The sequence below is a fragment of the Simochromis diagramma genome, unplaced genomic scaffold (genome assembly GCF_900408965.1).
Source record: "Simochromis diagramma unplaced genomic scaffold, fSimDia1.1 OVJJ01000320.1, whole genome shotgun sequence".
Lineage (NCBI taxonomy): Eukaryota > Metazoa > Chordata > Actinopteri > Cichliformes > Cichlidae > Simochromis > Simochromis diagramma.
Window position 1 is genome coordinate 3,022,506 of NW_024386773.1, and position 71,078 is coordinate 3,093,583.

A 71,078-nucleotide genomic window follows, 5' to 3' on the forward strand; every position below is an offset into this window, starting at 1 on the left:
TCATGTATTACTATAGTAGAATATAATGATTGCACAAATTCATAGTCACTAATGACACTTGTCACTAGTGCTGGGAGATGCTGCAAATTTTGGTATAGATCTGATACCAAGTAAATTAAGAACAGTATTGGCGATACCAATACCGATACTTTTAACCTAAGGGAGCTTGTGTAGAGGAGAGGAGTCTGTCTTGATGTATTCTGTCATTTAAATCTGCCATAGGCTATAAAGAATTAACGTGATAATATTTCTTCATTTTAAAAAAAAAAGATAAAAATGTATTTAACACAGTTCAGTGGGATACAGTGGGGTTAGGTTAATTGGGGATTCGAAATTGTCTGTAGATGCGAATGTGAGTGAAACTGACTGGCTGTCTCTCTGTGTTAGACCTGCCACAGACTGGCGACCTGTCATCGTGGAATTGCAAAAGAGAATGATGGACAGTGGGATACATACTGGACTTTGAGGATAGAAACAAAGTATCGATTCACTTGCGGTAGTATTGATCCGATACTGATACCAGTGTTGGTATCGATACAATCGATATTTGGATTGATCTGCCCACCTCTATTCATCAAGTTTTGTTTAACAACAACAACAACTAATAATAATTTCCATAATTTAAGTTGAACAATAAAAAAAACCCTGTAAATGCATTATGAGATAATGCATTTACAGGTGCCTACACAGGTGTGTCCAACATTTTCTGCCTTTTCTCTCTCCTAACACTTCCCAACACCACAGGATCCACAGGAGGATTTAGTGGAGGCTGAAGACTCGCTACAGTAAGACAGTATGCTGACCTTGGGTTTTTCAAGTATTACCCGCTTATTATTTGTGTTGTTTCACACAAATGTGAATGTGTGAATATTTCATGTTTAAAGTATTACTAGAGAAATGTATTTCCTTTTGAAACACACTTATCCTCATACTAGTCCTCTTAATTATTTTGCTGCCAGTTGACATCGCTGATTGTCACCTCTCAGTCTCCTTCTGACCTATCAGAAAGTCTTACATTTAAAAGTTAATTTAATTTCTCAATTACAAAATGAATCTCACACATCCTGTACATCACCTACTCTGGAGCAGGTTAGTTTTGCAGCAGAAGTTGCCCTTGTAGTGTACAGTCTACTCTGGTAAGCACCAAATCCATTTGTTAAGTGAGAAAACCCAGTGTTAAACCTGAAGCAACCCCTCTAAGCCCCTAATCCTGCTTCGAAGTACAAAACTCTGTTTTGGCTGCTTACACTAATATTTCTCAAAAAGCTGAAATGTGACCTGGAAACATCCCAGTGTGTAACAGAGGGTGTGTAACTGATTTAACAATAACAGTTTTGTCAGCAGTCTGACCACAGCCAGCCAGACATGTGCAGACTGAATCCATGCTATTTAAAGAACACTGAATGTAGAACTTCGTAATTATGATTATTATTGTTTGAAACATGTATGTTTTGGAAAAACCCGAAGTTCCTCCTCAGAATAGTTGATGGTAGACTGACTCATTAGACAGCTGTCTGTTGCCTTCAGTTCCTCCTTAACAAAAGAAAAAAAAAAAAAAAAAAAAAGAGGGATATTAAGAGTCAGGACTGACTCCTAATTCCTCAAGTTTAAATATAAAACAGCTTGTTAGGATATCATGAAGTGAAACTCAGACAAAGCAGCCTGAGATATGTTTCACTTGGGGTTTTATTTTCTCATCAGAGAATTAAGCAAACCAGCAAAAAAATAGTAATACTTTGGTTTTAATTAAATAACACCAGTTTTCAACAGCAGTCACTGCAAATGTGTTATATTGTAAGTTTATACCACACAATATTAGTATCAGAACCCTACTGACTACATGATCCTCTATGAGCAAAAACCTGGCAAAGGTGGGGAGAAAAAACTCCTTTTAAACAGGAAGCGATCACCAGCATACCCAGGCTCAGACAGAGGCAGCCATCTGCTGTGACTGGTTGGAGCTTGAAAGACTATGAACAACATCCAAGTCAAAATCCAAACTACGAGAGCAGAAATAAGAGATGCACGCAAAAAGTCTTGGTTAAATGCATGGGGTGAGACAAAGAGGGGATTGAGAAGAAGTGTTAAGGGCTTCATGGGAAGACCTTCTGCAGTCAGAGCACATATCTGATTATGGATGTGACAGTTTTGACAACAGGAACTCAAACTCAGAATAGGAGCTGGTTTAACAGGAGACGGGCCTGAAAACTAAAAGCTCCATCTCCCATTGTGCTTATAGAAACCAGAACTGTATGTATGGAAAATGATTTTCAGCTCAATTCTGGATTTGACAGGGAGCCACTGAGGAGCAGTTAATAAAGGGGAAATGTTCACGTCTTTCTGGTTCTTGTTAGTGCTCTCTGTTTTTTGGATCTACTGAAGGTTTTCCAAGGAGAACAACAAAAAATGACAGTACTGTAGACATATGTCTGTGAAGGTTCTCAGTCATCCAGGTCATCGTAGTCAAAGGAGCTTGCAAAGAAAACCGTCTGGACTTCTTTAAGTTACATGAAGACGTTTCACCTCTCATCCGAGAAGCTTCTTCAGTTCTAAGGTTCTAACTTAAAGAAGTCCATACACTTTTCTTTGCAAGCTCCTTTGAGTACTGTAGACAGTATCATTTGTCAGTAACGACATACTAATCATTTTAACAATACATCGAAGACTAAGTCTAAGATAACTGTTTAATGTGTGAGTTAAAGGACGTATCCTGATCAACACACTGACTCCAAGGTTCCTCACAATGGTGCTGGAGGCCAGTTCAATGCCTATTAAAGTATATTTGTGAGATTTTGGGGGCAAATGCAATGACTTCATTTTGCTTTGTCTAAGTCTAAGTGTTGGTATGCCATCATCTTGAACCAAGTGTTGCAGAATAAGCACTATGTTATAATAACTTCACAAACTATAGAAACAGATATAATGTTTAACTTGTCTTAAACCAAATATCCACTTATACAACTCACAGGAGAAACACTGTTAATTCAGGGAAGGGAAGGTGCACAGATGCATACTATTACGGTGGTCAGGATATAGCACTAAAATGAAAGCACAGTACATAAATGATAGTCTATACAATGGTACAGAAGGGATTTGTAGATATGTTGTAGAAATGAACAGCACGTTTTATATTTACAGCACATTTTATAGATTGTTTGGCCCCACTGGATATTTGACTGGTGCTCTTTTAATATCACCATGTAGCATCTTTGTCTTAAGCAATGCTTAGAAAGCAGAAACCAGGAAATGATCAATTTTTTAAATTTTATTTAACAATATCATGACATTTTCATTACTGTATAGCGGGATTGGGGTGAGTTATTCATATGAGTCAACATGTTAACTTACACACTTTCCTGCACTTAATTCTTTATCAATACCTAGTTGACCAATAACCAAATCCATATAGTAGTTTATAAAAATCAACAATGTGAAAAGTGACTTGCTATAAACAGTTTGAAAATCTATAACACTGAACATTTATTTGGTATTTACTCATGTTAAAGTAATGACTTTTTTAACTACCCACAGGAATGTTGGAAATCAGGATGTTTTTTTTCCATAAGCTGAAAAGCCCAGAACAACCTCAGCGTGAGTCATTACAGATCAGAGGCACAGTAATGCCTGAAAAATTAAGAATAAAATGATGGTCAGCTTTTTTTTGGTGCTATTTGGTGCATGTTTGATATTTTCCTTTTCGTTGTGGGGAGAAATGAACCAGCTTCGTACGACAACCATGAGTCAATGAAGCTGTCTGTTCATCAAGGGAAGTATGGTCATTTTTAAAACTGTCTGCATCTAGCTGGCAGAGGAAATCGGTAAAGGAAGTTCATCAGTCATCCTGTCCAAAATCCCTTTGGTCCACTTTGTAGCCTGTTACCCTGTGTGATTGCTGTTGAGACTGGACAAAAATGACAGGATACCCAAAGGAGGAAAGGTCCTCCTGTCCATCTAACGTTCACACCAATTACCCGTTGCACCTTTTGTTTGGCTGCATTAGATGCATATCATGTTTTTTATCTAGAACATTGTCTTTTATGAACACTGGCAAGAGGACTTTCCTGAACTTTCAGGAAAGGGGAAGTTTGTGTACAATAATTTTGTTTCTTATTCACTAAAACAAACAAATAGCCAGTGGAAAGTGAAAGAAAGCTAAACAATAAAACACAGAAAACCCCAACAATCAGACGACCCTCTGTTAGCAAGTACTTGGTGACAATATAATGGAAAACTCCCTTTTAACAGAAAAAAAAACCTCCAGCAGAACCAACATCAGGGAGGGGCAGCCAAGACACACTGTGGGAGAGAGCCAGAGATTAATAGTAACTAATAATAATTAAATGCAAAATGGTTTCTAAACACAAGTATGTAAATAAAAAATGCATCACTGGAAGCTTCCAGCAGTCTGGCCTATTTTAGCGCAAGGTTCAGCATCAGCTGATCCAGCCCAAACTATTTGCTTCATCTAAAAGGAAAGTTTTAAGCCTAAAGGTTCCACAGAAGAGAGGACTCAAAGATGAAGGCTCTGCCTCCTAATCTACAACTATTCATTCATATCTCATGTTAGAATAGAATAGAATAGAATTCAACTTTATTGTCATTGCACATGCACAGGTACAGGGCAACGAAATGCAGTTGTTGATGTTGAGCTATGTTGTTGAGCTAATGAGCCAAATTACAGGAGACCACATTATGACAATCCAGAGGACCACAGAAGTAAGTTCACTATGCAACACCATTGCTTTGTACTTGGAAGTTACTTTTGACATTGCAATCTTGCATCTACATTTACTGTAAACAGAGGGAAAGATTCATGCCAGATTACAGTAAAATACAGACTCACATCCTTATTGAGGATCACATCTTTTAATAGCCAGCATAAATGAGAGTAACTAACAGGGCTAGAATAATCCAGAGAATGTTCCACCTTTAGTTAATAAATAATTAGGTCCAATAGGTATTTTAATGCAAAACAGCCTGCTGTCAAGAAAAATACATTTTCATGGGCTCCAGCCTGGCAGCCCTCATAGCTGATGCCACACAGGCAGTTAATGGTTCAGCCAAATAAAACAAATACCAAATACACCAAATATAACAACTAATATAACAAAAAAAAAAAAAGGTACAGATGCTGTAAAGCAGATAAAACTACAGTTTTTATTACATTTTTATTTAAGAACGTACATCTGTATGACGTGTTAGTACTTGTAAGTTATCTGGTTATGCATCTCACAAAAAATAGAAGATGTTTATATTGTCCAGGTTATACAGAAAAGTAAATGCAGGTAAAACTGGACAGTTTTACTGTGGTGCACAGTTTACAGTGATGGGCGTTGCACTGTGGTGATGTTTTGGGGTAATTTTCTGATCACACCTCCAGTGCCTTTTTAGCTTCAATTAGCACATTTAGCACATCAGCAGGTAGTTTTATTTCAGTGAACAACAATGCTGTAACAGTACCAGTGCTTTTTGTATTCTGGGAAGTTAATAGAAAGCCAAACTTAAAGCTTGTTGTGTTCTACAATAGTTTTCAAACACCCAGTGTAAACCTGGCTGAATTGCCTGAAAGGAGGTTTTTTTTAAATTGTCTGTTAAAAGCTCTGACTGTTGTTCAACAACATTAAATGACTGTATTTAAATTGTTAGGTGTATCCTAGACATGCTAAGAAATATTCAATTTGCAGCTCAGTTTTAGCCTTAATGTCTAGACACTTATGAATCACCAAATCAGCGCTTTGCGCTGAGGGAATTCACCACCTGCTGAAGCAAGTAGATGCGGTTTAGATTGAATGTGTAGTAACTTGGCAATTGTGTAATAAGAGATAATCCCACCTGTTATAGATTATTTGTAATTCATCAGAATTTTCTTTTCTGTGTAACAAACTGAGCTCTGCTCTGTCCATTCTCATTCCTGGTTTCCAGACAGAACATCTGGTCCCCAGAACTACTGACTACGCCTTTCATTTTTCTACCAACAAACCACTGTGAGAGGTTTTTCCTGTGTGTGTGTGTGTGTGTGTGCGCGCGCGCATCCCAAATCCCAAAGCTAACATCCGAAGCTAGTAGATCCCAGCTGATAGTTCAGCGGCTCGCTCTGATGGCATCACAATCCAGAGACAGGAAGTCGGTGGATGAGTATGTGGAAAAACACACACAGCTGACAAAGAGAGAAAGTATGGACTTGATGTGCTTTTAAACCTCAAAGAATCACTGGTGTTCATCAGTTTTGATGGTTTTATGTCATTCAAAGCTTTATACTAAAACACAGACACAAGAGAAAAAAAAAGACCCTTACAGCCCTGCTGTTGTATTTAATCTAAGAGTACAAGCTGTACCGTAGTAACAAAAATATAACCATAAGGAACTGTACCAATTTAACAGCTCTACACCACTTTTGGCATGTTTGGCTTTTCATAACCTACAATTACCAGCTGAACTGGCACATGGGAGGACTTTGCTCTCAGGGCTTTCCGCCTGTCAGACTTAAGAGATTTTTAATAGTGCTGAATGTGTCCATTCAAACTCAAACCAAGATAATTTTTCTGAATCAAATCAAGTATTTTGATGCCTAACCCTAACTGTGACGGAAAACTTTATTCTTCTAATAGTAATAAAGGTTGCTATTGATTTCACTGAAGCTTGTTGCCCAGAGATTGAATTCTGGAAACTATTGCGATTCCTTTAATGCCATCATTGGGTCAAAATTAAAATTTATTAGCTTTTATGACCAAATACCTATGAAAATGATTAAAATCAGATGTATTTTTTAGTGTTTAGCTCAAACAAGAAGGAGATTGCATATTATGTAAGATAGTACAGCACTTGAACAGTTTGTTTAGCATTTTGTAATTTATTTTATTTCCTTGATCCCAGTAAAATGAGCTATCCATACATTACCCAGCACAAAAAAAAATATTTAAAACTACTGTCACATTCAGGAAATATGTGCGCTGCACTGCAAATGTTCGTGAACCAAAATGAATCTGGATTAAGAAGGTTGTGCAGTCTGCATCGTATCTACCTACCTGTCACACCCCCATTTCACAACATGAGGAAACAGCTTTACCTGGAGGTGAATCGGAGAAAGTGGTGAAGGTGTTTTGAGAAAGAAACCTGCAGCACTACGCCAAATAAAGCAGGACAAAATCTCTTTTTTTTGTCACAGTACAATATGAGCCACACTCCACTTTTCCAGATTTTACTGGAAATGTGTTCTTGTAATAGCTTATAAAAAGCAGAGTGCACTACATGTACATGGAAGTGTTGAAGTATAGTGACCACAGCACAAACTATTCCAGGAATTTTGTCCACTTTATCACTGATGCAGTCAAACTTGATAATCACAGTCTAAAGATCACAGGCAAACATCCCCGAAGAGGGAGGAAGAAGAAAATCTAAGGGTAAGCGAGAGCAGAAGTGGGGGATGTTCTACAGTAACATTTAATCTTATCTCATTTGTTTATAAAGTCATTCCAGTGCATGCGTCAGTTTTCTGGAAGCTGCAAGGATGGGAAATGGGAAGGCAGAAAAAAGAGAAAACTATTCCTTTTCATTCCACACAGGGTGGGAGACATACCGTAATGGTTTAATGGAAGTGAAGTAATGAGATCATTTCTAGAATAACAGCGACTGAGAACAGTTTTCCTTTTTTTTTTTTTTTTTTTTTTTTTTTTTTTTTTTTTAAACAAAACAATCAGACTCTGTTTCAACCAATTTCTGTGTTTCTATTCTTTACTCCCTTGACTGTTACAAAACATTCTGTACAATTCCAGATCTGGGAAATGTTTCCTGAATCGTATCTGAGGTGTTTTCAATAATCCGAGGGCTAAAGGAAATGAAAATGTTACCTGGTGGGCTGGTGTGTGAACCCAAAAGTAGACACAAGAGAGAGACAAAGAGGGAAATGGAAACACCTGGGAAAACACAGCTGATACAAATGAACATGATGCCAAAGGGGAAGCAAAGCTAAACACACTGAACATGGAAACACAAGACTTTCAAAATAAAGCAGGAAACACAAAGAGAAGTAAAACGGGACACACATAGGAAGGGGGAAACGGGCAACGCCAAAATAATAAACAAAGCAAAGCTAAACTGATTAAATAATAACTGAATAAAGACAGTATGACCTCCTTAACTTACTCAAAAACAGGAGAAAACGGGTGATTAAAAGAAACGGCAGCTCACTCCTACCCACTCCACTTCCTCAACTGTCACCAAGTGACCGCAGCCAGCGGCTGCCACAGGCGTACTGCTTGGACGTTGGGAGAAACGCAAGAACCTCTCTCGCCGCAGCGCTCCAGCCTCCATTTAATGGGCGGGTCCTCCAGCTGGAACCAGTCACTCCTGAGCTGTATATCCATGCGCCAATTGCAGCAGGGCCCTGGCACAGCTGAATTAACATAACCAGATGCATTGATTGCACAAAACAAAGACATACAATGCAGGTTCATAACATGGGCATACATGGCATGGCTCTGGTCTGGGAGCTCCTTGTCATTGTATGTTTATATGTGGGAAGCTGGAAGTGGTGAAGGCAGCAGGAAGTGCCAATCAGGCCTCACTGACAACAGATCATACTTTAATTAGGTATAATGAAAGGGTGAGCTGGGGTAGAAGTGGGTTGCAAAGCAACTTGCAGATGCACAACAGCTGTAGGCAGGCTAAAGCTGCTTTCTTTCTTTCTTTGTTTCCAATACCACAATAAGGCCATGCTGCTTGAAATATCTTAATCCTGCAATGTCAAGTGTGTCATATTTTATACATGTGGTTTCTAGACCTGTACATCATAATTTTCCATTAAAAAACCTGAATAAATTGCACAATATATTGTTATGCAATACACAAAACAGCCAGTTTTAGCAAAAATTATGTAAATAAAACCTCCATGCATCCATCCATCTATCCAGGGTCATGGGGGGGCTGGAGCTTTTTCCAGCAACTACAGTGTGAGAGACGGGGTACATTATGGTTCAGGCTTTACAGGGTTAAAGTTAGATTTTTTCTTTTTCTCATCTTTGCTGCTTAATCCCACAGACAGAAAACTAGCAAAAAAGGTTTCAATTTTTAATCAGTTCCAGCCCCTACAGTTTGAGCGCAGCACACATCTGGCATTTCCAAAGCCACAAAATACCCTAAACACACGCAAACTCTGTCTGACCTTTTGTCTCTGTGTGTGAAGATGAGCAAAAGTCGATAATGATAATTTAAGGTTATCGTAAAATGTGTCTGTGTGCTTGTGCGAGTGTGTGTGTGTGTGCGAGGGGTTTACAGCATGTGAATTCACAGCCACAGAAGGGTGTGTGCTGAAGGGTGGGACACCGTATGAGGTACTGCGCGCGTAGGTGTTTAATTAAGAAGATTTGTTGTAATCTGTTCTCAGACTTCACAAATAATAAATCACACATGAGCAAGAAAGACGAGTTGGGTAAGAGTTAGTTTGTTCCCTCAGTGGAAATGCTGTTATAGCACTTACTGCCAGCAAGTGGAGACCTCAAGTGACTTCATCCACACTGAAAAACTATGTGAAAAAGTGCACAGATGAACACAAACGTTTCTACAGTATCATAACAGCTTATTTGGCCTGTTTAATTTCAGTATTGGGACATAAATGAGTTTGCAGGAAACTCATAACATTACCCAACACATTAGAGTGTATGAAAATTTCACTCTTTCCTCATGAGATCCAGACAGATGTAGGATATATGCCAGATCTGTCATTTCAACTCAAATTGCAGATGAGATGCAGATGAGGAGTTGCAGTGTGAAAACGGCCGAGCTCAACCCTTCAACTGCACTGAAAAAAACGACAATACCATGCACACATGGTAAATTATTTGTTTGTTTGTTTTTTGGGGGAAAATTGCAAAAATAAACAGCTACATTAATACATATTTTAAGAGGTCATGTGATTGGCTTAGATTATCTCTGAGCTGGCAGGATTATTCTGAAAGTTACTGACAAAGTGATTCAGAGCCACATGTGGATGCAGGACTTGAGATGAAATGAGATTTTTAATCTCAATGAGATTTTTTACCTGGATAAATAAAGGACTAATAAAAACAACCTGCCAAAGGAGCATTCTCCAAAAGTCTGAATCTCTGCTGTAGGGACGGAGCCCATAAGCCCACTTTTTCAAAGATATTCCCTCATTTGGTGTTTTGATGATGCTGGTCTGGATGCTTAAATAGGACACGCCTACTCGAACAATTTAGTAATCCCTTGTGTCCTGTGGATCGGGCTTTTGAATTCATGGAAGAGACCACTCCTGCCAGGATAGAAATGTTTCATCATCGGATAGAGGGGATTATTTTATGAAGAGTTCAGATGACTTAAAGTAAATCACAGATGCACTGGGCCATCACAGTGTTAAAGCACAACAAAAAGTGACCAAAGGTTAATCTTTTCAATAAAAAAAATTATGACTGCGGGTCATCTGACAACATCTGACCAGTGGTAAATAACCTGGCACTTAAATATCACCTTTTTACTAAAAATCTCATTCACAGAATTACACACAGATTAGCAGACAACCTGCTCTACTACCTGACCCACAGCCAAAACCCGCAAATCACCCACTATAAAAACAAGCTGAACCCCAGGCCAGCCATAAACTCAACCTAACATAATACATCAAAGCCTGAAAACAATCCCTAAACTTATCTTGATTTTACATCCACGGTGCCATCAGCTGTAAGTGCTCTTAAGCTGCTGATATTTCGCAACTGCACCAGGAGCTGTAGTCAAACCTGACCTCTGAACCCTCTTCAGAAACCAGTCTGACCTGACAGCAGCACTTAATGCAGTGTTAAAAGGTTGTGCTCATTTCAAGCATTTTTTTTACACCAGTGTAGGACTTTCCACGCCCAAAGGTCTGAGAGGATCCACTTGGGCATAACGTGATGTCAGTTTAACCATCAGGGCAAATGTTGGGCTCAAACGCGCCCTCTAATTCATTAATTTATTCTGACACATGCAGATACTACATTACAAGGGCACCAATAACACATGCGCCGTCCAGGCAGACATCAGTGAAACAAACAGCTACTTTTCAGTATAATCCAGGGAGCAGAGATCAGGACAATTCAGCCTGAAAACACAAACAACAACGCCTTAAACCTAAGACCTTTCAGGTGTCACATCGTCCCTCAATTTAAACCCAAAGATGGCCTCAGGTTGATGTCTCGACCGCCCAAGACAGAAAGCAGGTAAGCCAGAATAGTAAATATTGTAAGATAACATCCTCCATCCATTCTCTTCTGATTATCCGATTCACGGTCGCGGGGGACCCTATTGTTCTAAGTATACAGCTCTCGGCTGTCTGGATCAAGTTGGCCCTAAAAATACTATTAAACACATAATACTTCAAACTGTTAAGCACTAAGCAAGTCTTTTAAGGTTGCAGTGTTGTGTTTGTCATAGAAAACTTGAAAAAAATCATTTTAAAAACTCTGCAATTTAAAATAAGATCATCAGTTCATTAAAAACAGTTGAGTTAATTAAGAAACTGCTTTAAATGTTCACAGATCTTCACCAAAAACACAATCATGGGTAGAAATCTCTTACAACCACATCTGGATGGGAAATGACCCCACATAAAGTCACGACCCAACAGCTGAGGCAGGGCTTTATGAACTTGAATATGCACTTTTGTTTCCTCTGGGGCTCATTAGGTACATGTGACTGAGTTCACATCACTCACAGAGCACTATGACCCAGACACAGTTATATTTCCAGTATCCAACTACTGTCTGTGGACTGTAACACTGAACTGCTCAGCCTTGCGTGGCTCTGACACACTCTCACACACACACAGGAAGTTACTCAAGCAAGCTGTAATTTCATTCAGATGCTCCATCGCTCTGTGTGTGTGTGGGGGGGGGGGGGGGGGGGACAGTTGAAACAAGTGGACTGGTTGAAGTATACAGTCGCCATCTAGTGGCTGATGTAACTACTGCCGATTAAGAAATAAGAAGGAATGTATTTAATACTTTATTATGTAAAGATGGAAAAATAATAATTCAGCAGGACAATTAAAGTCACAAATCCCAGCTCTGCTATGATAAAGGGAAGCCAAATATAAGATGCTCAAATCTCAGGAGTAGTAATTTAGTGCTTTAGCACTGTGTGTCTTGAGCATCTTCCAGGCTTTTGCCTTACTTTGGGGTCAAAATGTTATAATTAAGAAAAAAATTTTTTAAAAAAAAACCCCAAATAAAACAAAACAAATTAATGTATAAAGGCCAAAAATAAATAAGGAGGTCAGTCTATGTACAAGCAAAGCCTACCCACCAAAAGTTCAGGCTTCAGCTCTAAGGACTCGGTTTCAGATATTTAGTTCTGCTTATCTCCCTGTATGATGTCTTTGACAGCCAATCAGTTGAAAGCCAGATTAAAGGGAGAGGGAGGTAAAACAGCTTGTTTCAGAGGACAATCTGAGAAAATGCACCACAGATGGTATGAAAGATGGATGTAGCTCCATCACCTACTGGTTTCACAGGTTCTGGTTTGAATCCTTTGAAATTTTTTGCATGCCCAATCTCTGAGTCCTTGCAGCCTGTCATGGGGCTAATGCAGGGATTCAGAGATTTTCAACTGGACATGCAAACAGTTTGATGCGACAAATCATTAGCCATTGAGTGTTTCATAGCACAGATAATCCTCCATTTTTTAAACATAGTATGACAGAAATTTAATATAACAGGCTTAATTTCTCATTCGGGATGAGTTCAAATGAGAAACTGAGCCCATAAACAAACAGAGGTCAAGATAAGATCCACTTTCCCATAGACTTCTATAAGACAGGAAGTCTTTTTGGAACCACAGCTATCACCATCAGGTGGCTTTCAGATAGGATGCAAGTTTTAGACACTTCAGCACTGGTTTAATTTTTCGGACATGGAAGCTGTGCCCATGTTTGTCTTTAGGATCTCCACACAAGAACACCAAGGCATAAGATAAATAAGGATTATTTTGAACTGTTGACCATGTAAAGCTAATCTAGAGTCCAAGAACCAAACCATGGAGCTCAAAATAAGTATAATAGCTCCCTTTGAAAGATCCAAATTCTGCTTCTGGTTTGATTTGATTAATTGTACAGACTGTACTAAGATTACATTACAATATTAAAACCAGCACAGTGATGCAGTGTTGGCACCGTCCCCTCTCTCTAGGCTTTCCGGCGTCCTCCCACAGTCCACGCATGTTAGATCTAAATTGGCTGTGGACGTGGGGGGTGTGTAGTATAGGGAGTACCCTGCCTCTAGCATCAACTCTATCCCCCCACTCCCTTCAGTTGGATAAGAGGTTAGGAAAACGGATGGATGGAATAAAAAAAAAACCAACAACAACAACAACCCACACACAGTGGAAGCTGGTGTATTCAACATTTATTGTCTGTCATTTTAAAAACTGTTTGAGGACAATCAAAATATAAATACATTTCTCTCTGTCACTCTCCCTCTCTCTCACATACACACACAAACACACACACACACACACGACCCCTGCCCCTGATTATGATGTTAAAAGGTGCAACCAAACAACCATCAACAACTGAGAACAACCGGGATCTTTCAAAATCAACCGGATTTCAGAAGCTTTTACACACAGAGAGATCCTTAGAGTATACAGTCATAACAAGCAGGACCCACCACACTGACATGAGCTTCAGTCACAGATTCACACCATGTTTTGCCGTCCTCCTAAGACCATCATGACTCAATACGTGGAACAGTTAAAACAGAAGGTGGGTATAACTTGAACTATATTTGAGAACAAGTTTAAACTTGGACAGTTTGATGAGATTTGATCAAGTAAGAACTGTGAAGAAGTTATTTGCATAAACAAACATCAATACTGGGAGGAAATCTGGTAATGACTTTGCAACTGACTTTTTTTGGCCAACACTGCATTGACAGAAAACTGAACTTTGAGTTTAGAGGTCCAGTGAGACTTTGAGGGTTTCCAGCTTTCCTTGAACACAGCAGGAGGGAGCGCTTCTGATTCCCAGTTCCAAGCTGCAGAATCTAAAGCTAAAGATACCCAACACTGGACTGAAAGTTGGTCTTCCCCCAAAATTATGAAATGAACTAAAACCTCAGTTCAACTCAAGGCTCAAAAAAGCTCACAGCATGTTCTTGAAATTGTTCATCATTGATGTAAGCCGAGCCTGAAAAGATCGTTTCCAAACCAACAATTTCAAACCCAGATTTCGGTTCAGTCTGATGATCTTCAGAATAAACAACAGGGGCGAAGTTCAAACTGGCAGAAACATCTGGACACCACATGGTGACTCAACATGTGAGTCAGGAACACAGTCAGACTCAACCCAACATTTACACGCTCTCTTCTTGTGGTTTGAAGCTGCCTGCTGACCCCTCTCATTTAATGACTGAAGCTTTTGGATGAGAATAACACTCGGGTCACGGGGATGAGGAGGAATATCGTCATCTAAAGCTACTGGCTGCACCAAATTTTTAACATCCGCATTTCACAAACAAACAATAATTTAACCGCAGTCTAAGTGAGCAGATTTATTTTTAGTTACCCCGTTGTATGAGAGAAATAGACAAACCTCAACAAATCAACCGCTTCCCTCGGTACTCTAATTCAAGAATATCTTTTTTTGTGTTCAAAGTGTTGAACTGTTGGATTCAGCCCCTCTCCTGAGGCAGTGATCAGTGCATCTGCACATATCCCGAAAACAAAAAATGATGGTAAAATCATGGGAAAGATTTCATTTCCAAGTCACATTATGGGAAGAGTCAGGGGTCATTTTGGCCTCTAGGGAGGCAACTTCCTCTATAACCGTAAACGAATTACAACAATTTTCTGTTGACAGTCACTATAAAATGTCATGTGACCAAATCTCACTGTTCAGGTTTAGGGGGAGAAGAAAGTTGAATGACTAAAACGGTCAAGGGAATGCTGAGGAGAGGAGGATACGTAGAGTGCAGTCTGGAAGATGTGTCATTAGAACCACACACTGTGATTCATCTTTGTATTTTCTTTCCAACCCGGTGAGATGTCATAGCGTCGAGTTCTTACACTAACCTCAGACCAGTAATCCTCAGACTCAGATGGTGTCCCTATGTGTGTAAACCTGATGAAAGTCAGACAGATGGAAACGGTGCAATTTAAATATTCCAGCAGTAAATCCGAGGGAGTTTTATTCAATCCCCATTAGTTTTCCCTCCTCGGGTATCAGGTGGGCAGAGAATCAGTCCTGACATCTGTTTTTTAGCCGCCATATGTAGAATTTTTAAATTAATGACTCCTTCAACTTCCAGTAATAGTTTTGAGGCATTAAATGTTATAACTGTTAGCAAGAAAGTAAAAATTTTAATCACGTCTTTGAATTTATTTATTGTTCAGCAATTCAAATAGTTCTAATGCTGTGCCGAAAGAGGGGTGAGTATCTGAGACAGCTGCCTCTGATGGTGGAATAATGAGGGAGGACACCGACATGAGGCTATTTTAAGTCAACTGAAAAAAGCAGATTGAAAAATCAGACGTCTTTACATAGTGCCTTTAAATTATGTGGGAATATTTGTAGTGCTCTGATTTTATCATTTCATTTTTTCCCAGCTACACAGCTTTCATTTATACAACACTGAAACATTTCTGTCATCTATTTAGCACGCCTGTGTTTTACTCCACTCAGGTCTTGCTTGGTTTATAACATGGCCAGGGTATTTATACGAGCTCTGATAAAGACCTGCGGGCCACATCGCCAGAATAAATTGGTGAAAATGACATTTTTCATCTTTTCACCGGACATTTTGTTTATGCGCTGTATTTGAACTTTTAGACATTCAACACAGGAACAACACTGAAACTAATATACTGGGAAAGTGCATCTCAGGAATCAACTAGGTGTTAACGTGAGTCTGTTTTTTTGGAGGGACAGAGGGGTTAATTACATTTTAGCAATATTTAAACACTAAATTCATCTTCTCACTTGTACAGAAACAGACATAAAGGGAACATGTGATGAGAATTCGCAAGTCAGGCTAAATTTAATATTTTTCTTGTCAATAAATCCCTTTTGAAAAGACCAAAAGCAACAAATGTGTGACTATCTAAATACAAAATACTAAAAAAAAAACAACAACTGCCCAGTTATTTCTTAAAATAGCTGGTTAGTTAGCTTCATTCATTTGATTTACAACTGTTATTCAAAACAGCCAGTTGGCAGCAATGGAGCATGGTTGGTTTAGCTCTTTTTGTGGAACTTGCTGAGAGTAAGAAAGATAAAATAAGACAAACATAACCAAAATAATGAGTTTGTAATCTCAAAAAGTTTGAAGACCAAGACCACGAACTGTATTTTACATGATTGTGACTTTTAAGGCCTACTGGAGCTTCAATTTTATAAAATGTCATCAGTGAGTCCAGGTTACATGAAGTGAATAAGTGATAGATGGCCTGTCTTTCTCATTCCTCTAGACACTGGGGTCAACCACGATTCTCTAACAATCATTCGGTGTAGTGATCTGACAGTGGACCGGTGCGCAGGTCCTTTTTCCCCCCGGAGGCTGGGTGTGCATCTGCTGCTGTGCTTGTAATCAATCACAGAAAAATCAACCTCTGATTCTGTCTCTGTCCTGTGTGGAGAGGAAAATTCAAAAACGCGCAAGTTCCTCTCCAGACTTTTTCAAGAACAAAAAGAGAGGCAGAGAAATTTAAAACCTGGACGATTTAAAACTTCTGTCTCTCTCTGCATTTCTCTCCCTCGACCTAAGAGAAGACAGAGAGATGGAGAGCTGTGCTCCCGCTTTCAAACTTCTCCCTCCACCTTTCTGCCCTTCTTCTCTCCGTCCTTCTGGCTCTGTCATTGTCTTGGTCTGTGTTGCACCGTGGAGGCCACTGGGGAGCGCTGTTAGGATGTCTTCCCCAGCTCTATCTTCTTCTGGATGGCACGAGCTGAATGGTAGATGAGCGAGTCGATCAGACCGGCCACTGCACAGGTCAGGAGGCAGGATAAACACAGAGACACAGTTTGATTACATTTTTAATAATATATACATATTTTATTGCACAGGTAATAACACAAAGCATATGTAAATAGCACCACTGACCTGTAAATACTCCTCCAATAATGGCACAAACTCCTGTTAGGAAGTGTGTAAAGGACCTGAACAGGGAGAGAGAAATTATTTGGTATTTAGATTTGGCAAAAAATACATAATGATATCCTGGTATTCTCGCCAGCCTATCTGAAGGCTAGACCGTCCCCATTTCACAGCCTCGCACTTACAGCCTTGCCGATCTTCGAAGGACCCGGCCCACGTAGACTGTGAAGGCCGGGTCCTTCGAAGGATGCGGCCTATGAAGGTAGCTTGAGTCTTATAGATGACCTAGCTACTAAATCAAACAGGTTTACTGCATTGGCAGAGTCACAATGTAAAAACTTATCGTGTTTGAAAAACGGTCAGCAATAATGAAAGCTACTGTTACAACTTGCCTGTGTTTCTCTGTGAATTTAACCATCATGGGTGACAGCTCATATAAAACAAAGACGCCTGGCAGCCCCTGGTCTCCTATTAGCCCGTTGGCCACTTTCTCGTGCCTGGTCACTGAGAACTGGTTTGTTTTTACCACCTGGTGAAAAAAGGGAAAACCAAAACACAACAAAAACCTGAGTAATCCAGGCTGTAATTTATGTGTTTGTTTGTTTTTTTAATTAAATAATTTCTTAAAATCACATATTATGCTTTTGGTGCATTTGAAGAGTAAACATAAAGAGACAGTTCGACTAACCTCGCCGTCAGTTTTCACGTAGATGGTAGGAACAATTTTCACAAAATACTGGTACATCATCGATGCTGTGAGGAGGAACGTTTTTACCATTAAAATATAAAAGCAGTCACATTAAAAAACATAATAAAAAAATCTAGACTTCAAACCCAACCACAGCTCTATTCTATTGTCTCAGATATTAAAATAAGTGTTCATGACATGTTTTATATTTAGGACTATTTTTAATTCAGTTTACAACACAGTACAATCTGCCAACACGTCAAACCCTAAAAAAAAAAAAGAGTCACACACACACACACACACACACACACACACACAGTGAAGCTTACAAAGCTGGATCACAGCATGTCAAATAACTTCAAATGAATGCATAGAACTAGTTGTTTGAAGAGTCCTTCTCCTGACAATATTTTTATATTTCAGCTTTGTGCCACTTCTCATCTATACCTCAGGAAATGAGACACTTTCTGCTGGCTGCTAAGATTGATTTCTGTATCACAGGCACTGTGTTTTTTGATTAGTAAAGCTTTTTGTCAGAATCTTGAAAATTACAGGAGGGGGTTCTGTACTCAAAACATATTATTTAAATTTGGATTAAATCTACACCACAGGTTTTAAAAAACTGACCTTAAAACAAAGGAGTAACAGTGATGTGTTAAAGAACACAATAGTGTGAATGCATTCACACAATTAGCTGCTTAATGGAAATAAATGGGAAAATTGTATTAAATGTTGTAATAAAACACAACCACAGGATGGCGCTGTTTGCTCCCCCCTCCACGTTACTGTAGCTCTTTATGACCTTCCTCTATCTTTTCCTTCTTCCTCTATCCGGTTATGGAGGTCTGCTTGAAAGGCATTTAAAAGCAGCTGCGCGCAAACTCACGAGAAACCTGAAGTTTCAAATCTAAAAAACCACCCTCCGTTTTAAACACACAATTAAAGGTAAGCGTGACTTCGGACTCATTCTTTTTAGAAATCACACAGTCGGTGGGACCAGGCCTCGTCTATCTGTCAAGGCCACAGGTGACGTTAGCATGCTAGGCTAACATAACAAACCACACGGAGAGAAAAAGGTGAATTTGACAGGTTTCGCAAAAAGGAGACCACACTTTCCTTTGTTATCTTTGCTTACATAAGCGCCCTTAAACGGCAAACGTTAACACGCATGGACAAGCTAACATTAGCCTAGCATCCCAGCTAGGAAACAGAGTAAGTCTACGACCTGATTTGTATTAATGCGAGTCAAGGCAACAGATTAAAATGTCTTTAAGCTGTAATGGTTTTAACTTGAGTGACTTAAATTACAGATTAATCTCGGGTATGTTTTTATAATATTTACTGGCAACGATGCACAAGTGTATCCAAAAAGTCAGTAAACATACAGAAATGCGCACAGCTGGAAAGGGTGACGACTAATTGCTGATGGTAACTGCAGAGTAGTGGAACGCGTGTACAACTGGGATCACTGGGTTAACTCTGTGACCTTAAGGCAAAGAAACCCAAAACACTTTGTACATAATTGTTATACTTGAATACTTTCATTCCAAAAAACTCAACAAGGTTCTTGCCGCACTTTGTGAGCTGCAATGACGACCCTGCAGTGATCTGAGATTGTTTACAAGCTTCAACCTGAACATTTACCCCTGACAGCTGCTCACCTACATCCTTGCAGCTATTCTTAGATTTATATTAATGCAGTTTGCACTACTCTTATACAATCTCAATCTTTACTCTTCTTTAACACAATTTTTAGTTATTTTTGTTATCATTCTTGTGCATAAATACAATCTGTTATTATACACTGTACTATTTTTATTTGTTATCTTGCTCTTCTAGCACTAGTTTTCTTTCTATTTTGACATAAATCAGAGGCATTGAAGCCTCTGACACCTGAATTCACAAGTAAAGTTCAAAGCCCTGGTTGTGCCACTTAAAGAATAATATTCTTCAGAAGAGTACAACCCGACATGTAATTTTCTCATATGGGGATAATATTGTTGGCTGATATTGCCAAGAAGATTACGTTTACTGACAGTGCTGGCTGAGATTTTTTTCACGATGTTTACATTTTTATGGCTAACATGAGGAAAAACATCTTGAACAGTTCATGTATTTGGGTACTGAAGTGCTTTTTCTCCTGGCAAAAAGGGGGAATGAATAGCTTTATCAGACAAAACATTTGAATACTAGAATCAGCCCTGAGTTTCAGAAATGGTGAATCATAAGTTGCAATCTAGAACTTGCATTGGTTAATCTAATCAAATGGTCAACAAAAATGATATGCTATAAGTTTTTGTAATTTTAGTGCATTTACTCATATGGCTTTGTAATCTGGAGTGTTTCTGTTGCCACTGTTTCTGCAGATAAAATAGCTAATATTGATGAAATTAGAAAATATTATAATCTCACAAGTCATCATTTGTAGACCTACCACAAGCTGCTTTTCACAGAGTGAATTAAGGATTCCAGAGGGTCTGTTTTACAATTTTTGAATAAGAACAAATACATAAGAAGATAATTTATCTAGCTGGTCTTTAACCTGTTTTTTTGTTGTTGCAATCCTCTGTAGATGCCGGTGGCTGTAGGTCCATATGGCCAGACCCAGCCAAGTTGCTTTGATCGGGTCAAAATGGGTTTCATGATGGGTTTTGCAGTAGGAATGGCTGCTGGTGCCATGTTTGGTACTTTCTCCTGTCTCAGGTAGGTTTGAATTTGGTGTGGGAACAAACTATTTATATAAGATGTAACAGTATTGTGCTGCTCTAAGTGGTAAATACAGACAGTGCATTTTGTGCATCAAGATGTTTTGCTACAATAATTGCAAACAATCTTATTAAAAATGTGTTTTATGCTCACATATATGGAATTTTTAAATTTGGTGTAAATGTTGCTTGCTTCAACTAGATGAAGAAATGAAAGCTTTAACATGTATCAATCTTGGGGCTAAATATGGAGTGTCTCACTCTAGGTCACATGAATAAAAAGTAAGACTGTTATTTCTCTCTCCAGGATCGGCATGCGTGGCCGGGAACTCATGGGAGGAGTAGGAAAGACCATGATGCAGAGTGGAGGGACGTTCGGCACTTTTATGGCCATTGGTATGGGTATTCGCTGCTGAAGACAAGAGGAAAGACCTATATACAAATATTCAACAATGGGACTCTTCAACTATTTCCAGTCACAGCTTTCTGTCAATTCAGTGCTGCCATGTTCTCAGCCAACAGTCTAGTTTTGTCAATAAAAGTTCAAATTCGTGAAATGGTTTTCAGGGAGCATGTGATTTACTTTTTGATGCCTTTAAAATAAACAAACAATTTGTAACAAAAGCAATTATATTTAGTTCAGTGACACAACAGGGAAATACTTTTTCTTATCAATGCTGGTTTCTTTTGGTTACCAGCCAACCTTCTATTTTAAACATGACCGGAAACCTGGAAGTTCACAAATGGCACATCTCTAACCACAGTTAAGAGTTTGGAGTTGTTGATCAATTTGTCACTGAACAGTTGTTTGACAGGTTAGTCCAACTTGGAAACATTAATCTGAGAAGTAAACCCTGAATCGTTTGAGAGCAAGTGCCAGACTGCTCCTGCTTTGATGTCAGCAGCACTATTGATATTAAAAACAAAAACTTGTATCACTCACCCTGTGGTGCTGTGACATCAGTCCCATCCAGGGGGTTAACAAGACCGGGGTAATCTTTACCAAACGACAGGTGTTTTATCAGATGGGTCATGTTTATCTGTAGAAAGAGAGATTACAAGTTAGCGGATCTCAGAAATTTCTCTGAGTAACTAGAAATAAGCATAAAATTTCACTGCTGAAACAGCCAGATAGCTTGGACTGTAACATACTTGCAGTATGTATTATGAGAAATGATCAAGAAAATATGTTACTTACATTGTCCAAGCCAAAACTCTGCAGGTCGTGTACTGCAAAAGAAACAAAACCACTTTAAATCACTTACTAAAAAGTTAAAATAAAAAAAAAATGCAAATACAGGCCATGTGTAGTAAATGAAATAAAATGTGTTCAAATCAGCTTGTGTGATTGAGTAGTGCCCCTTTGTTCAGCTGTTTGACTCAATTTGTGGATGAATCTGTGGCTCCCTGGCACAAAAGTTCATTCCAGAGTTGGTAGATATCTGTCAAATACTGGAGTATCTAAAATGGGATAAATTTAGGGCACTTTTATGGTAAGGAGGTTGGATTTAGAGGGACTGACAAGCAGCAAGTTCTACAATGGCTCCACAGACAAACTCGTCACCTTTTTGGAAGAACTACAATCACACAAACAAGTGACAGCTGCACAGTGCAGAAGCTGATCAGGGCAAACAAAAGCAAATGCCAAAGGTTTGAGTTCACCACATGCTTAGCAGTAATGTATTACCCCTTTATTGCAATTAGTACTTGTATGTGCAGTAATAAAGGTACTGGTTTAGTAAATTTTATGACAAAAAAAGTAATACCTCTTCTAATTCAGAAAAGCATATTTAAAATACCTTTTTTCTTATACAAGCTGTAAGCCTGGTCCAGTATAATAGGTGCCATTATGTATTTGATCAATTTGAAATTTTACTTCTCATACACAGTCAGAGGACTAAAACAGCACAGAGACCAGAAATGTTAGGTCCACAGATGCTTGCCATTATTATACACAATGTAACTTGGAGCTTCGATCATCAAGCAAAGAAGAGGAGCAGTCTACAGAAGTCGAGTTATGTTGAACCTACACAATCTTTCCATTTTCAAACTTTAAAGATGATGCTGACTTAAAGGGAGCCGATTCTGCTTTATTCCTGCTCCATGTGTTTTTTTTCTTGGACTCTACTGCAGTAGTTTTGCATTATTTACAGTCAAAAATAATTCATCTTATACTGAGTGCAACTCCTCAGTTCGCCTTCTCTCTGAAGTTCTCCCTTCCCGCTCCCTGTAAGCCTAATTTGTTGTGAGTGTGTATGACAGCCAATCAGAAAAGGCATAATAGGTCCCCTTAGAAGTAACACTTGTGTTTTTAGTTTCTGCTTTTTCATCATATTGCTTAATTATAGCATAGGTATATATATTCACAGTAAGTACACTGCTCAAAAAATTAAAGGAACACTTCTTTAATCAGAGAACATCATCAAGTCAGTAAAACTCCAGTTTTAGCTGCTTTGGTTTTAATGAAATTAACAACAGACGCACTAGAGGGGCAACAATGAGACAACATCCAAGACAAGAATGGTCTTACATAGGGATGGGTACCGGTGTCCGGTGCCATGATGGCACCGGTTCTGACATAAACGGTAGTAACCAGACCGAAAAGCAGCGCACATTTCGGTGCTTTATTTCGGTGCTTTTTTTTCCTGAGCTGTGATACACTTTTAGCCAATCATTTTACGTTTCCGAGGATAGTAGGCGGGGCCAGGTACGTACGTTCTGTTAGAGCAGAGCCACAGATTAAAAATGTCCAAGGCGAAGCGGTCAAAAGTCTGGCTGTACTTCACAGCAAAATATGCAAACTCAGCAGCCTGCAACAGTGCTTTAAGCTGATACTGTGATACTGTCAAAGGAGGTAACACCAAGAATCCGATTAAACAGCTGCGACGCATAGCGTTTTTTTAAAGCCCAGAAATGCGCCGTATTTGATAGCTTGCTGCGAGACCTCACACCATGCACGTCGGGTGGGTTGCCAGTTATCGGACCCGGAGCAACATCCCCCAAAAACCTGAAGAATAGAGTCCTGGCCCCTAGCCCTGCCAGTGTAGCAGAATGATGACGGATGATGATGCAGGCAGCAGCCGTTCTTCTCTGCATGAGTAGCTTCATGTTGTTCGTGTGTAATTTACGTTTGAGTAGCTAACCACCTTATTACATTAATGCATGTAAGGTGACAGCAAACATCATCATAGCTACATGCGGCTGTCTTCTTGTTTGATGGCAGATGCTCCTTCACCCTGGCCAAAAAGGCTAAAATGACCAAAGAAAAAAGTGGAAACAGCTAAAACATGAGAGGTTTTGGACAAAGTTTGTGTTTTTTTCCATTGTTTAAGCACTGCTTCCAGCCAAGAGTGATGCCATATATGCCACATAGCTGCAGAAAAGGCTAACATTGTTATCTTTTTACAAATAAACAGCTGAACATGAGAGGTTTTTGGACCAATTTTGTGTTCTCCGTTCTTTAAGCACCGGTTCGAGCACCGTTTAAGCACCGGCACCGTTTCAAAAGTACCGATTTGGCACCGGTATCGGATAAAACCTAAACGATACCCATCCCTAGTCTTACAGGTGGAGGACACTGGCATTTTTCCCATCTTTTTCATTTCTGACAGTTTTTTGTTATATTAGTGTTGCATTTAGCTAGAGTCAGCATCACTGCTGGCAGCATGAGGCGACACCTGGACCCTACAGAGGTTGCACAGGTACTCCCAACTCCTCCAGGATGGCTCATTAATACATGCCACTGCCAGAAGTCCGTCTCCCAACACAGCCTCAAGAGCATGGAGGAGATTCCTGGAGACAAGCAGTTACTCTGGGGGACCTGGACAGGACTATAGAAGGTCCTTAACCCATCAGCAGAACCGGTGTCGGCTCCTTTGTGATGAAGCAGGATGATGACAGCCAGAGCTAAAAAAAATGACCTCCAGCATGGCACTGGTCTGAATGTCTCTAGCCAGGCAATCAAAAACAGGCTACCTGGCACCGTGGAGCCTGACTGGCATTTGCCATAAAATACCATAATTGGCAGACCCATCACAGGTGGCCTGTGCTTTTCACAGATGAGAGCAAGTACATGCTAAGCACACATGGCAAATATGGAAAGGGCCCAGAAAAGCCACACAGAGCTCTACAGGTTAGGCAAAAACACCCTGACTGCCCTTAGGTATGAGGATGAACTCCTTGGACCCATTGTCAGACCTCATGCTGATGTGTTGGGTCCTGGGTTTGATTTTGGAAAAATGGCTGAGCCTTTTTCACTTTTGTTTTTCAGGGTGTCTTTAGCTAATGTGTTTTCCCCACATTTTTTTGAGCAGTGTTCTTCATTATGTGCAACTATTTATGTAACAATAACCAGGCTAATAAACTGCATTAAAGCTGTTCTTCAAAAGAATAAAAAAAATAAAATCTGCAAAAAAGGATGGACTTACTTTCCACAGCGTGCACTACAGAAAAAAGAGAAAAGAGTCACAATAGTAATGCAGGTAGACAGCAAACCATGTTACATTAATGTGGTTGGGCGTGTCAGTAGGGGCTGCACAACTTTGACAAACTGAGTTTTTATGCTTAATATTTTTAGATTTATAGCATTAAGAAACTAATAACTTAACTCAGGCAATGAAAACAAGCTCTTTGTGTTTGTGGTTTGGCTGTTTAGGAGTATTAAAAGCTTAACTCCATTATACATTTTGATTTATAAGCTTGAGATTTACAGCACAGAAAAATATCCAATTGAGGAGGATTATATTTGTCAGCTCTAAAAGGTTTGAGCCCCTTGTGATTTAGAAAACAGTTTGTATCCTGTCGGAGTAATTGTGCAGTCCCAGACACACACAGTACAGAGGGTTTAAGGTCAGTCCAGGCTGGAGATGATTTGGGACCAGAGTAAGGATGAAGCTGGTTTATTTCAGCCACAGCCTCGCTTACAGTCCTCAAGTGATTCTTGTCTCTTGTTTCTTCTGATAAGCATTTAATATTACACCGTTGAGATTCAGTCATGATCTCACATTAGCAACTTAAGAACAAAGGTCAGTGTTTTATGTTCCAGATAGGAAACTAAAATCAACAGTGGAAAGTGCAGTAAAACGTCAGCTTCCTTCACTGTTTTACCAGCCAGCCAGGTTTTTACTAAAACACATTATTCTTTATACTTTTAAATTTGGTATTCAGACAGTTTTAGAGTCAGATCAGAAGTAGTGTTGTGGCAGATTTGCCAAATAAAAATAAATGTTTTTAGCATGTGGTAGCTGGCTACTGTTAATTTCCTGCTCTGGTACTCCATGAGGTCTAAGACATCAATGAGAATAAGAAGTGCCCTAACCCACTGTTATTGTGTCTTAGCTGAAGATGTTTCATTTTAATTTGAAACAGAACATTTTTAAAAGTCCAACTTCCACATCCTGATAGTACACATAAGCAATTTTACTAAATGAACCAGTCAAAGCATAAATAGTAACAAGTGTCTTAGACCTCATGGGGTGACTGTACATATGAGGGAAACATTTAGCAGGCAGACAAAAAAAAAACAACTTCCAGTCACAATAATGAGCAAAATGCATACACAATGATGGCAAACACAACAGAAACACAAGGAAGAAATGAATAAAAGGAATAAAAATGTAGACAAACACTACGTGAGAGGTAAAATGGTGAGAAAATTACACTTTGGCTGAAATAAACTTGCTACGAACAGTTCAGAACAGCTTTGTTAGCTCCAGAAAAAAACTTTGGTTTATCTACAAACTCAAAGTTCAGCTATCTTCTAAAGAGAAACCTCTGAGTACAGAATATGACCCCCATCAAGAAACACTGCAGTCAGCTTTGTAAAACCTGATGTGGGTTCAGTCAAACTCCCAGCTAATGCATGAAAAACAACACGAATGACATGCAGTGTCACTCGTACCTCTTTCCATTAATTGCAAAGCATGAATAACAGAATGTATTGTTTTCTGCCTGTGAAATCATAAAACCTTTTCAAAATAAAAGACTGAAGATTTCAGAACTTAATGGATTTTAGATAATATAACACACTGACCATTGCCTTTTTCAAAAAAAGAAATAGCCTAAATTTACATTTTGTATCCGCTGACCGGTGAGTCCGTGTCTCAGATCCTGTATTGGTAGACAAGATCAGCTGACTGCACTGTAGCAATCCCAGCTACTGTATGTCAAAATCTTCATCACTGAGCTAAAATTGAGTATTCTCAACAAAGCAGTCTGAATAGTGACAAATTGCTGTCATATTTATTTCACAAGTAATAAATACTAAAGCCAAAATGATTTATATTTATTGTTATTATTTTACATTTTGAAAAATGTAAAATAATAAGCAAGCTTATTGTGCATGATTTTCTGTTTTTAATGAACAGATTTAGATGTGTGGCTCAATGTGGACATTTGATTGATGGATGGCTGGATAAATGAATAAATACAGACAGAGAGACTGATGAACAAACATACCCATCAAAGGTTTATAAACACCCTTATGATAGCGTCGTAAACCTGTCTGCTAGTCACTTCACAGTGATTCTTTCTGTTTAATTTAGGTGTCATTCAAACAGCGCAGTGATGAAATTCAGGTGAAACACTCCAGACTACAGTGTTCGTCTCAGATCACTGCTGAATTGTCTGTGATAAAATATGTTGGGTGTCTTTGCCTATAGAAACATCAATTCATCAAAAAGCTTCTTATTTAGAAACTTTATGCTTATCTTAGATGCCAACAGTTCTATAGATTCTGGCTTTTTAAAGGTATTTTGGGCTTCTGACTATAATTACTTACAAAGCTCTGCCAATTAGTAAAATAAAAATAAACTAAGGGTGTTAAAAACCTTTGGTTAGGTGTGTCTGTGAGCTGAATGGAGTGGCAACTTACCGTGGACATGAGACTGCTGGAAACTTTTTCCTGGAGCGAAGTGGAAATTTCCTGCCACCTAAAGCATAAAAAACCCCACCACAAAACATAAGACATATGTATACATAGATATATCCATTTATTAAATTCACTTTGATAAAAATGTCAAGTGATAGCATTGCAAAGGAGTTTTTGTTTAAACCGCAGTTCCATTTATAACATATTATTCCTGTTAAACTTTTTCTTGGAAAAACGCTACATTAATTTTTTTTTTCAATATTATCTTGTTATATTTTAACTTTGCTCAAAGATCATCTCAGATCATCTTCCACACAGTGGTCCCAATAACAGGGAACAACATTGCTGCATTAGGCAAATAAGGCCATGACTGAAACTGGTGCTCAAGGAAACGGCGAATTAAAAGCCACAGACAAATAAGAGTGACATTTACTTATGTAAGTCTATTAATAACTTTCAAAACAGTTTCTTCATAGGCTGGAAATTCTGGATCTTGCAATACAAGAACCAGCTACGTCAACATAAAGTTACACAGTTGTGTATCATTCTGAGACTTTCTGAGTTGTGTCATCCCAGGTATGACATACTACTGATGACTACTCATCTCAGTAGTATTCTCGTTCTCAACACTGGATGTCCTCCCGAGAGATAACAAGCCTGCTGATCTTTGACAGCCCTGCCATGTTATTAAGAATGACGTGTAAGACTTCATACCTTGTTGACTTCCAGGAAGCCGTAAACCTGACAGCCTTCATTCTTCTGCTCCTGCATCTTCTGAGTGAAACCCTCTCTTTTACATTGCTCGATGGTGTCTGCACTCTTGAACGCCCAGCCTCGCCGCCGATACGCTTCGCGCACATCATCACAGGTGTTGCAGCATCTGGACACACACACCAAGAAGAACCAAGGCGAGTTAACACAGGGTCATACAGTAAACAGAGTAAACAGAGACAGAAAGAGCAGTTTGTGTTTGTGTCTTACTTGAGATCTTCAGTTTCAGCTCCGTAGCAGCTCTCGCATCTGTCTGGGTCCAGCGTGCTGGGATCAAACACTTCACCATCATCAGCCTTACCGAGCTCTGAACAATAAAACACAAAATAATCATGATGATTAGCAGCCAAACAACATCCCTACTTCAGCACATAACTCTGAGGAAGATAAACCCTTTCTAAATTACATAGTTGTGTGTTTTATATATATATATTAGGGGTGCAACGATACTCATATCGATATTGAACCGTTCGATACAGTGCTTTCGGTTAGGTACGCATATGTATCGAACAATACAAAATTTGCAATTTATTTTATCAGCTTTCCTTCTGACGATGCTGTCTGTGTTGAGCGCTCAGTGAATCTGCGTTCGACTACTCCGCCTAGGCTGCACTGTCAAGCGCAGATCCACTGAGTGCTCAACACAGACAGCATCATCAGAAGGAAGAGAGCAGGGCAAGCTAGCGAGACAGAAGTTAAGCTCTCCTTGCAACATGGCAAATTGAACCTCCCCCACCCTCATTCAGATCTGGCGTTTGGAATTATTTTGGTCATGGACTAAAGTAAAACAGTATGTTGGATGTGCCATGCAATGCTCAATTACATGGATGGGAACTAGTGTGTTAGTGCGCAGTTAGCTCGTTAACGTGTTAGCCGTCTAGCCCCACGCAGGGGTAGCTCGTTAACGGAGATTTGCCGTGTTGTGGCGTTAACGTCATTTCAACGAGATTAACGCTGACAGCACTAGTGGGAACACAACGAATATGACTGCACATTTACGCTGACATCATCCTAGTGCAAAGACAAGTGGAAGCAGACAACAAGCATGCATGCTACAAACTTTACCCGGGTCATTTAGACAGCCGTTAGCACATGATTCTCCTTATGGGGACCTGATATGTTTAATATTGTGGCGAGCTCAGACAAGGAGGAGACGGAGGTATCGTTTGGTCTTGCTTCCCTAGCCAGGGAGCACAGCCGTTTATTGACATCTGCAGAAGAACACTGCCGCTAGCTAACTGCTCAGCGCGGCAACCGCACAGCAACAATAACACACAGGGCGCCCTCTGACCCCGGAAGGACACACCGTCGCAGCGAGAAGGCGTCACCCGTCACTATGGCAACATAAGCAAAACATAACTGTACAAACAGAACCCCGAACAGCCCTGACCCGCTACATAGCCCCCACCTAAGGGGTCAGTCGTCCCCGATGACCCCATTGCCCCACACAAAGTCCTGCAAATGTCCAGGTGCCTTCTTTTGGCACACCGGCCGGTCACGACCGGCGGGGGAAAAGTCACTCGGGTCAGAACATGGGCTGCCACCATCATCCCACTTCTGACACCAATGTGGCGAGCTCAGACAACGAGGAGACGGAGGTGTCGTTTGGTCTTGCTTCCCGTGAGCTAGCCAGGGAGCACAGCCGTTTATTGACATCTGCAGAAGAACACTGTCGCTAGCTAACTGCTCAGCGCGGCAACCGCACAGCAACAACAACAACACACGGGGCGCCCTCTGACCCCGGAAGGACACACCGTCGCAGCGAGAGGGCGTCACCCGTCACTATGGCAACATAAACAAAACATAACTGTACAAACAGAACCCCGAACAGCCCTGTCCCGCTACAATATGCTGCTGAGAATATAGCCCAGAAGAAGCGTATAGTATAGCTTTTATTTTGGAAAGAGCCATTTCTCTGTAATAAACTCTCTTTTCCAAAGATGAGTGATTCCTCAATCAGATACAGGTGTTACCGCGCCAGATCCGCGGCCCCGAACCGTAGTAAGGAAACCTCTGGCAGTTACTTGAAGGTTCCGTAACTGACTCGTAGCCGGCAACAGCTTACTATACAGGTCAACTCCGCTAGCAAAAAGATCGAAGGAGGCGTAGGAAACTGCTTCACCGAACTTTATTTCTTCTCTAAGGCACGAACACCGCGTACAGTGGGCTGAAACAGTTTACTCACAGCGAGCATCGCCGACACAACTCTGGCTGTCGAGGGAGTTATTATATTCCTCTTATTTATTTTCTTTCCGTCTCTTCTGTAGCTAACCGTTACTTTTCCCCCTTCTCCGCTCTCTCTCTTCACACACACACACACACACACACACACACACACACACACACACACACACACACACACACACACACACCAGGCAGTCCCGCTAACACACATCCCGAAGACATTTCCCATCAGGCTTCATCCTTAAAGGGCCATGCCTGTAACACAGGGCTTGCAAAATCGCTAGCCCGACGTCCCGGGGCTAGCGATTTTTCCAGTCGGGCTACCAAAATCTATCTCTGCCCTGCCCGTCGGGCTATTGTAGGAAGAAAAATATATGTCAATGCTTTTGCATTCTTTCGGAAATGTAGCTGGGTAATTATGTCATTGGCATCGGTGAGCCACTGTCAATATGTGACATATTGAAATCGCGTTTGAATTTGCGCTTGTTTTTTGCTTTCACTTTGCAAATGTCCAGGTGCCTTCTTTTGGTGCACAGGCTGGTCACGACCGGCGGGGGAAAAGTCACTCGGGTCAGAACATGGGGTGCCACCATCATCCCACTTCTGACACCAATGTGGCGAGCTCAGACAACGAGGAGACGGAGGTGTCGTTTGGTCTTGCTTCCCGTGAGCTAACCAGGGAGCACAGCCGTTTATTGACATCTGCAGAAGAACACTGCCGCTAGCTAACTGCTCAGCGTGGCAACCGCACAGCAACAACGACAACAACACACAGGGCGCCCTCTGACCCCGAAAGGACACACCGTCGCAGCGAGAGGGCGTCACCCGTCACTATGGCAACATAAACAAAACATAACTATACAAACAGAACCCCGAACAGCCCTGACCCGCTACAATATGCTGCTGAGAATATAGCCCAGAAGAAGCGTATAGTATAACTTTTATTTTGGAAAGAGCCATTTCTCCGTAATAAACTCTCTTTTCCAAAGATGAGTGATTCCTCAATCACAGTGATATATTTATTTTTTTAATTACTTTTGTTTCAGCAACATTAAATTTAAAAACTGTACTTTTGAGTTAAAATATATATTTATAATTTTAATAAATGACAAATTAAAAAGGCATGAACATTTTTTTGTATCGAAAAAATATCGAACCGTGACACCAAAGTATCGAACCGAACCGTGAATTTTGTGTATCGTTGCACCCCTAATATATATATATATGTCAGTAAAGAGACCCAATATCCTGTCAGTAATGCAAATATGACAATATTATAAAAAATATAAGAAATGCTCTTTTTGTACAGATTCTTGTCATCTTCATATATTTGTATTTTGAGGTTAATAATGAGACCACATAAGCAAAGTTACAGATGAAACTGACAAATATTTCCAATTTTCTATAGATACTGCAACAATATTGTTAGTCAATTCTTTGACCATGATCATCCTCAAGTTGAAATCTGATATCAGAACAGACCTGAGCAGCATCTAAGCAAAACAAAAGGTTCAACTGCTCCCATATTATAAGAGCCACAAACAGCTTTTAAGTAGCGGTGCCTCCTGCATTCACAGTATTGTTGACTGAGGTCTTCTATAGAAGAAATACATATGAGCTTATACAGGGAGTGCAGAATTATTAGGCAAGTTGTATTTTTGAGGAATAATGTTATTATTGAACAACAACCATGTTCTCAATGAACCCAAAAAACTCATTAATATCAAAGCTGAATGTTTTTGGAAGTAGTTTTTAGTTTGTTTTTAGTTTTAGCTATTTTAGGGGGATATCTGTGTGTGCAGGTGACTATTACTGTGCATAATTATTAGGCAACTTAATAAAAAACAAATATATACCCATTTCAATTAGTTATTTTCACCAGTGACACCAATATAACATCTCCACATTCACAAATATACATTTCTGACATTCAAAAACAAAACAAAAACAAATCAGCGACCAATATAGCCACCTTTCTTTGCAAGGACACTCAAAAGCCTGCCATCCATGGATTCTGTCAGTGTTTTGATCTGTTCACCATCAACATTGCGTGCAGCAGCAACCACAGCCTCCCAGACACTGTTCAGAGAGGTGTACTGTTTTCCCTCCTTGTAAATCTCACATTTGATGATGGACCACAGGTTCTCAATGGGGTTCAGATCAGGTGAACAAGGAGGCCATGTCATTAGTTTTTCTTCTTTTATACCCTTTCTTGCTGCACGCTTGACTTTTCTCAGTTCATGGGCAGTTATTTTGCGCCTTGGTTTTTCCACACGCTTCTTGCGACCCTGTTGACTATTTTGAATGAAACGCTTGATTGTTCGATGATCACGCTTCAGAAGCTTTGCAATTTTGAGACTGCTGCATCCCTCTGCAAGATATCTCACTATTTTTGACTTTTCTGGGCCTGTCAAGTCCTTCTTTTGACCCATTTTGCCAAAGGAAAGGACGTTGCCTAATAATTATGCACACCTGATATAGGGTGTTGATGTCATTAGACCACACCCCTTCTCATTACAGAGATGCACATCACCTAATATGCTTAATTGGTAGTAGGCTTTCGAGCCTATACAGCTTGGAGTAAGACAACATGCATGAAGAGAATGATGTGGACATAATACTCATTTGCCTAATAATTCTGCACTCCCTGTACATCAAAGAACTGTAAGACACTCTCTTTGTAAATCATTTTCAGAATGCTTTCATTCTCCTGGCACAATAAAAAAAAAAAAAAGAAACACTCCCAACAAGTTTCACCATGCATTCCTTTATCTGGGAATTAAAAACACTCCATGGAAACATTTTTCCCAAGTGGTGCTTCCCCAATTGGAATCTTTCATTTTTAGTGTTCTGCCAATAACAAACATCCACCTTAGCGAGAGTGAAACAGTCGACCAATGATGCTCCATTAACAGGAATTTCCCAAAATTCCCCACAGTCAGTGGTGCTTTCTATACTAGAATGCCGAGAAGCAACTTGACTTCTGGATTTGTGAGCATACGTTTCTTAATTTTCTTAGGGAGTGACAAAACTATAAAATTCCTCAATATTTCTGACTCTGGAAACATTAATAAGTCACAGATCTTATGTGTGTATCAGTGATGCATGTTCATCACTGGAATGTTTTTATGTTTGAGAAGCAAAAAAAATAAGCAGGAAAATGGAACGAGTTTGCTGACTCATCGTCTGTTTTAAAACTATGCCCAGAGAATTTTACAATGCAGAGGCTCTGCAACAAGAAAACAAGCAAACAAACAAAGGAAAAAACTGAACAAAAACAATCTAACAAAAAAATCATCACATTATTTGTTAATCCACTGCGCTGCCAAACCAAATATGCACACCTCCACACACTGTCCAATCTGCTGAGCAGTATCAGCACCTTAATGGTGAGCGTAACATCAGCTTTTACCGTGCTTTTCTGCCTCCTGGGTGACAGGTTTGAGCTCTTTATCCAACCGCTGTTTGAACAGATTGTGTTCAACGTCCAGCTGCTGCTCACCAGCCACGTCCATTGCATCTATACTAAGATCTGCCAAGAGAAAAAGCAGATGTAGGTCTTTATCATTAACATATGATATGATTAGCATGCTAACTTCATCAGTCTGGAGCTTCTTGAGAAAAGAGAACTTACAGGCACACGGCATGTGAGGGAAAATAATATCGATGTTGATTTTGAGTTTGTCTCCCCGTGACGTGTCGACATACAGCTCAGGATGGACCTGCCGGGCACAGGTGATTGTTAACTTAGTCATCCACGTAAAACAGAAACACCAGTTAAAACAAACGTATTTAATCAGTCAGGGAACAATTTATCTCTGATGCTTTTTGTTTTTTTAAACACCAAAGAAACAGAAAGTTAGTCTTCATTTCTGCACTAAACACAGTAGAGTTTCTGAGAAAACCCTGGAAAAAAATTGTTTTTGTTTGTCCTTCACACTTATGTGTGTGTAGACTTTTAGTCTATTTCACTGTTTACATGTGCAGACTCATCAGAGCAGTCTAACAGGTATTTCAGGCCACCTTTATCACCACAGTCTGTACCTTTAATCATCGGTAGAAAAAATTAACACAATCAGGATCTTGGAAACCACGTCATCAGTGTCAGTTAACTGGTATCAGAGGAAACCAGATTTATGATTATGGTTCTTTGCAGATAATAAATATGGATTCATTCATAATGGAAATTTAATTGGAAATTTACTTTATCAAGGAGAAATAAACTGAGACACTGCACTAAGCCCCAGTATGAGACTTAAGTTGCCTGCTGTAACCAAAAGTATTCGTTTGGTATCATATATGAGAACAAGAACAAAAATAATCATCATATTTAGAGACAAGGCAGTAAATATTTTCTTACATTTTACTGAAAAGATTTAGCTCTAGTTCTAGAATATTATCTAGAATTTGCACATTCAAAAATAATTGTGAAATTTCTATTAATGAATTTTCTGACAGTTTGATTAGACCACTGGCCTGCACATGTAGAAGCTCAGAAACAAGTGTAAAAAAACAGATTTGGAACTAAAACCTGTTATTTTTTACTTTGTGTGCCAGGTGTTGGGTTTAATTTCACAGGGTGGAGGATGACACCATCTAAAGAGGACATCAAAATAAAGTGGATAAACTCACCTCTTTAGTCAGATAGTATTGCAACTCAGAGACAAACAGGATTAGCATGATGACACCACTGATTATGGTCACTGCAGAGACAGAGGAAGTATGCATTTTAACACCACACAATATCACATTTCTGTATAATGAGAAAACTCTGAACTATAACCAAGTGATTACATGAAAGGAATACGTGTACAACAATAACATGGAAAAGAAGCAGCATTATTGTTACTTGTACCTTCTTTCCAAAAGTAATCCAATATTCATATATCACCTAATTCTGGCATATACAGACTGCATATATACATACATAATATGGCACTAATAAGTTCATAAACTAGCCTACACCACAGTCAGCTCAGCTGGAATACTGGATAGTGCTGAGTCAAAGATCTTCTGTTGAATAACTACATCTAGGTCTAGATATTTTTTGACACCATTACATTTAATATTTACAGAATACATTTAATATACATAATGTACTCAATTGTGCAGCATGGTGGCACAGTGATTAGCACTGCTGTGAAGCAGCAGTGTCAAGGCGATATTGAAATTTGGTCTTGTCCTTTGGCATCACTGAATGACACGCTGGGTCAACAGTGAGTCAGAACTGATGCTCCCAAATGCTCTTTTTTCAAGGATCATGTTCTAACTTTCCCTAAATCTAAGCAAGTAGTTTTCAGTCCCTAAATCTGAATAGCAAAAGCAAAAACTGTTTGAAAATCAAATGAATTAGCAATTGAGGAAAAACGATGAAAGTGGAAAACACAAAGGTCCAAATGTGAGCCGAACCTCTGTCTACTGTGATTCTTATGTTTGACACCCCTGGTTTAGATGATACAAATACATCCCTCTTCTTCTTACATATTCACAAAACAATGTGTTTTGACAGTCATTTAACAGTCACCAGTTTAAAAAAATCCCAAGATTATAAATAACAATAGCCCTGTTGGAAGATCAAAAAGACTAAAAGGTCTGCTATACCTCACATTATTTATAAACCATCCTCTACACAATTTAGTTCCTACCAAACTGCACAATACTGTTGTAGTTCACACATCATGATAACAAGACTGTCTCTAAGCAAACGTCTGCATACGGCGCTGTAATAGATATGTTGCATATAACCTTTCTAATGATGCTTGTCCCATCTCTTATGTTATTGTCATCATAGTATAATTAATTTAGTTCAAGCCTTTTCACGTCTGTTTTTACCTCTTGAATTCCCTCTCTCGAATTAATAAAGTTTTACTCTATAAAAACCACAGGAGAATGATTACAAACTAGACATCAGTCTTGTAAAATCATGAAAAATCCCCAACAAGTCCTTCACAAAAAGCCTGTGACACAAACTCCTCAAAATGTGTGATTTTAAACCGGTTTCTCTGCATTTGCACCCACACTTTATGCTCAACTGTTCCTGAGCTAGCTGCATCGCTACTCTGTTATCGGAAATGTAAATATTACAGACATCTATTCTGCTTGATTTCAGGCTTCCCTTGAGTTGCCACAGGCATGCTAATACTGTAACTTTATTCATGTGTACTGTATTTGAGCACTGATAGGAGAAATGAAGCAAATAGCTTTGTTGTTAGCCGCTGCAGCTAACAGGCTGTATGTATGAATGGCTGCTGCTCTGTGACAAATTAAAGCCTCTCACCAGTCGCCCCTCCCCACGTCTTCACTCGGAAATCCTCCAGAGTTTTAGGATAAGCGTCAAACTGCTTCAGTTTATTTAACGTGTCCATTTTCTAAACCTCCAATCACCCGCTACAAAAAATGTTACCGACAGATTCCTTCAGACACACACACCAGCCCTCAACTTTCACTTCCGGGACACGCGAGGGGCAAGCTTGGGCCAATCAGCGTCGGCCGCGTATTTTTTTTCTTTCTCCTTGCGTTCCTTGTTTTCTTTATTCAAAGGTCTACCTGTGGACACGCTGGTTTACATACAGTTGCATACATTTTACAACAATAATCACCTTTGTGGTGATTATCAGTAGTTACATTTAAGGCTATTGGCAATCAACAACTGCATTATAATTAACACCAGTAATAAATAAATAAATAAGAAAGAAATATTAACGATTCATTAATACAGAAGATATCAAGAAATTCATTATTTATTTGACTGTGGCCAGTTATTTGTAATTTTTTATGCTTTGATACTTCTTGGATATTTCCCACATATGTTGATACTTATTCATACTTGTTTCAGCTGATATATCAAATGTCAGGCACCAGAAGGAGCTTGTATGTTTTTGCAGTTCATGTCTGGGTTCAGGCACAGCACTATGGTTTCAAGTTACTCAGTGGCTCTAATTTGGCTTAAGGCGTAAAAATGCTGTCTCACTTTGTTAGTCCAGTGTTGGACTGGTGGATGGTGACATGTCCAGGTTGTATGCTCTTAAATGCCTGTCCCTGAATGGGTTGAAAAAAACTGAGAAAGAGCCTAAATTATTGATCGTATCTCCAGACTCCCCAGAACCAAATCCAGTGGTGCATCTTTTGAGGTGGAACAAGCTCAATCCATACATCCTACAACCCAGAGAACCCAAAAGATCAGTGCCCACATCGTAACATCAGATACAACACTCCAGAGTCCTGGGTGAGAGCTATTTTGGCTGAATGACAGAGGCCCAGCTTCACTGTTATGCAGTCTTTCACCACCAATAAGGTGGCAAACCTGCCCAAGTCACATAGTTAACTGTTCCTGTGAGACACAGTAGGGATGGGAAAGAGACATATTAATAGTAGGTGTTGCAAAATTCAAAATCTGAGATGGAAGCACTACAAAAATTTCATGCTTGAGTGTGGACATAGTTACTCAACATTTGAGGATTTGTGGAAGAGGTGCAGTGGTGAGCACTGTTGCCTCATAGCAAGAAGGATTAAGGTTAGAACAGTTTGCATGTTCTCCCTGGGGGTTGCAGATGCATGGGTTTTCTCTGGATGCTACCAAATGTCAAAGACATGTTAGGCTAACTGGTGAGTCTCATCTAGATAAAAATGTTCAAAGCGATGCATAGTCAAAGTAGCATTTAGTAAGGAGTATTTTGAGCTCTCAGTAAGACTTAGAGCACAAAATATAAATGCTGGCCCATTGCTGCAAATATGCTAAAGTAAAGATTCACAGTGCAAAAAACAAACAAACACAAGACTCAATAGCCTAATCGTTTTTAATCAAAATGTGCATTGCTAATAAAATAAAGACCTATTTACACAGTGAGACACAATAAGATTGTACAGAGACAGCATTACACAGACCGATCTACAGCAGATCTCACTAAACATTTTTACTTCCAAATCTCCAGAATGTCAAACATTATATTTTATCAGTATGTTCAACTTGAGGAATTTATTTTCAGTGCCAAAAAACAATTACCTGTATTTGTACCACTAACTGAGATAAAACAGTGCGAAACAACTCTGACATTAAATTGTCTCCATTTTTTTTCACTGTCATGTTTTTGAACAGAAGAAAGACAAAAGACAGAACCTGGAAGAAACTGATGATGTGTGGAGCAGTAGAACAATAAATCCTGCATAAGAGCAGGAACAGAAAAAGTCCTTAGTCAGCCTTCTTTTTCTGCCTCAACCTGAGAGAGGAGCTCTCTGTCACCTCGCCTGCCCAGCCTGACCTTCAGATGACCAATGACCTCATGTCCGACCCCGAGGTCAGCCACAGCTGTCTGAACCAGCTGCAGTCGGGTTTCTCTGAGCGAACGCCTCAGTTTGGCGCGTCGATTTTGAAACCAGATCTGAGAGAGAGAGAGAGAGACTGGGTTATTCTAAGTGGACATTTGACATTTTTTCTTATATATACACACATATATTATATGCACTAAGTCTGCTAAATACTGATACCCTAAACACAAAGCCCCAGCCTTAAAAAAGTAACTACATGACACAGAAACTTATTTTGCAACAGTTAAGATAGTTCTGCTTGGTACTGTTTATTAAAACACTTTTCAACAGTGCAGACATGTTATTTCTCATTTTCATAGTTCTGATAGTCTGGGTAAAGATTCAGTTCAGTTGGTTTAGTTGCCGCTCCTCCCTGAGCCTGGTTCTGCTGGAGGTTTGTTCCTGTTTAAAGGGAGTTTTTCCTTCCCACTGTTGCCAAAGCACTTCCTCATAGGGGATCATATGATTGTTGGGGTTTTTTGTTTTCTTTGTAGTATTGTAGGGTCTTTACCTTACAATATAACACTCGTTGAGGCAACTGTTGTTGTGATTTGGTGCTATATAAATAAAACTGAGCTCAATTGAATCTAATTATTTATCAACTCCAACTCTAACATGGCAGATGGCACAGGACTATGTGAAACTTAAGCACACACATCCAGATCTGTTTTCTAACATGTAGTGTTTAAACCTCACAGCTGACCTATAAGACCTGCAAACAGTTTGATGGATGAAATCTAAGGAGTTTCAGGGGAAAAGCACAATCACTGGGTCCTGAAATTAAATATAGTAGGAGCAAGGGCAGGGAATGACAAACGTGAAGCGGTAATACATTTGGTTTTTCAATATTCTGTATGAAGCTACCTGTATTCTGTCCTCATCCAAGTTGAGTCTCTCTGCCAGCTGTTCCCTCAGCTGAATACCAGGATAACAATTCACCTGAAACACTGTCTCCAGTATATTCACCTGGGAGGATGCACACAATGATATTAACCCAGGAAAAAACCTTTATTACCTCCTATAATAGATGGATGTCGTGATCACTGTATCATAATTGAACAGAATTATTGAAGAACTGGCTGATAAACTGATTACCTGGCTGGTGGTAAAGGCAGTGCGTGGTCTGCGTCCGATATACCAGTTTGATGTCGGCTGGGAGTTTAGCTGCTGCTGTTGTTCTCTGTTCTCGCTCTCCACATTATTTTCTGGTTTAATGGAGAAAAATAAAAGAGCATTTCACATTAATGCGGCAATTATAATCAAACGCAACATTTAGGCAGCATTAAGCCAAATTCTAAAAGTAACACTGGAAGTAAGATTTACTTTTCACACTGATGAATCTTACAAATGCAAAATATGAAATATATAATTTAAGAAAAATTATGTAGATAAATGTAACATAATAAATTATGCTTTACTTTGGCTTGATTTTGAGTTTTGTGTAATGAGCCAGAGAAAGCTTAGTTTAGTGGGTTACTTCCAGTCTGTTGCCACTGCTCAACTGTAAAATAAAAATGAAACCTGGTATGAGGGACAACAAGAAAGGAACAAGCAGGAGAACAAAGAAAGACATGAAAGAGAAGAAAAATGCATGTTCTTCAAAAGCAATGGATTTAAACATAGACTAATAAACTCAGTTTGTTTCCTGTACAGCAATCGGACGTAAGGAATCGCCCCCAATCAGGTTTTAAAAAAATACTGAAAGTGTCAGACTGAAACACTCAAAGTTTAGTATCAACTGGAGGATGTTATGTTACAAAAATTACAGACTGAGCAGTTTTATAATGACACAAACATGAATCAATGTTGTGATTCAGTGTAATCTAATTGCAATTTTTTCTACAAAAAAACAGACAAAAATGAACCTTTAAACCTAAACTTTAATATTACATATGATAACTGGTTCAGTTTGGATTTTTTTGTTTTTAAATGCTTTGGAAATCATGTCGTATTACAGACCAGAGGTTAGCACTTCATCAGTAACAAACAGACTACCCATTACTAACTCTTTAGACCTTTTGTTCCTTACCTGCCCAGGGTCGGTGGAGTTTCAGGCAGTTTCCGGGTCTTTCCAAACCCAGAATCCGATCAATGGAAAATGCCAGCCTGCTTTCAATTGTCACAGACGCCATAATGATTACTCTGACTTATAAACAATGCTGAAAGCCGAGGGCCCCCGGCCTGCAAACAACAATCTTATGTCGTTGTAAAGAAAGAACGAATCCAAAAATCAAGTAGTAGTTGATCGCACTGTGGTCCTTTAGCCCTGTAGTCTAAAATAAACTGAAGAGGCCAGTGCCTGTTTTAGTCTGAGGTGCATGAAGCAGCAGGACAACAAACGGATGACTGCTGGTTTAAATGGGAATGGGAGGTTTACAATGGTCACCAATTAGAACTAAGAAGTCCTTTTTTCCATGTGAATAAGATTCCCCGAGGTTCCACATAGGAGCTAATCTCAGCTAATTGTGTCTGTGTGACCTAAAGACAGCATAAATATTTAACTCCAGTCAAATACAAGACGGCAAAAGTATTTGCAAAATTCACAGGAAACAAAAACAGCTCATCTGACAGCATTTGTGCAAATGTGTAAGTTTCTCTCCCAGATGATAAACTGTATGAGTGTATGTGTGAGATTAGGTTGGGAAGTCTTTTTTTGAAAACTGCCACCATGAAACAAATACAAAGCAACACTGACTCCTTTTCTTCTAAATTAGCAAAGTAGAAAATCAGTTTAGTTTTCACAGTAAAAAAAACCTACATCCTTCTGTTACAAGACTGAGGCAGAAGTTAAACTAATAATAATGATAATGATAATAATGATCCAGTGAGATCCACTAATGCTATTAGCTTAATCTGTTTGTGTTGTGATGCAGATGAAGCTCGTAGTGTCTGAATGCAGTCTGAATCAGCAGGCAGGAAACCCTTTTCAGAAACAGCTTAGCTCTTAATGAAGGCCTAGGGCAGCTTTAAATCAACAGCACACTTGTTTATTTATCCATGAATGAAAGGTGGGACGGATGTGACTACATGCAGAGAGAAAAGCCACTTAAACTAAACCTCAGTGTGACTGTGGCCGTAGAGTTGAAGCAATATTTCAACATTACTTATCACAAGGCCGGGGACAAAAGAAGAACACCTTCCTTGGCTTTGTCCAAATTTAAAAATAATGAGAAACAGAAATGTAAAAACAGCAGTAACAGCTTCTTGTTTTCTCTGTAAATGGTTTTCAGAAACATTTCCAGCATTGTTTAAAATGGAAAGGTACAAACACTGCCAACTCCCAAATGGCATTTAAGACCCCGTGTGAAATCAGTCTCAGATTTCGTGTGTTTGCACTCTACGAGATGTGGAGATTCAGCAACACACAGCAGACACGGGGAGCTTTAAAAGAAGGGAATACTAATGATCTGTCTGATTTAAAGCATCAACACGTCCTCAAACACCAGCATGAGGTCGAAGACAGACACACAAGGGCCAAAATCAAAATCCACAACCATCAAACTCTGGAAACAAACACAGCCAACATATAAGCACCACAATTTTTAAACAACAATTTCAGTATGTTATCTTTAAAGCACTAAAAAAAAAAAGAACGTAATCAACATAATAAGGAAAATAAGGACACACATAGCTTGTGATTCAGGAGGATGACAGGCTATGTGTGTCGTAAATCTGTCACTTTCAAAGGTATGAATACAGTATACATGCTAAAATCCTAACATTGTGTGTGAGGACACATAGATAACATACCAACAATTTGAGGACATGACTGACACAGTGTGTACTCTAAGTTTTTTTTGTGCATCTGTAAATGCTATTGTTGCTGTGCTGTGTTTAAAATTTAACATAATAAGTGTTTTCTTTGTCAGTCATTTCTGTTACAAATTACATATTTTTCAACTAAATTTGACCAATAAAAACTGATTTTGGTGCCTTTAAAACACCATGATGTCAAACCCAAATGCTACACATAATTCTGTTTCGCATTAAAATGTCTTTACACTCTACACAGGCCAGCCTTTCTCACTTTATCTCCGCTAGTTCCTTCTGCAGAGCAGCATATCAAAAATCCCTTGCACATTCCAACATGTTCACTAGAAAATGAGGGAGTGACAAATAGTTCATGCCGAGCAGGAAGAAGGGTGAGTTACAATAAGTGAAAAGATTCCTCTCTTAAATAAAGACTTTGGAATTCATTTAAATTGGCTTTGGAATTTTACTCCTGTTTGCTGAAACAAATGACTGAGACAACCTTAAAATACAATGAAAATAATCAAAATAAAAAAATACATAGCAGTAAACTGGTTACCTTATCTTGTCTTATCTTATCGTTAATACCAGGGTGGAAGTCTATTTTTGTCATGTGTGGAAGAGAAAGCATATTTTGTTAATATTAATTCCTTATTTTAGCTCTGAATATATGACAGTTACTAACCCTGTGATGCTAAATGTGTTGTATTATTATTCATTCACTCTGCATCATCAGTGTGAAAAACTACTGTTTACAATCACACACATGCAGTTTTTTTCCAGTGAGGAATACATTATACAGAAATGCCAGATATAGCAAAAATTATATTTAATATTGGTATTTAGTTTATTTAAAAAATAACAGAAGGCTTAATAAAAAGTTTGGTTCTCAAATAATTTGAACTGAATTTTGTGGCAATTTTTTCATGGTTCAGCCTTTACAGAGTTAAAGCTCCGCCCCTTATGTAACACACTTGAGATATTCCAGTAACAGTTTGTCGTTTTTCCGCATCTTGCTTTCCACCCCCATCCCCTCCCGCCCAGCACACACACTCAAGTGACTCGAAACTTTATTTAGCTCAGGCAGATCACATCAGCAGCATCTACTCCGAGAGAGCAGGAGGAGGTTCCTTAATTCTGGCACTTCAACCTGCTACAACACCGTATGCTGAAGTTTGCTGTAAGTTTTACTGAAGGCATGATCCAAAGGTAAAGTAAATATCAGTGAGGATAAAGTTGTGACTGACTACATTCCTTCTATGCTTTCAGATTCACCCAGAGAGAAATGTCTTTCAGATCAAATGATGATCTCTCCTGTCCTGTCTGCCGTGATATATTTAGAGATCCTGTTGTCCTCTCATGCAGCCACAGCTTCTGCAAAGCTTGCCTGAGGATCTGGTGGACAGAGAAACGAATACAGGAGTGTCCAGTTTGTAAAAGAACATCATCGAGGAGGAGGACCCAACTTGCAAATTAGTATTAAAAAAACTGTGTGATTCAGTGTTACAGAGGAGACAGAGGAGAACTTCTGCAGTGTCTGAGACCCTCTGCAGTCTCCACGGTGAGAATCTCAATCTCTTCTGTGTGGACCATCAGCAGCCAGTATGTGTCGTCTGTCTGCATTCAGATGAGCACTCCAGACACAAATTCAAACCAATTAATGAAGTTGCATCAGTTAACAGAGCTCACCTCCAGAAATCCCTGAAACCCTTAAAAGAGAAACTGAAGCTTTTTCAACAAGTTAAAGAAAACTATGAGAAAACGGCAGAGCATATCAAGGTCCAGGCCCAAACCACAGGGAGGCAGATCAAGGAGCAGTTTCAGAGGCTGTGCCAGTTTCTACAAAAAGAAGAGGAAAACAGAACAGAAAAGTCAGGAGATTACAGATAAGATTAAGGCTCTGAGCAGAGAGATGGACAGTCTTTCAGACGCAATCAGTGAAGAGAAGGAGCTGAGAGCTGGAGACGTCTCATTCCTGCAGAACTACAAGATCGCAACAATAAGAGCTCAACGGCGCCCCCTGCTGGATGACCCACAGCTGGTTCCAGGAGCTCTGATAGATGTGGCCAAACACCTGGGCAACCTGGCCTTCAACATCTGTAACATGAAGAAACTGTTTTCCTACTCACCTGGGATTCTGGATCCCAACACAACAAATCCAGAACTCGTTCTGTCAGAACATCTGACCAGTGTGAGACGTGAAAGTGAACAGAAGCTCCCTGACAACCCCGAGAGGTTTGATTACTGTCGCATTGTTCTGGCCTCTGAGGGCTTTAACTCAGGGACTCACAGCTGGGACGTTGAGGTTGGAGAAAGCGAGGACTGGTTTGTGGGTGTTGCTGCAGAGTCCATTCAGAGAAGGGAAAGCGCCCGTCCTGTTTATGGAAAATAGGATGCTTTAATGGTAATTACATAGCACGGTGCTTATCGGATCCCTCGTTGGCTCTTACACTGAAAACAAAGCCCAGAAAGGTCAGAGTTCACCTGGACTGGTACAGGGAATACTGTCGTTCTTTGACCTAGATACGAACACACACATACACACCTTCACACACACTTTCACAGAGAAGCTGTTTCCATATTTTAACACTGTAAATGTGTATCCACTGAAGATAATACCCAGGAAAATAGCGCTAGAACCCTGGTCAGACAGTATTAGTGTAGGAGTCTAAATCCATTTTTTAAAAAGTAATTAAAGGATTTCTGTTAGTGTCACATTCAGTGTTGTTACGTTTGATGTGATCAATATAAAGGGTTAGCATTTTTAAATTGGTCAGATTTCATAACTCATTAGTTTAAGAAATATTTAAGATTCATATGCAAATTATATATTTTTTGGCACTTAAAGGTGGGATAATTATTTAGTATAATTAATTTATGCATTCTATGTGTGCTTATTATTGGATGCCATTTCTATATAAGGTTTAATTTGGACATGCACTGAGAAAGGGGAAAAAAGGCACTTATTGCATTTTTAAGATTTTCGTAAGGGTTTAATATGAAACGTATCACCGCCATGACGTTTGGAAATATCTTGGTATGAAGTAAAGGGCCTCAGTGAAGTTTATCAGAGTCTCCTGGATCTGTTTGTCTGGAAGTGTGGATTCCATTGAGGGAGGAACTTAGGAGTATCGCGCTAAGGATTCATTCATTAGGATTTACAATTAGTGTTGACTGAAAACCTTTTGTACCCATTCCAGCTGTCATTCAAATACATTAAATTACAGGTTCTACACCAGCATCACCACGTAGCTGTGGGAAACATGTACCTGAATGTATGGATTTAATCATAGTATAATGTGCCAAATTGAATGTAAGTGCAAATGATGCCATTCAAAGTATTGGAAGACGTATTTAAATATCTAAAGATTTCACTTAGAAATAAATTAATCAAGTGCAATAGAATATGTTTATTTTAAAAAATATTGTAATTCTTCCTTTAAGCTCCTTTCTAATCATGTCTTATTTCTACATACTTTGCACATTATTTGAAAAATCTATTTTCCTTTAACGTGGCTAATGTGTCTGAAAACAAAACTTCAGGAGATGTGTTGAAGTGCTTGGAAAAAAAAGTTTAAGTCTTAAATGTTACTTGACATCAATACAATATTGTTTGTTTCAAAATTTATTTCAAACAAAGAAATCTGAAGGTGCTGCTGAAGATTCGCAGCAGTGTCATCCATGTAGAAAGAAAAATGTAAACGTTTATGTGACTCTGTATTTCATTAAACTACAGAAAAATAAAATCAGAGTTGAATCAGACCAAAGAAGCAGTGACGTTTCTCTCTGGAGGTCAGAAGTCGGGAGATTGTTTAATGAATATGTGACAAAGTTTAGAAGCAGAACGTCACAGGCAGCATTTAAATGTGTGAATTTCGCTGCTGTCTGAAATAAAACACATGCCCACAGAAAGGTTCCTTTAAGATAATTTATTTTGTACAATAAAACTGAAGTCTAGAGCATGCTTTGTGGAGAAGACGGTGGAAGAAGGACTTCTCACACACCCTGGATGTTTCACTTCTCACCACTTGCATTGCTATTGAGTATCTTACAAAGATGGACAGTCAATCAACTTAGCAGTCAATTGTGACAAAGAGACTGATACGAGATGTCAAAACAGGAACTGCTACCAGTAGTTAACTCGTTGCCGATCAAACAAACTTTGCAGCAGGTGCGTTCAAGAACACCACAAATCTGAAACAAACATGAACCACAATATGCAGGATACTTAAAAAAAAACAAAAAACTTTCATAATATTTGTTCTACCATGCCACCAGCTTAATAAAAAAAAAAAAAAAAAAAAAAAAAAAATCTGTAAGAATAAACATAGTACATCCACTCCAAGTTCTGTTCCCCCTCTCAGAAAGGCATGTTTGTGTTTGTCAGTAATTATGTGGCTAAGATCATCACACGGTGAGCATTGTGGGGTCATTGAACGCAGCCCTCTCCGTTTTCGGCCCAGGTTGGGGTGTGTGAGAGGTGTTTTGTTCCATTTACTTAGGAGGCCTGTAGGCGATCTTCCTGCTCTTCAGCACAGACCACCTGTGTCTCTTCATGTAGTAGAGCAGAGGCACAATGATAGCTGAGCCCATCAGCAGCTGATAGGAGAAAGAGAACACAAACATTAACCAATGCCAAGATCCATGCTTAGACATGTTTTCTATGTTTTAAATATTCTTGAGACGACAGGAAGGTCACATAAGAAGTCGTACAGTTTAGTGCATGACATAAAAACTTTTATTTTATACCCACAACATGTGTCCTGTAAAATATCTTACAGAGTTGCATGTGTTGATTTAATTAAACATATCTAAATTTGGAGTATCACTCAATTAAGAATGGGTGTCACTTAAAATGACACCCAAAGACAAAAAACAGGCACTCCAGTTGGTGAGAGGTGTACCTTCAGTCCCATGCGTTTGCGTTGGTCATGCTCGGGCTCAGCAGCCCACCTTAAGAAAGTACACACATCCTTAGCAACCTGACTCATGGTGGCAGGGGTTCCTATAAGAAACCAAGAGAACAGAAACCATCAGCAACACTTTTTTCATTTGTTCCTTCCAACCCCCCCCCTCCAAACTGTCATGCTTCATTTATCAATGTAATAACAAATTACTTTGCAATAAAGTTATTGAAGTCATTTATGTGCAGCAAAAGAGTTGATTTAACCAATTTAGCGCACTGGAAACACTTAAAATATGCTACTCAACACAGCAAATGGATTCACTCAGGCCTCACTCTGAATGCCACAAGTCACAAAGAGGCGTCTTTCTGTCACATCCTCTCAGAATGGTGAACAGATTTTGATCTATAAAACGCCAGTGTTTAAAAAAGTAAACCTGCGGAACGACTGGGCAATATTTTCTGCCAGAAAAGGATACATTGAGCAAAGAGCTGCAAGTGTTTTTGAAATCCATGAATTTCAGAAGACTTCAGACAAAAAAAAAAAGCCAATTAAATGCTTGTTACTGTCTATTTGGTGAATTCCCACATTCATTTCCATCCACCATTATATTTTATGACGATTTTATTTTTTAAATTCGCCTTAGACAATATGATCACTACTGAGCAATCCACCCCGCACTCTTAGTTTCAAACTTGAGTCACAGCTAACCAGACAGCATGGCCCTTGCAGTCTCCTATGCCCCTACCTGGAAGCTCATTAGGCGTCTGCAGTGAAACCCAAAAACACAAGTGTATGTATATTAAAAGGTAACAGGAAAGGCATGTTTTGCATGTCTTCGTTTTTTGGTTCACTCTAACAAACTGAAACTCTTTCTAAAGAGGGGGAAAAAAACAAAACAGAAAATAGTGCTCCCATTTCTGTAGCTGGAGAGAAGATTATCCAAACATGCACCTGCACTTCTTACCATCATCATACTCCAGAATTTCATTGTAGATCGGTGGGGCCATGCCAATAGCCTGCCCAGGGAAGTAGGGGTTGTAGTAAAGTCCCTCTCTCACTATCACTCCTGCAGGAGGGTCGCAGTAACCCGTCAGCAGGCTGAACACGTAGTCTTCTCCTCCGTGTCTGCAGGGAGCAGAAGGGTGAAACGAGTTAATGCTAAGGATACTGCAGATTTTGCACCTTTCAGAGTAAACACAGGTTTTCAGGACTTACCTGGCGTTCACAATGTAGCTAAGGTCTGGAGGCAGGGCGCCATTGTTGGCGGCCCTGGCTGCCTCGGGGTTGGGGTAGGGCTTTGGGAAATAGTCTGACAGCTTTCCTGGCCGGGTGAACATCTCGCCACTCTCATCAGGACCATCAACTACCTCTACCTAAACACAAATCATGAGAAGAGATAGGTCACCACCTACGGGCAGAACTTACTTCTACAGATAAAAACAATGAGACAATTTAAAAAAAAAAAAAAAAAAAAAAAAAAAAAAAAGATTCGGTCTGACTAAAATACCATTATGTGATTAAATTAGAATATTGGCAGAATCAAGACTATTCACAGGATCACATCTCCCCACATATAGACTCACCTCTTCAGCGATGGTCTTCACCTCGTCCTCTGTGTGCGACACTCCCACGAGGTTTCTGAAAGCCAGGTATTCCATACTGTGGCAAGCTGAGCACACCTGCTTATACACCTGGTAACCACGGCGAATACTGTGGGAGGCAGAGACAAAGATATGAAACATAACGAGTTATTTTATAAGAGCTGTCTGAAACTGCCAAAACAGACTTTCAATGAAAAATTCAGTCTGTATAAAGAAAACAAACGTGAATAAAGTGAAATTCTCTGCAAACTCAAGTCTTCAAAGCCAGCTAATTTTTTTAGTGGCAGTTTTACATTCAGTGCCTTTCATCACTGGAAGGATGTTTACAAACACTTGAACAGTCTGTATACATTCAACTCACCTAGCATGGTCCAGAGAGGACAGAGGTCCAGCGTGACTCCAGGGGTACTGAGGGGGATGAAGCTCCAACTCGGATGCTTTAACCGACTGGTGCAATATCAGTGCAAGCCCGGCTCCACCGGCTGTGACCACACCCAGCGTTGTCAGGGCAACCTTCTTCCCCCTTGGCAGGCTGGCGAAGGACATGCTGGCCTGTGAATGGAAATAGGCACAAAAAGTTACTTTAACAAACTCATCCAATAAGGGTAATCTACAGACGACTATCCATTACATTCAGTTACTTTAAATTATATTAGAGCTGAAATGTACTTTGCTTGGGCATGGCGCCCAAGTCTACCGGGCTACTGGATATCCAAGCACATTTGACAATTTATTTTTTGGTCTGAGTACATAATTATTTTTCAAATTTACAGTTTCCCAGTGAGGCTAAGGTCTTCCTGCTTTGTGTTGACCTTTTGGCTGGTATCCTTCAACATCACACAGCTCTCTCTGTGGACTACAAGAATAATTCTTGTTCTACTCTGAAGAATTGCTATGAGCTGAAGGCCAAGGCTGAGTAAAACCTGCTGCAGGTAGAGAAGTTTGTGTGCAAGGTTTAGTTAATTGAGTGGCCCTTTTTTATAATCCAGTCTGGTTGTCCTTATGAAACTGCCCTTCACAGCTGATTTTGTAACCAGGTGTTAATGGCAGCATGCGATAACAGCATCCTCACATCAGCAAAACAAACATAACACACCAACCTCCACCTCTGACATAAAATAATGCATGGCAACATTAATTTAGGGTACTTTATTTTAGTTAAGGAAGAAAATCAATATAGTAGTTAATAGCCTAATGATTGGCATGCATGTCATTTACTAACAGGAATGCTCCAATTTAGCCATTTCTCGCTATGCCCTTCTCCATCTCTACTGGGATACTCCCTCTGATTAAGCATTAGTAAATAAGCAAATAGAGTTTGGGAATCATATCTTCGCAGTCTGAAGATTATATCCCCAATAATCAAAACAAAATGATCTCAAAGAAACTAAAGCTGAAAAACGTCTCCTTGTCCCTGAACCAGGTCACAAGCTCAGTTGGGGCCAAATGACAATTATGTTCAGCTTCTTAGGTATTTTCGGTTATATCCATCGTCTGAAACGCGCATCAGTGCATTGTAGACAGGGCACAGATATTTAGTTTGGCGATTGAAATTGAGGACGGTTTTTATTCACCGGAAGTCCTTTCAGTCCTTGAGATGCTAACTCTTTAGCAAGCTGTTTAGCTCAGCGACTTCAGCGGGTGTCGTTACTGACAGAAGTCAACAATCGCGACCCACGCCAGCTGAGTTTAAATATGCACAAATACAGTGGCCAAACAATTCACATTAATCTTCATGCATCGCTGGCCAATGTATATTTTAACCACGTTGCACGTTTGCCGGGTGCTGGACACGACATCATCGTTTAGCTCACCGGCTAGCTTCCTAAACACATTGAGGAGAACCTGCTTTAAACTGTCTGTGGCATTTAATTTTGGAGATACTGATGCCGTATCACTATCAAGAGGTTATGAGTGATAAAACATTTTAGGAATTAAAGCTACAGTTGTTGGTCAAATCCTAAAAAGTGTGGGAACACGAGTGACCTTGTCTCACCCCGCTGTCCGCACCAAGCTAACCTTAGCCAAGACACCTCACAGCACCGGTTTTCTATTAAATCGTGTCCTAAATACGTTCATGTGTGATAAATACTACTACACTACCTTGGAGGCCCTGAGAGTTTTCGGGGTGCTGAGGAGAGCCCTCCCGTTCCCCGATAGCACCACCGCTCGTAGCGCCGCCATCTTCTTTGCCGTTCTCGCTCTGCTCTGGAAGGAGTTGAGGCAGATAAACAGCTTGTTCCGGTCTGAAACTTCAAAATAAAGACGGTCAGTGTGAAGCGTTTTGGCCTCAATTGTCAAAATAAAATCGCTGAGACCCTGCCCTCCATATCTACAATGTATGAAAAAACAAGGAATTACTGAATACTGAGTACGTTCAAATTACTCTAGATTTATTTTGAGTTTTGCATTATTTGTATGCAGTTGGTTTATTTAAGTAACCAATTTCTGACATTTTCAACAGCTAGTTTGCCATAAACTGTGGCATACAATATTTCAGAAGTCAGTAAAAGCAAGACAGAATACATGTGTGTAAATAAGCGAGAGAGAGAGATGTAATAATGAAGCTGCAAGGAACAGAGGTAGAAGAGTTTAAATACCCAGACAACCACTCACACCTACAGACAGTTTAGAATCATGTCACTGCACTGTGGGATGAAGCCAGACTGCCTGAAGAGAAAACCCACCCAGACACATAGAACATCCCATCTGGACAACAAATTCAAACCTAGGACCTTTTTCCAGTGAAGTAATGGTGCTAACCACTACACCATCCTAGTACTATATAATACATTATATAATATAAATGTACATATTTTCACAAATTAAGATATAAGAAAGAAGTAATACAACTTTATGCTTATTTATTTATTTTAAAATAAATACCTCTGCAAGTGGAGAATATGGGCCTATTGCAGTGGCAATAAGTAGCGTATTGCGTATTTATTTTCTTCATACTGTCTCTTATTATGAAGGTAGATACAAAAGTACGCCGGATGTATAAGATGCTAGCTAACTTGACATAAATCTTACACAACTAATTTACACAACATTTTTTTTTGGGAGGGGGGGGGTGTTAAGTAACGTTTATTTGTAACATTCTGTCATTAATAACATAAAACTAGTATTTACAGATTTTACCCTTACAGCTTCTTTCTGACCAGATTTCTAGCAATGAATGAAATGTAAAGTTGTTTTTTTTTAAGAAAATGTGAAAATAGCCCCACCTAGTGGCCGCTCCAGGACTTTTCAGACATCCATCCATCCATCCGCTTCCGCTTATCCTTTTCAGGGTCGCGGGGGGCGCTGGAGCCTATCCCAGCTGTCATAGGGCGAAAGGCGGGGTACAACCTGGACAGGTCGCCAGTCTGTCGCAGGGCGACTTTTCAGACATTTTTACCTAAATTGCAAAGGCTGATGTCACACTTCTATCTGCTGCTATTTTAAACTTTTTTTTTCCCTGTAGGCTGACCTATGGCACTGTGAACGACTGAAAGCATGGTGAAATTTAAGGCTTTTACTTTTTTAATCAAATAAATAAATAAGTCAATAAAGTAATAAGTTATTAATTAAACTAAGATCTTTCAAAGCTACAGTCCTTTTATAACAATATGCATGCTGGGGGAGCAGGCTGAGGGTCGCAGATGCCAACAGACTCAATAAACTAATCCGTAAGGCCAGCAATGTTGTGGGGATGGAGCTGGACTCCCTCAAGGTGGTGTCGGAGAGGCGGATGCTGTCCAAGATAAAGACAATGTTGGATAACACCTCCCACCCACTCCATGACATGCTGGTCAGTCACAGGAGCACGTTCAGTGAGAGACTGAGATTACCGAAAAGCACCAGTGAACGACACAGGAAATCTTTCCTGCCTGTGGCCATCTCCCTGTACAACGCATCCACTTAACACACTGTTTGCTGCTATAACTACACATGTTTCTTTTTCAGCTATTTATTTATGAGTGACTTATGTATGTATGTATGTATGTATATATATATATGTATATATTGTACTATTCTTAGTTAGTGTATTGTCTGTCTTGTCTTAATGTTGGTTTATAATGGAGCACTGTAACAAAAAATAATTTCCCCCAGGGATCAATAAAGTATTCTGATTCTGATTCTGATAACAAGAGCTTTCTTTGTACCCCCTAAACTGTTCCTACATGAAGTCATATTCATGATGAAAAGATGTGTTTTCTTTCTTTCTTTCTTTCTTTCTTTCTTTCTTTCTTTCTTTCTTTCTTTCTTTCTTTCTTTCTTTCTTTCTTTCTTTCTTTTTCATGTACTCACTTTATTTATCAAAGTGGCAACAGTGACGCTTCATTTTAACCTTAGGGTCTCCATCCTTTGCCCTTTATGCATATTTTTAAGGGATTAAAAAAAAAAATCAACAATATGAACAGAAGGAATGATTACAGATTGCAAATTTTCTCACATTGTAGGTGTGGTACCTGCAAATTCCAGAAGGTGGAAGCAGAGTTACAAAAAATAGAATTCACTTAATAAGTTCATAGTAAAAACAAATAAATAAATATGAGCAAAAAATACAATTAAAGATAAAAAACAGTAGATTTAAATACAGATATAATAGATTTATTGGACTTGTTTTTAATTGTGAACACAGAAACAGGAAAATTCTCTGCAAGCATGAAGCTATAAAAACCCAAATATAAACAAAACCATTCAGTAAAACCAGAAATATACTACGACCCCCAACATATTTTGAAACAAGTATAAACCAGGGAAAAATTAAAAAAAAAAAGTATTGTGTGTAATAGTAGGTGTTATTACAACATGAATGAATCTTGTGTCTCCAGTATAGACATGAGACATTTTTCAGAAACACAGATGAATAAAGCAGAGCTTATCTAAATAATAAAACAACAAACATCCAGCTTGAAATATTAAGATACATAAAACATCTAACTTGTTTAAATGAAGTGAAGTTCATTGTAAGCTTAACTGCAGATGGATGTTTGCTGTTTAACAGCAGGCAGGTAATAAAGTATTAATCAGCCCCAGAAGTCACTGTCTCTGCTGGTGATTGTTGCTTGAAAGAAAAACTATTCCAGTTCAATTCGGTATTTTTTTTAGTTTACTTCTGTTGCACAGGTACCATTTTGCATTTTTGGGGGAGACTGGCCTGCAAGGCTGTATTTCTCATACTGTGAAATCTCACCATTTTTCCTGTTTCAATTAATATTTGTTTTTTTTGTTTTTTTCAGTAGCATCTGTGCAGTTGTTATCTGGCAGAAACTTGAATGTAAATCTTGCTTCTTCTTCCGGTTGCGCCCTTTAGGGATCGTCACAGCAGTTCATCTGGGTCCACCTCACCCTATCCCTAGCACCCTCTTCTGTCCCACCAACCCTCTGCATGTCCTCCTTCACTACATCCACAAACCAAAATATATATTTTTTGCCTTTTAACTGGCTTTTTTTTTGATAGATACAGCAAAGGTCAAAAGGAAAGTGGAGGGAAAGAGAGAAGGCAAGACATGCAGCAAAGGGGCACGGCTCGGACTTGACCCCGGGCCACCCGCTTTCAGCCATGCAGCATATGGTCACCTGCTCATCTGATTGGGCTAAACCGGCGCCCGGCAACTCGATATTTAACATCCTTTGTCGAATACATGCACTATTCCTTCTCTGCACATGTGCGAACCATCTCAACCCCGTCTCTCTAATCTAGTCAACAAACCTTCTCCACCTGAGCTGTTCCTCTGATGTAATCATTTCTGAATTTGCTCATTCTGATCACAGTGAAAATCTCTGCATCTTCAGCTCTGCCACTTCCAGCTCCACGTCCTGTCATTATTGCAGGTCTCACTACCATCTTGTAATTCTTCCCTTTCACTCTTGCTGCTGTCCTTTAATCATGGTAAATGGACTGATTTTGTATAGTGCTTTTCTACTCTTGTGAAGCACTTAAAGCACTTTGTACAACATGCCTCATTCACCCATTCATACGATCACTTTCTTATGCTTAAGTGTTTTTCTATCTGATATTCACACACTTTCATACTCCGATGGAGGCCTTGGAAAGCAACTTGGGGTTAGTATCTTGACCAAGGACATATGGCATGCAGACTGGGGCAGCCAGGGCTCAAACCACCAACGTTCCAATGAGTAGATGACCTGCTCTACCTCCTGAACACAAATCACCCCTCACAGTTGTCTCCACCTAATCCACACTACTTGTACTGTGTTGTTTGCCTGTCTTGTGCATTTTCTGTTGCCCTGGATGATTGACTCCAGGGAGATACATTTGTCCACTGTCACTACCACAACTCCTTGCATGTTCATGTTCTCATTCACACACGTTCTGTCTTACTTCTTCTTACTTTCATTCCTTTTTCCTCCACATAATGCCTCCACCTCTTCAGATTCTCAGCTACCAGTTCCATACTCACTAAAGATCACAATGCCATCAGCAAACATTGTAGTCCTTGTCTGCCCACCCGTCTATTACCACAGCAAACAAGAAGGGGCAAAAGTCACATCTGTAGAGCTCTTTATGGCATGAAGCCATACAACTGCTCACCGATCACCAACTCTCTTCTTAACCTGCTTCAGCTACTGTTTCCTGTAGCTTCTCCCTCATCAGCATTCTCCCTCTGTAGTTGATACAGCGCTGCACATCAGCCTTGTACTTGAAAATTGGTACCAGTACACTTCTTTTCAATCCCTCAGACATCCTCTTGTTCTCCAGGATTGTGTTAAATAATCTGATGAAAAAGTCCACTGCCTGTATGCTAGACAGTATCATCTAGGTCAACTCCCTGTCTGCTCTTCATAACCGTGGAAACTGGAATGTAAATAAAGCTCCAGAAATTTTTTTTTAGCATGTTTGTTAAAAAAAATAAAAAACATATGACACTTAATTTAACAGGTATCTCTTCCACAGCATGTCTTTTGCCCTGTCTTCTTCCCTCACCCCCCTCCCTGAGCCTGATTCTGCTGGAGGTTTCTTCCTGTTAAAGGGAGTTTTTCCTTCCCACTGTTGCCAAAGTGCTTGTTCATACGGGCACATATGATTGTTGGGGCTATCTCTGTTGTTTTATTGTAGGGTCTACCTTACAATATAAAGTGCCTTGAGGCGACTGTTATTGTGATTTGATGCTGTATAAATAAAACTGAATTGAACTGAATTCAATTGTATGGCAGTAACAAGGCCTGGGTGCAGCTACAGAAATGTTTTGAAACAACAGAGGGTTATTACCTTTTCACAGAGGCCCAGGTATAGACAGCATTTTATTCCCTTTATAAAAGAAATCATTATTTAAAAATTGAATTTTTATTTACTCCGGTTATCTTTATTCTATATTTAAAATTTGTTTGATGCATGTCTGAAACAAGTGTGATCTTCTGTAATGCTGCTTTTTGTCCCTATGTGTGATTCCAGCAGCTTTAAATAGACAATCTTGGGAGTTTTCAGGATGCAGAAAATTACTAAACCAATCGCTCGCTTTCTCAAAAAATCAGCTGTGAACATCAAGTACATCATTTCTAAGAGGTCAGAAAGAAATGTCAGTGCACGTGAAAGAGGCCATCATTAGAAGGATATAAAAAAATAAACTCATCAGACAGGGAGCAAAAAATACAGGAGTGGCTAAATCAACAATCTGCTATATTCTCAAAAAGAACAAATACACTAGTCAGCTCAGCAACATCAAAAGGCCTGAAAGACCACAGAAGTCATCTGAAGTGGATAATTACAGTATTCCTTTCTGGGGAAGAAAAACCCTTCACAACATGTATCCAAGTAAAGAACACTCTCCGGGAGATAGGCGTGTCATCGTCACAGTCTACAATCAAGAGACACCACCATGAATGGAAATACAGAGGCGATACAGCAAGGCGCAAATCACTGGTTACACTCGAGAAGAGCAGGTTAGACTTTGACAGAAAACATCTAATAGAACGAGCACAAAGGGTGGCATGATGGCTAGCAGGATCACCTCACATCCTGTGTTTGCATGTCATCCCTGTGTCTACGCGGCTACTCCCTGGGTACTCTGTCTTCCTAACACAGCCTAAAGACTTGTATGGGGTTAATTGATGATTCTAAAAACTGACCTTCGACGTGACTGTGAACTGTGAATAACTGTCTGTGTTTTTCATGTACTCCGCCTGTAACAACTGGGACAGGCTCCAGCCCCCCACAGTCCTGAAGAAATTGCATCAATGGAGTCTACAAATTTCTCTAAATTTCTGACACTTATGTCTTCCAATGGAACCAGGTCGCTAGTGTTTACTGATGATGTGACTGCTGAACGAAGCAGCTGGATGAAAGTGAACACGGCTCTGCTCTCTGCTCAGAATCAGCTAAATGCTACAAGACTCATCAGACAATGCTGCACACATGCAAATGGACAATGACCCAAAGCATACTGCAAAAAACAATCCTACCCACATATTGCCAGTATGTTCAGTGAGCAGTACTCAGATTCAGTTTCTGTAGTAGAAACTGTTCTGATCTCATTGTATAATCAAACTGCCTTGTTGAGTTCTCAGTTCTCGCTGAGTAAATATATCCGCTGAAGACTACATTTCTTTTTGCAGGTGTGTGTCTGTGTTTGATGAATCAAACACATGATGGGATACTGCACACAGCAGCAGTTTTGCCCATCAAGGCCCCTGATTAAATATGGGAGCTCACTATTGGGAGTGCGGTACTGCTGTTGAACTCTGAAAGGAACTCAGAGGAATCCATCGCCGCAGTGTTTTTTCATTTAACTCGTACGTCAGGAAGGATTTTTTTTAGGTCAAAGGATGTTGGTGTGGGTTCATGAACAAAGAGTGGGATGCTTTCATACTTTTATTGATCTGTATGAATTTAACTGAACTCTCAGCGTGACAGTGAGGTGAGCTGCAAAGACACATGAGAATACTAAACAACACCTTACTTTCAGAGCAAGAAGCAATCAGAAGACAGACAAGCAAAGTTCACATGGTTAAAAACTTGCAATGAAAGTAAACATAATAGAGTGTGGAAGAAAAAAGCACTTTACTGATAATCAGAGCAGCTTCTTTCTGTTGGTTTCTGCATTCTGCAGCAAGCAGGCTACAAGACTGCCAGTGTTACACTGCAAGGGATAAGAGACTAAGTGAAAGTACCTTTACTGTAGATATTTGTCTTGGGCAGCCAGAGTGGTATTACAAGTATATGTAGATAAGAGTTACATACTTTTAATGTGAGCAGCTAATTAGTTATCTAGCTCGCAAACTGATGTGCAGTGCACAGCGCGTCTTTGTTTGGTCATTTGTTTAACAACCTCAAAGTGAGACGTGCATATGTTAAGATGTTAGATAAAAAGAAGGCAGCAGCAGTAATTACACTGTGTTGTTGACCACGCTGTATCGCTCAGTGAGACTTTCTACTGTACTTATGATACAAAGCTGAAATCATTTGTTACACACAGATTCTCAGTCTGACCAAGAGTCTCAGCTGTGAGCGAAAGATGACGACCAATAAGATTCCAAAAATATATGTTATTAGCTAAATTGCTGAGGTCAATAGGAAACAATATCTGCTACAATGTTTAAAAAAATGGAGGGATAAAACTTTTCAGTGCCCCACTGGCAAAAGGGATAAAACACACAGTGCAAGGCCGGGGCGAGCTATGTCACAATCAGCTACACTTCACACGCTGACAACTACGACAGGAAACAGCAGTTGTCCTCCCAGACCCACCACCCTGTAAGTAATAAGTCGGCAATCACCCCGGCCTCAGCAAGCCAACTCTGCCTTTAGGCTGTGGTGTATAGTTGGCCCTGGCCTCCACAGAGAGACAGAAAATATCAGCTTCAAATGCTTCTTAACTGTACAACTCACAGAGCAACAAACTGTCCAGTCTGGGCATAGGACATACCTGCACAGAGAGATAGAAAATACAACAGCATTGTTTGCAGTATGGACAATAAGTAGTCTATAGTTTGATTGGCTGTATGAATAAAAATTCCATTCTACAGTAGACATGTGTGACATACCATAAGAAAAGCGAGCCAAAGACCCAGACTGAGAATCCAAGCACAGATGGCAGAGAAAAAGATCAACTCGACTTTCTGATATTTCCAATGTTTCTTATCTTAACTCCTCTGTCTATGAAAAATGCAGTTTATTGAATAGTTTCTGATGCATAAACTGCATATAAACAATGCACTATTTTGCCCGAGGTCTTCACCCAGCAAACCTCTCAGTTTTGAGAGGAAAACCCCCGCTCAGCAGAACCACACACAGCCTGGGGGTGCAGCCTGGTCAGTCAGCCAGCGAAATTTGCTCCCTTGGTGATGGTGGCAACTTTTGCATCCTTAGCCTGTGGCAATAACAATGTGTGGTTTGTGATGATCGATGGTGTCTTGTAACCCTTCCAGAGCCTATATGATAAGTTTAATGATTCACAAACATATTACAAGTGAATACTTATATAACAAAAACAACAATCAACCTACAATGTCAAATCAAATTTGGTGGCTGGATGCATTTCCAATCCTTTCAACCATAGACCTCTATTTAAAATTGTAAAATAATACATTTCGCTTGAACCAAACAACAGAAATATACAGTATTTCCTTCTGTTTCCCATTGCACAATCCTGGTGTGTCCTTTAAAGTAACAAAAACAACCCAAACAACACCCATTAAATATCCCCCAGGTATCACTGAGGTGGAACAGGTCTGCCAGCAGTCTTTCAACAGTCATCCTCTGTTTTTGTATTTCAATGCAGGAAACAAAAAATGGCAGTAAACAGAAAAAATAGAAAAACAAAATAGAAGAAAATTTTGAAATGATTATTTTTTGCATTGGAAAACACAAACATGCAAACTTTTACATAAATAACAAAGGCATTGTTTCTGGGAAAGGAGATGGAAGTCAAATTTACATTAATTGCCCATTTTTGCTTTTACAGCGTAAAAAAAGAAGAATTTAGTTAAAAGTTTAATGATGCTTTTCACAATGGATTCTTTTTAACAATTATGGTGTTCAGAAATGTTTATATTCTACCTAAAGACACTATTAAAATGTAGCGTGCCCTTAACATTCAGACAGATTTGCTTTATTTCGGATGCACAATTCAATTTTCCTATTATTTATGAATTTACAACACTTCATGTATTAGTTGCTCTCTAGTTTTGACAGACATTGTTGTGAACAGTGCACTCATGCATTCTGTGCAGCTCTACTCCATAGAGACTGAAGATGAGCTGTTCAGTCATCATTAAAAAGGTTGCGTTGTGCAGATCTTTTAAAAGAGAAAATCTGCTAATTAAAATGAAAATAACCCAGATTAGCATTTGTACGCCGATGGCTGAAGTAAATGACACATTGCATTATTTTATAGTTTTCTGTCTTCTGTTTAGGGGCAATGGTTTTTTGTTCGTTTGTTTTTTTCAGCTACAATATCTCCTTCTTTGAGGCAGTTGAGACTGTCCATAGCAACCATCCAAACTTCCCTTCCGGCATGGGACAGCAAAAAATGCTGTCTAGAGCCAGTGTTTCCTTGGTCAATAGTTTAAAAATCAGACTCGGCTTTTTGTCAGACTCAGGGACCACAGTGTTGCCCGGTTTCAAAAATGGCTGTTTTGATTTTCATGAAGGACACGCTCTCACGACTCATCAAGTGATGCCTCTGACTAGCCAGTCGGTGCCATACCATCTGTTGATGTCACGTTTTCGGATTGCCTCAGAACGCTTGGAACCACAGCCGAATAGGTACCAAAAAACTACCTGGTAACAGGTACTACCACCTAATGGAAAACCCTAAAAACTGTGCCCAGCCAAGTGTTAAAGGGCTAACGGTGTCCTTTGCATCATCTGTATGGTGTTGCACTTCTGGTTCCAGTGAAACAGGTCTGCACTTCTATTCTGTCAAATATGGATAACTTGTCATATTTAAATGCATTAAGTATGTATATTTTTTAAAATGCAAGATTAGTGTTAGTGAAGAACTATAATTTAACTTAAGCCACAACCATTTTAATAACTATTAGTATTAAGTGATGTTTGTGCTTTGTCTGACAGTGAAAACAAGGGAATCAAAAGGTAAACACAAAACTGCCAAAGGCTAATTTGACCATCAACCTTAAATCACAGATTATGCATATACAACACATTCTCATTGTGGAACACATTTTGACAAATGTGTCTGTGTCTCATCATTACTGTCGTCACCATCGTTGGATTTACTGGGTACGGAAATTTTCCCCAGCAAGATAAAATGGTTCAGATTTAGACATAAAATTCTGCATCAGGAAGTTGTGAGGTGGTGAGTGCATATCTCTTATGAGACTCTTTCTATCCTGTTTGGGTTCACTTCTTTCCCCAGGTCGTTATTTATTTATTTATTTTTTTACTTTTGCTTAGTTGTTATGTTTATGAACTAAAGTGAGCTTGGTTTATGTTCAGGAAAATATTATATAGATAAAAACGACACCCCTTCACAACAGCAACAATCCACATTGAAAAATTATGACTCTAGGGTGATGATCGCATCTCATTAATGTCAGTGTATTATGGTACCAACATTAGAGACACTAAATGAGAACACTTTGTAGAAACGTGGTGGACTTTGTGGAAAAAAATCTGCTTTTCTGTTGGTATAAAGGGCCCATTTGAAATCCTGAAAAAATATATAGACATATTTTTCAGACATTATGTACTGACAATACGAACACCCTAAGTCCTGCACACAATGGGCTTTTTAATGAGCAAGTATAATCTGTAACAGTTGTGAATTGAATTAACTGGGTGGTGAATTGCAACACATTTACAATGAAAGATGCATACAGAAAGAGAGGATTATTAAAAAAATGGAAAAGATCAATATTCAAACAGTGGCGAGCAGAGCTGACAGCTGAAGTAATTATCTCAAATCATTTTCATGGATGATGTTGTGTAATTACAGACGTGCTAGCTGTCGTGAAGATTATGGGCTGTACAGGGTCTGGTTATTTGTTCATTCAGATGAATTGTGCTGAGATCCTTATAAGCGCTTCTATCGGCACGCGTTACTTGGGTTGTATCAGTTCTGTTGTATAAGTTTAAATCACAGTGAGAGGCTCTTTGACAGGCAAACGTATCTGCTTTCCAAGTCCATGACATCTGAAGCATTAATTATAATGATGAGTGCAGATAAATAGACTTGAAAAGAGCAGGTGACTGATTTAACAGCTACATTTGACAGTACATTTTTCCTCTCAAATGTACCCCGGGGGCAAGCTGCCCTGGAGACATTAATGGTACTGTTTTTTTTTTTTTATGGTTTTTGCTTGAAACTGGTTTTCTCTGGTTTTTGTCCCATAAGTCCACAATTTTTAGTTTGAATTTTTGGTGGAAGTTGCTTTTAATATCCACTAGATTTTAAAAATGCCAAACCAAAAACTATACATGTTTTCATACACCCAGTGTCTCTTGTTTGTTTCTATGGAAATTGATAAATGCTGTAAATGTCAAAGCGACATTTCCTCTGGACAGAAATGTCTCCCTCTGGATCCTGGTGTACAAGCTTAAAATGAAGTCTGAAACAACCACACACAAAAAACAACATGCACAAAAAACCATGTAATGCACATTATGGATAATGAGTACCAAATGTACTTTTATTGCTCTGAGGCCAGAAAAGTCACTGCCGCTGGATCCTCCGGGGTGTCCTTTGTTTGAAGTTGCGCTGTGTGTTTTTGTGCTCAGTCCCTGTCATTTGGATCAAAGACAAGATTACTGAGAGGCATTAGCTCATCATTACACTAATGCATGATTTCTTATCTGTAATTTTGTTTTTCTGTCTTTGTATATTCTCTGACTTGCCTGTTTCATATCACTTAATCACATTTTGGCTGACCTGCTCTGTCTTAGAAGTCATTGTTTTCTCAGGGTTTTTTTTGTGTGTGTTTGTTTTCAGTCACCAAAGATTTTCCACCGCTCAAATTTTGATATTTGCAATATTGCAATATTGATACCTCTTTCATAAATGATGAACTTCACAGAGCTTTGGTTCTAATGTACTATGCCATGTTATGCACATGGGTATATAAGCTGAATTTTTTATAAGTGAGCCCTGAACAGCATTCGTATGCATGTTCATCCGCGACTGTCTATCAGCGCCTGATGTGAGTACTTAATTAGAAAGGGTAGAACAAAGTGACACCAACTGTTTCTCAAGATAAGTTTTTGTTTGCTTCGAGCACAACATTATGCAGCTGATATGCCGATGTCTATGTATTTGAAATGATTTGATTCACAGCAATTTTATTTTTAGCTATGACTTTTCAAAGTTAAAGTGTTCTCGAGGCTCTTTGCCATCTGTGCCTGATTGATGGTTGGGTGGATTTGAAGTCACATAAGGCTACCAACAAAGTTACCAATCACAACACAGCCATCTACCTGATCCATCTGTGTGTCAAACCCCAGCACTGAACCCATGTTACACACATGTTACGCACAAGGCCCTGTTCCTTAATGGGAAAGGCTGGGTCAGCAGAAAGCGAATCAGAGCTCATGAGTTAAACATGAGCATCGCGTGCATGTTGTCACATGGATAAATGAAAGCTTGACTAGACGAATCTCGAGTGATGCTTCAAAGCATCGGTTTTCAACTCTCAGCATGTCAGTTGGTGATATTTAAATGTGTCAGGGGAAGCACGTGTTTTCACTTGTGAGCAGTCTTTAGAAAAAGGTAAGCTAGCGAGTCGCTTCTAAGCTTTACATCCATACAAATGCCCTGCCGGCCATATGGGGAAAGGAGTGGTTTTGATCTTCTGTTTGTCCTTTAAGCGCATTGTTACAGCTCTACAGCAGTAAAAAGGAGGTTGTATGGAAAGATTCAGCGTATAGCAAAATCGGATTTGTTTTCACTTAAATGCTTGTACAAATATATACATCCTCGTACATACACATGTACCACATACTTACTCATACCAGTGACTTTGCATGACTTTCTGATGATTTATGCAGCCATCAAAGTGGCACAGCACACAGGATCACTGAATTTATTAACAAGCAGTGTAGACTGAGCTGTGTTAACCACCCAACATCTTGGAAACTCACAAGCAGGTCATTTTGTGTTTGTGACCTTGGTGGATTCTTAATTCAGACGTGTAGAGCGGGCATGAAACTGTCTCCTTCACCTCCCATAACACTGAATAATTAAACTCTGAGCTTTTAGGAATGAACATCATGTGGCAGAGGAGACAGGGAGCAAAGGGAGAGAGGAGAAGTGGCTGGTGGGAAAGGCTTAGATGGCTTCAGGGTGGAGGGGTGGAGATGAATTGAGAAGAGTGTTGCTGTTGTTTCTTGTTTTTTTTGTTGTTGTTATTTTCCATTAAGAGCATGTTTTTGTTATAATTCTAGTAGTGACATGTTTAATTGAGGAACTAGCATGTTTAAAAGAACACAGGATCGTAATGTGAGTCTCCAGCAGAGATTAAAGATGTTCTGTGCATTCCATGGTTTGTATTAGTGTCGGCAGTTTAACGCTGCACCTGTTGTGGCTTTAGCAGGCCTACTGTGTGCCGGTGCTTCACTCCCACCGATTCAGCTGCCATCCATTTCTCCTGAGAAACCAGCCCACGCAGCAATTAACTACACAGCTATAAAAGCTGAGAAGACGAGCTGCCCGGTTTCAGAGTGTGAGTGCCAGCTTCAGTACTGTGGTGAGCTTGAGGTGTGTTTCTAAACTGCTAGTGAGTAGCTGTGTTTGTTTGCCTGTAGAGTTTTCCACAGTAGTGCGCTTTGCTTCAGTGCTTTGAGCAGCTGTGAGCAGCAGTTACCTTTTGTTAGTAGAAGTGCTTTTCAATGAACCATTTGTTAACACCTTGGGCTTGCTAATATTTTGTTGTTAGACTGACATAAAATGATACATGTATTTGTGTTGCATACAAATGTTCATTATTTGGATCTTAAATTAATTCTTGTTTGGATACTGGGCACTTCTGAATTGCAAAGATGCCAACTGACAGATAGATATGTTTTTTTTATTAACTCTTTATAGTGAAACAAAACGCTGGGATAAACACACTGACACAAATAACCACTTATATCTACATATCTTTACATATGTATTGTAACCCATGTCCAAAAAACATGTAACAGAAATTTAGTAGTCTCCTTGTGCTCTTGTGGGCTTCCCGCATAGCTTCATCTTCTATTTCTGGGAGTCTTGTTCTGACCACATTTACTAGTTTTCCTTATTTGCACTGTAGCTCTCATTAACAGTGATTGTCCTCGACATTAAGACTGGATCTATTTCCCATAGAGGTTTATGTTTGCTCTCAGTGTAAGTTTAAAGTTTGAAATCGCAGACGTGTAAGTGCAAGTGGTGAGGGCAGAAATTCAAGAGATCAAAACAGAAAATCTGGACATGACGTGCTCAAGACATAATAAATACAAAAGAGGACACACTCATGTGACACACGGCTGCATTATCTCATCATCTCATGAAGATATGTAAATATTTTTATATATTTTATATTTACACGAGATAAAAAATCATTGACAGTGTCAATGACCACGATTGGTCCCTACGCATTCACATTTTGGCTCCCATATCAGAATTACTGTCTCTCTAAAGAGCGTCTCTTGCTCTATCTACTAAACAGTAATTTGCCTATAAAGCAATATTGTAGTAATTAAATAATGGTGATTTGCAGAAATATTAAATCCACTGGACTTCAAAACTATAGAGGAAATTCAGCTGTGTCTTGCTCTCCTGCCCACTGATGCACTTTCAACTTGAACCTATTAGACCTCCACCCATGTAGGACTGAACAGGTGAGTTTTAAATGTAACAGTCACAGAGCAAACTGAAGCTGAGAGCAGAATGAACCACCACTGTGACGTGCTGGTTGTTTCCATTACACGGAGCATTATTGCTGTCACGGTCTATTTGCCTCACCTGTTCGCACACATACTCTAACACACACTCTGCCCCTCAGGCCACAGTGCTTATAAAGATTAAAGGCTTAAATGCAACTCACAGACAGAGAAACAGAATGGTTTGATACATAAATACAGAGGGTGGACATCATTGCTTTAACATTTTATACCATTTTATCTCAGTAGTAGAATAATCAAAACACCCTCATTTTTTATTCTAATACTGCACATAAATTAACTGTGTATATATTCTAAAAACACCATGGGTCTTTAGTTACCATAGTGCTGTTGTTACTGGCCGGTAAACCCATGTATTGTAAACCCATTATAAATCCACTGAGTAATAATTTCTGATTTCTGGGAATTTCTGCTAATAAACTAAAAAAATGTTCTCGATTGTAGTATTTTCTCCAGAGCTCAGAAATGGCAGAAAATCATAGAAAAGAAGAAAAAGGAATCCGATTTCAAAGCAATTTGCATTATTCATCAACACCTACTACTAACTGCTGGAGGGATGGCTCCGGGTTTATAATCAGAATATTACTTAAAGAATAATGCAACTTACCATATGCTGCAACTTTTCCAAAGAACAGCTTGAGCCGATGAAGTAAAGTCTAAGGTCAGCCTTTCCTTCCTCGCATATCTCCTCCTAACTCAATGTCTTTATAACTACATTATAATTTCTGTATGGACGGAAAGAGTTAGGTGGTTAGCACTTTTGCCTCAGAGCACGAAGCTTCAGAGTCCAGAGAGTACATAGCCTCAGGTTCAGTTTCAGCTGAGATGGGCTCCAACTTCCCATAACCATAGTTAGATAAACAGTAAAGCAAAATGATGAACAGGCGGATGACAGATGTAGAGGGATTTACAGCAACAAATGTTACTGTAGGTTGTAATAATCTCTAGAAGCCTTTGGGGTTCGTTTTTTTCATACGGCTGTTAGAGTGCAGAAAGTGTCAGTCACTTTTTTGTAAGCATTAGGGAGAAACTGATGCAAGAGAACACTGTTGGCTGAAATTTATATCCCATTAATACAAAAGTTGATAATATAATACTGTATAAACACTGGAAACGGGTACATCAGTGAGACAGCTCAGGCTGAGTTGGTTTGGACGTGTGAAAAGGAGGAATACTGCATATATTGGATAAAGGATCTTGAATATGGAGCTGCCAGGAAGGAAGAAAAGAAGAAGACCACAGTGGAGGTTCAAGGATGTAGTGGAGGAGGTCATGCTGAGTGTTGCTGTAGGGGCAGGTGATTCACTGAGGTGACCATTAACAGGAGCAGCTGAAAGATATAACTGCTCACGTTTACCAATCATTATTCACAAATACTGAATTTTCTGGTAACTGTTTTCTGCAGTTGATTGTGCAGTGTCAATCTCGTGCTGGTTTTTGACTACACAGAATCAACCTGATCAAAGCCCAGTTAAGATGGTTTAGGGTGCGGCCAACAGTGGGTGACACAGTGTGTCATAAAACATTAAAACATGGATGCTGCATCTGGGAAGTCACAGTACGAGTGGAGTCATACCTGACTGCTCTCTCAAGTCTGGCATGGTTGACCAGTATGAGCACAGAGCGCTCTGCCAAACGCCTTTTTTCCTACCACTCACCTACGTACGTACAACTGCAAGAATTGGTGAAGCAAAAAATGAATAACGCTGCCAGTGTCTGTTAGTCAGAACTGTGAAATTGAGTAACACAACACAGCCAGTGTTGTATACACCCCTAAAGTTGCCATTGTCTGTTTACATTAAAGTCTTGTAAGCATGATTGATCAATGGGTAATGTTTAGTCTGTCACATCTCTCAGACATGTAAAGGGATGTAATAATTAGATGAGATACAATGACCACTGATTACCTTCATGTACTTGATAATATAATGGAATGGAGAGTACACATTCTTTAGGACTCACGAAAGAAATCGTAATTAGAAACAATGAGAAACATTGCTTTGCCCTCCTCTGCATCTTCTCAGAGCTTTCCAAATTTATTTTTGCTATGCCCCCAAGGTGGAACGAGTGCTGTAATTGGTGAGAACTGTCCCATTTACACACTTAGGCGCACAGCAGGAAGGAGGAAGCTGCTGTGATGTCGATAGCGATTGCAGCTACAGGTTAAATCTCCTGAGCCGCAGATCGACCGAAGCTCTCTGCTGACTGTTGTCACCTTAAATGCAATCCGACAAGAATGAGCAGCAAAGGAGAGAAAGACAAAGTTTCACCATGCAGCTGCCACAGTTTGGTCTCTGCTGCTTTCTGTGCTAAGAGAATAAAAAATGAAAGGAGTCATGTTCAGACAGTCAGCTGAAATCTGTTTCATCTGCACATCAGGTATTTATTTAATTTTGCATTATACATCATAACCAGATCACTGTTTACTTTGCAGCTTAACACAGACATAAACAAACCATAACATGTAGATTGATATTTAGCAATTTCAGGTCGAAGAAGTACGGTTACTTCCTTTAATACTAAATAAAAGAGCAAAAGCATAAAGGGTCATCTTTTTCTGATCACTCTTTGCATGCAAATAATTATCATGAGCACATCTATAATGATAAAAGCCCCATCCGTATATGAAGATCAACATTTGGGTAAAATAAATGAAGCTAAAAAACCTTTTACATGGAACATGACTAATGTACCCCTCTGCTGTTACACCCATTCTTTAAGCAAGAATGGTTTCCTGCTGTATGTAGCAGACTGCAGTGTGGCATAAGCGAGCCATCCCTTAAACCTGCATTAATGGGTGCCAAACAAGTCGTCTTGCTGCGTCAGGAAAATAACCCTCTCACTAATTAAAAGAAATGAAATCTTATTATTGAATATAGCATAATGCTCATTTTGCTTATTGGATAAGCAGAAGAAAATTGATGGATTTTGTCATGTATTATAATATTAGGTTTGCTTCAGTTCACCAAACAATGATAGTTGTTACATCCTTATTTATAGAATCTATGGTACAATTGCAAGAGGTTCCTGACGGGTTACTGGTCACACAGGATCAACAGCCAGGTCTACATTCTTTCTGCTGGGATCATTGCTAATCCATGAAGTGTGTCAAAGTGAAAGATGAAAGATTATTGTCAACAACGACCATCACACACGTTACATAACTGCATGGAGAGGACGTTGTGATATCTTTAGAGGGTGTGGATTCACTGAGTTAAAAAATGGAAACTGTGTCTCAATAAAAGTGTGTCTGAAGGTGTGTATGTGTGTGTCAGTATCAGGATCAGAGAATGACAGTTTTCCTTTGGCCCAGTCCAGATGAACTCTGATCCTCTGAAATCTCTTTCTTATTGAGAGAACAGTTGGGGGGCCGTCACTGGAGTTTGCTGTGTACTCACCATCACAGAAAACAAGTTTTAATAAGTTACATTTTTTGTCTTCACTGTTGGCAGATCTCGAAAAGACTCCTAGTGCCCAGACTGGACTGTCTCCAACTTCAGCATCCCAGCTGTGAATATCTGAGTTGAAGCCCTCAGAGCCGAGGATGGAAGGATAGAGATAAATCCTTTCAGGGTTTTCGGGAACCTTCTGTTTCCTTGCACGCCTCACACTGGTTAGATTTTCAGACAAGATGAGATCCAGATGAGCAGTGTTTGGATCCAAAATCACAGGAGTATATGAAATAATGTCCTTCATGTTGCTCCAGATGTTGAAGGACAAGTTACCCAGGTGTTCAGCAACATCAATCAGAGCATCTGAGACCAGTTGAGGAACATCAAGCACGGATAGCTGCTGGACTCTTTTCACTGCAGCTTTGTAGTTGTGTAGGAAAGAGATGTCTTCAGCTCTCACCTCCCTCTCTGTGGCTCTGATTGTGCCTGAAAGATCTGCAATCTTTCTGCTCAGAGTTTCAATCTTTACCTTCATCTTCTGACTCTTTTGCTTCTCTTCATCTTTTAGAGCAGCAATCCTGGCATCCTCTTCGTTTTGTAGAAACTGGCGAAGCCTCGTAAACTGCTGCTTAATCTGCTTTTCTGTCTCCTGGGTTTGAACACTAATGTGTTCTGCAGTTTGAACACATTTTCCTTTAACTTCCTCGTAGAGCTTCAGTTTCTCCTTTAAAGGCTTCAGACATTCCTGGAGCTCCTGTTTGTGAGTGTGCGCAGCTTCATTGATGGGGCTGAATCTGTGGTTGACGTGCACTGCTGAATCTCGACAGACAACACACGCTGGCTCCTGATGGTCCAGACAGAAGAGCCTGAGATTCTCAGAATGCACAGTGCAAAGTGTCTGGGAACCTCTTGAAGCTCTCTGATCTGTGTTCTGTAAATACGCCTCACATAGGTTCTTCAAAGCCAGGTTACAGGGTGGATTACTCTGTAAAGATATCGTCTTACAAACCGGACATTGCTTTATTGGTTTGTCAAGCCACCATCTCTGCAGACAGGCTTTACAAAAGCTGTGGCTGCATGACAAGATAACAGGATCTTCAAAGATGTCATGGCAGACGGGACAGGAGAGATGGTCTTCTGACTGTGTGGTCATTTTCTCTCTGAAAGACGCTTTAAGCAGAGCAGATACACAGATAAAAAAAAATCTTAAAGTTCCTTTACCCACCTAATCTTTTTCCCCCCTCAATGACCTCCACAAACATTCTAGTACTCACAGTATCAGGAGCTCTTTTCTGCAGCTCGTTTCCAGAGCAGACTTCGTAGTTTATGCTGATAGCGAAAGTAATTATCTGTCAGTGTGTGTCTGTATTCTCTGCACAACTGCTCACATGAATCTGTGAATTCACTTTTATTGGTTGCTTCAGGTCGAGTAAGTCAGCAATGGGGTGGAGTTTTATTTCACCCTGTTGTTCTGGCTTTGTCCTTTTGCTGATGCTTTCACAGATGAGGAAACCCAGCTTTTGTGCTCTGGTCCAACTGCAATGGTGGAAAAAAATCCCACTGATGATGCAGAGGCCTCAAAAACGCATAAAATCTCATGTATCAAATATGTTACACATCACAATAGATAAATGTATGTGTAATATTTCTTTGCTATGCTTCTTTCTACTTCCTGATGCAAATATAGCACTTTCCATTTATTTTAAAGCTTTGAAAACATATATCTACAAATTTATTGTGCTGCTATAATATAAATAAAGCTGCCCTGCAGTATATAAATAATTAAAATGATCCACATTATATACAAATTAATTAATTAATATGTTTGATCTGTTGTATTGTATAAGAGTATGCATGCTTTTAAGATTTTTTTTGCTTTAAGAGTACTTTTACTTTAGATACTTCAACTCTATTTTGATGCTAAAACATACTTTGACTTTACTACAAATATGAATTTTACTTAGATTTATTCATATTTAATTTATAAATAAACTTATAATAA

General features: G+C 39.4%; 6 protein-coding genes across 7 annotated transcripts; 2 read left to right on the forward strand and 4 right to left on the reverse strand.

Annotated features, from left to right (window-relative positions):
- Positions 1-13,368: 13,368 nt before the first annotated feature.
- ergic3 (ERGIC and golgi 3) lies at positions 13,369-36,745 on the reverse strand. Of its 2 annotated transcripts, XM_040003735.1 has the most exons (14): positions 36,569-36,745; positions 34,924-34,994; positions 33,926-34,013; positions 33,704-33,823; positions 28,318-28,414; positions 28,051-28,216; positions 27,340-27,397; positions 24,896-24,910; positions 21,667-21,698; positions 21,412-21,508; positions 17,764-17,828; positions 17,468-17,604; positions 17,082-17,137; positions 13,369-16,962 (listed from the first exon to the last, which is right to left on the reverse strand). In XM_040003735.1, the coding sequence occupies exons 1-14, from the start codon at positions 36,654-36,656 to the stop codon at positions 16,883-16,885; spliced, it is 1,170 nt and encodes a 389-aa protein (XP_039859669.1). In that variant the 5' UTR covers positions 36,657-36,745; the 3' UTR covers positions 13,369-16,882. The 2 variants fall into 2 exon arrangements, with proteins under 2 accessions (XP_039859669.1, XP_039859677.1); XM_040003743.1 differs by lacking the exon at positions 24,896-24,910.
- romo1 (reactive oxygen species modulator 1) lies at positions 18,571-21,757 on the forward strand. Its single transcript, XM_040003752.1, has 3 exons — positions 18,571-18,708; positions 20,336-20,466; positions 20,776-21,757. Exons 2-3 carry the CDS (start codon positions 20,336-20,338, stop codon positions 20,882-20,884), a joined length of 240 nt encoding a protein of 79 aa, XP_039859686.1. The 5' UTR covers positions 18,571-18,708; the 3' UTR covers positions 20,885-21,757.
- A 1,645-nt stretch (positions 36,746-38,390) lies between the features above and the next one.
- Positions 38,391-40,727, reverse strand: LOC120720139 (homeobox expressed in ES cells 1-like). Its single transcript, XM_040009767.1, has 4 exons — positions 40,625-40,727; positions 39,691-39,800; positions 39,460-39,561; positions 38,391-38,669 (listed from the first exon to the last, which is right to left on the reverse strand). Exons 1-4 carry the CDS (start codon positions 40,725-40,727, stop codon positions 38,484-38,486), a joined length of 501 nt encoding a protein of 166 aa, XP_039865701.1. The 3' UTR covers positions 38,391-38,483.
- A 3,097-nt stretch (positions 40,728-43,824) lies between these two features.
- Positions 43,825-44,963, forward strand: LOC120716295 (nuclear factor 7, ovary-like). Its single transcript, XM_040003774.1, has one exon. The coding sequence runs from the start codon at positions 44,099-44,101 to the stop codon at positions 44,735-44,737; it is 639 nt and encodes a 212-aa protein (XP_039859708.1). The 5' UTR covers positions 43,825-44,098; the 3' UTR covers positions 44,738-44,963.
- A 1,296-nt stretch (positions 44,964-46,259) lies between these two features.
- LOC120716289 (cytochrome c1, heme protein, mitochondrial) lies at positions 46,260-51,087 on the reverse strand. The gene is made up of 7 exons (XM_040003761.1): positions 50,957-51,087; positions 49,215-49,405; positions 48,836-48,962; positions 48,468-48,625; positions 48,217-48,377; positions 47,250-47,350; positions 46,260-46,944 (listed from the first exon to the last, which is right to left on the reverse strand). Exons 1-7 carry the CDS (start codon positions 51,035-51,037, stop codon positions 46,840-46,842), a joined length of 924 nt encoding a protein of 307 aa, XP_039859695.1. The 5' UTR covers positions 51,038-51,087; the 3' UTR covers positions 46,260-46,839.
- Positions 51,088-68,027: 16,940 nt separating this feature from the next.
- Positions 68,028-70,484, reverse strand: LOC120716303 (nuclear factor 7, ovary-like). Its single transcript, XM_040003786.1, has 2 exons — positions 70,351-70,484; positions 68,028-70,246 (listed from the first exon to the last, which is right to left on the reverse strand). The coding sequence occupies exon 2, from the start codon at positions 70,227-70,229 to the stop codon at positions 68,841-68,843; it is 1,389 nt and encodes a 462-aa protein (XP_039859720.1). The 5' UTR covers positions 70,230-70,246; positions 70,351-70,484; the 3' UTR covers positions 68,028-68,840.
- Positions 70,485-71,078: the final 594 nt, after the last annotated feature.

What these genes read in the sequence shown, in the direction of transcription:
- romo1 (XM_040003752.1), top strand. Translation starts at nt 20,336, where the DNA reads ATGCCGGTGGCTGTAGGTCCATATGGCCAGACCCAGCCAAGTTGCTTT. An exon ending in GGTACTTTCTCCTGTCTCAG is followed by an intron (nt 20,467 to 20,775) that starts GTAGGTTTGAAT and finishes TTCTCTCTCCAG; the next exon opens with GATCGGCATGCGTGGCCGGG.
- ergic3 (XM_040003735.1), bottom strand. Translation starts at nt 36,656, where the DNA reads ATGGACACGTTAAATAAACTGAAGCAGTTTGACGCTTATCCTAAAACT. An exon ending in AATACTATCTGACTAAAGAG is followed by an intron (nt 34,014 to 34,923) that starts GTGAGTTTATCC and finishes TGTGCCCGGCAG; the next exon opens with GTCCATCCTGAGCTGTATGT. An exon ending in ACGTGAAAACTGACGGCGAG is followed by an intron (nt 17,605 to 17,763) that starts GTTAGTCGAACT and finishes TTTTTTCACCAG; the next exon opens with GTGGTAAAAACAAACCAGTT.
- LOC120720139 (XM_040009767.1), bottom strand. Translation starts at nt 40,727, where the DNA reads ATGGCGTCTGTGACAATTGAAAGCAGGCTGGCATTTTCCATTGATCGG. An exon ending in ACTCCACCGACCCTGGGCAG is followed by an intron (nt 39,801 to 40,624) that starts GTAAGGAACAAA and finishes CCATTAAACCAG; the next exon opens with AAAATAATGTGGAGAGCGAG. An exon ending in TGGATGAGGACAGAATACAG is followed by an intron (nt 38,670 to 39,459) that starts GTAGCTTCATAC and finishes TCTCTCTCTCAG; the next exon opens with ATCTGGTTTCAAAATCGACG.
- LOC120716295 (XM_040003774.1), top strand. Translation starts at nt 44,099, where the DNA reads ATGAGAAAACGGCAGAGCATATCAAGGTCCAGGCCCAAACCACAGGGA.
- LOC120716289 (XM_040003761.1), bottom strand. Translation starts at nt 51,037, where the DNA reads ATGGCGGCGCTACGAGCGGTGGTGCTATCGGGGAACGGGAGGGCTCTC. An exon ending in AGCTACATTGTGAACGCCAG is followed by an intron (nt 48,378 to 48,467) that starts GTAAGTCCTGAA and finishes TGCTCCCTGCAG; the next exon opens with ACACGGAGGAGAAGACTACG. An exon ending in GCAAACGCATGGGACTGAAG is followed by an intron (nt 46,945 to 47,249) that starts GTACACCTCTCA and finishes TTCTCCTATCAG; the next exon opens with CTGCTGATGGGCTCAGCTAT.
- LOC120716303 (XM_040003786.1), bottom strand. Translation starts at nt 70,229, where the DNA reads ATGACCACACAGTCAGAAGACCATCTCTCCTGTCCCGTCTGCCATGAC.